The sequence below is a fragment of the Miscanthus floridulus genome, chromosome 1 (genome assembly GCF_019320115.1).
Source record: "Miscanthus floridulus cultivar M001 chromosome 1, ASM1932011v1, whole genome shotgun sequence".
NCBI classification, from domain to species: domain Eukaryota; kingdom Viridiplantae; phylum Streptophyta; class Magnoliopsida; order Poales; family Poaceae; genus Miscanthus; species Miscanthus floridulus.
This window is the reverse complement of record NC_089580.1, coordinates 50,493,972-50,566,060: the sequence shown is the minus strand read 5'-3', so window position 1 is coordinate 50,566,060 and position 72,089 is coordinate 50,493,972. Positions and strand designations below refer to the sequence as shown.

Genomic DNA, 72,089 nt, shown 5'->3' with positions numbered 1-72,089 from the left:
GTCTGTTGAGCCCAGGTAGCGCGTTCTCGTGACTTGCCACCGTCGGCCATGGCGTCGCTGTGCTCGGCCGCCCTGGAACTCCCCCTTCCTCCCCTTCTCCACCCTGCCTAGCTACCTGCCCGCATTCGCCAGCTCCTCGCAAACCGCATGTGCTCGCTCGTTTGCCCTAGCACGGCCGGTAATGGCCGCTGGCCCCGTTGGCCGAGCCGCGCCGCTGCGACGTCTCGGCGCCGACATGGCTTTCGCCTCGGCCGAGCTGGGCCAAGAGGCCATGGGCCGAAGCCCCTGCCAGGCCACCACACTCCCCCTTCACCTCGGCTGAGCGGGCCAAGTGTGGCCGTGGGCCGTGGATTCCAACGGGCCGGCCCAATAGCAATAGGATGTCTATTTTCAGTTTTTCTTTATTATTTGTAAAGAGAAATGATTTGGAAAATGTTTGGATACTCAAATTTGCTCTAAATCTGTTGAAATAAATTTTGCTAGGTTCCTTATGACCAGATCTACTTGGGAAAATTATTGCATGTCATTTTTGAGATACTTTTCTGTAGAACTTTATTTAATCATGGATATTGCTGATAACTTGAAAAATATGTAGAAAAACCTATAGGCTTCAGAAAAATATGATTCTAAGTTTGTTGATCTTCTTATGTAATGTACTTCCTAGGAAAAATATGTGTCATGCATGTGCTGAAGAAAAATTTTGAGGTGTAGTTCAAGTGCCTTTAATGGCTGATTTTTGTTATTTTAGCTAGAGAGCAAACTTTGTATAAAACATGCATGTGATAATTTTTGTACAGTGATTGGATGCTATGAAGGTCATAGGAAAAATGCTAACTCTGTTGTTTGACACTTTTCACAGTACAAAGTATTTTCATGTTCATAATCATGCCATAGCTTGTTATTTTTGTGTAGGCTAATCCCCCCATTCAAATACCATGAAAATCTGATGGTAGACTACTTAAGGTAGTACTGTGCTATGGTAATTTTCTAAGATTTTTCTAAGCAATAAAAATAGATGTTACTATTCAAACCTATTATTAATTAGGGTTTAATCAAGTGTTGCTTTATGTGTGATTAAGAAATTAGTGAAGCTTTGGTGTATCTTTGAAGCATTAAATAAGATGTGCTGATTTAGCATATTAATAGTAGAAGAGAATGCAGTAGATGACATGTGCTTATAGTATATGTTCTTGGATGATGTTGACTACCTTGCATTCAAACATATCCATTGTATTCATCTCATTCGATGCACGGATTGCATAAGCGCTTACGCACATTGCATCATACAGGATCGTAAACTGAGAACCCAGTCGTCATACCCGAGGAGCCCAAGGAGCAGCTCGAGGTGCAGCCGCAGGAAGTGCCTGAAGCCGACGAGGAGGACGTTGAGGAACTTCCAGAGTGCCCCGATCACCGCCCGAGCTCCTTCGAGAGAGGCAAGCCCCGGAGCATTTTCTCCTAGTTTGCAATTATTAATTAAATGCTTTACTTTAATTGATGCATTACGTTCAGGAGTTGTTTGCAACCGTTGCTGCATTATACCTTGTCTACCTTTGTTATACTATATCCTTGTTACCCTGGTATCCGCAGTCGAGTCAATGCTTAGCTGGCTTAGACCGATAGAAGTCGGGTGATTTCCTATCACCTGCGAGCTATAGGTGGTTACCTAGATCTGCTTGGATGACTATGAAGTCATGGTATAACTAAGTGTTAAATGAAGTTGAGATCGGACGGAGACTTATAGAGTTTTGGACTGTAGTGCTTTTTGTCTATGTTGATTAAGGACCGACCGTTGTTGGGCCTCGAGTCATGTTGAACGCATGCCTTACATTTAGCTGGCCGAATAAAGTACCTTCCGACCGTGAAGCTGGGAGATTATTTGGGCCGAGTAGAGTGCCCGCAGCGCACTGTGCCGGAGCAGGTGTGGTAGAACACGGGGGTAAGATGATAAGACCAAAGTGCAGTCGGTCGGCCCCCGAGTACATGTGGTTCCTGGCAAACTCGAGATTCCTAGATAGTTGACTCGGTGATCAATATCTCACTTTAGCGGGTGAGTGAGGTTTGTGTAAGGAATAAATCACCAGCTGGTTAGGAATCGATTCGAATCGCCATCGCTCCTGGATAGTGAGCACTTGACTTGAGTGACTTCATCGTAGTAATGTTGATGGAACACTTGGATAGTTATAATGAATATGACATTATGGAAGTTGTTTAATGATCATTGGTTATCATTATCTGCTTAATCACATGTTTGCTCTAGTATAGGTGCAAATCTAGTCGACAGGTTATAATTAATTAACTTGGCAATAATGTCTTTAGAAAGGTTCTTGAAATGTTAAAAATGCTTTCTTTGCAAATGAGTCAGCTACCCTACGATAAAGCCTTCATAATCCTTGGTGTCACTTATTTTCGGTTATGTCGGGTAAGTCTAACTGAGTACCTTCTCGTACTTAGGGTTTTATTCCCACTTATTGCAGATGGGCAGATGTATTATGGCTACTGTATCAACTGCCTTTATCCTACGATGGGTGATGCTTGGGACCATGGGCATGGTCATTCCTTACGTCTCGTCTGATGCTTTTATTGGAGATGATCATTCGCTGGCACTATATTTGAACTCCGTGTGAGTGTGTGTGGGTTGAACAAATGGCTTCCGCTACTTTTATTCGAACTTGTTTTGTAATAACTATGTTTAAACTCTGATGTATCTGAGATGCAAACTTTTATGTAATATGTGATGGTGACCGCTAAACTTATTACGATCTTGGCTGGAATGGAAGTTGGTTTGAAATCCTTCGTAATTTCACGGACTACCGGGTTATACGGGCTTAAGTTCGCTAAATCGTCTGCTCGGGCGGATGATTTTCTTACTTAATTTCGTATAATTGGTCGGTTCTGTTACAGATGCCTTACCTTGACTACCTCCTCCGTGAGGCACTGCCGACGGACAAAATGGAGGCTCAGTGGCTCACGTGTCGCGCTAATTCCTTCATCCTTGTTGAGGGCGACCTCTACAAGCGAAGCCACACCAGGATCCTATAGCACTACATCCCAATCAAACAAGACAAGCGGCTGTTGAGTGACATCCACGGTGGTCTACGGTCACCATGTCGCGCCGAGAACCCTCATTAGAAATGCATTTTGACAAGGCTTCTACTGGCCGACCTTAGTAGCTGATGCTGAACAGATTGTGCACACCTACAATGGGTGTCAGTACTATACCCAGTAGACCCACCTGCTGGCCCAAATGCTCCAGATGATCCCCATCATGTGGCCATTAGCGATCTAGGGGCTCGATCTAGTTGAACCTCTCAAAAGAGCGCCCAGAGGCTATACCCACTTGCTTGTCACCGTAGACAAGTTTACAAAGTGGATAGAGGCTCGACAAATCTCCACGATCAAGTCCAAGCAAGCCGTGTTGTTCTTCCTTGAAATCATCCATTGCTTTGGAGTACCAAACTCCATTATCACAGACAACGACACGCAATTCACCGGGAAGAAGTTCCTCCAATTCTGCGATGAATATCACATCCACATCGACCAGGCCACCATAGCGCACCCCCGCACGAATGGGCAGGTTGAGTGCGCAAATAGCATGGTTCTACAAGGCCTCAAGCCTAGGATCTTCAACCAGTTGAACAAGTTTGGCAGACGATGGGTCATAGAGCTTCTTACGGTGCTCTAGAGCCTAAGGACAACACCCAGCCGGGCCACCGGCTACACACCATTCTTCATGGTCTATGGTTCTGAGGCTATCCTCCCGACCAATCTTGACTATGGAGTGCCAAGGGTCAGGGCATATGACAAATAGGGAGCCAAGGTGTCCCTTGAGGACGCCATGGACCAGCTGGATGAAGCACACGGCGTTGCCCTCCTCTGCTCGGCCAAGTACCTACAAGCGTTGCGATGGTACCATAGCCATCGAGTGCGGGGTTGGGCCTTCAACGTCGGAGACCTGGTCCTTTGCCTCGTCCAAAGCAGCAAGGACCGCCACAAGCTCTCTTCACTATGGGAGGTGCTCCAACCAGGCACCTACAAGCTCAAGACCATCGACGGTGAGGTCTTCATCAATGCCTAGAACATTAAGAAACTACATCACTTTTACCCTTAATAAATGTACATTTTCTCTTATCAGTTTCGCTATCAAACTCCCTGACCTTTAGTGACACCTGACCCCAGCAACGGTGGGGGGTCGGGCCTCACTTGAGGCCTAATAAGAGTGTACCTATTCGGTAGACATTCTCTACCATGGATGGGCCGACGATCACAAAGACGAGCCAACCCTCGACCGGACCCTCCGCTACGCGTGGGGGCTCGAGGAAAGTTAGACTTATAAGGAGACCGAACACGCGGTCATAGAACGATGGCTCAGAACCTAGGGAGGGGGTACATGCGAAAACAAGAGACATTTTTCTCCTACTAAATGTCACTATCCTCTCCTCGATCTTTAGTGACACCCGACCCTAGCAACGGAAGGGGGTCAGATCTCACTCGGGGGCTAATAAGGGTATAAATACACCCTTTCTGAAACAGTCACCGCGCCCGATCTCTTCCTCACGTTAAACCTAGTGGCTAGGTCTACGAAAATGAATGACTGAGCAAGGTTGGTCAAACTGCAAGAAACCTATGCCCCAGCGGCTATGGTACTCTTGCTTACCAGCATGATCAAAGTTTCCCTTCTACACCTCGGGACCTACGGTCTTAACAAGCGGAAGGGTTGGAACACACGAACCCCTTTTCACACATAAAAAGGGAGGAAAAACAAATTTGATTAAACAAAACAAAATGATAAGCTTGTTTGGATAGTATAGAGGGGTTGGAGCTTGTTCGCTTGTTACATAAATGATTGCCCGACCTATCTAGCTAACTAACCCCTCCGGGGGAGAACTATGCTCTCTATTCTATCCGCTAGGTCCTGCAAAAGGGGAGCCACCACCGCTTCCATGTCCTCCAGCTCGTGGACTTCATAGCTAGGCGCGAAGCCATGGCTCATCACCTCTAGATTGATGTTGTCCCCATAGTGAGAACAAGCAATCACGAAGGATTGATTGACCTTGGTGCGAAGGGCATTCCTCTCGAGTTAGCGCACCCGCGTCGTGATCTCAATGGCATGGGCCATGAGCGAACTGGTCTCCTCCGACTGCACCACCTCAAGGTCATCCCAGACCACTCCAAGGGCGGTGCTCAGGATATCGAGCTCGTTGCTCTCTGCTTGAAGATTCCTCCTCGCCTTGGCGAGGTCCACGGCCAGCCCGATAAAGATGCACTCGGTCTCTAGCTTCTAGCTCATCATGTTTCTAAGCTTGGCCTGGATGGAGCCGACCTTCTACTGCACATCGTCGCACTCTTGGTTGGCCTGGTCATGCTCTCGAAGGGCCTGGTCGTGCTCCTCATGAGCCATGCCACTCTCCGAGCGGAGCCTCTATGCGGTTTGGAGCAGCTCATCCCGCTCCTTGCACAACCGAGCGACCGACGTGAAGTCTAGACTCACCCTCTTCTCTAAGGCTGCGAGCTTCTCCTTAGCCCCTAGCTTTAGCTCACTTTCCTTCTCAACCTTGGCTAGAAGGTCGAGGATCTGCTGGCGGGTCTTGGCATCCTTCTGGAGCAGATCATCCTTCTCCTTCCTGACCTTGGCGGTCTCCTCCTTGTCCCACCATGATCTCACCGACAAGGCCTCGAACGCCCTCTCAGCCTCGTTAGCATGCCAATGGGCCTTGGCCACCCATGATTGAAGACAGTCCACCTCCTCGGTGAGGGAAGTCAGCTTGGCTATCCTCTGCTGGGTGGCAACAAGCTGAATGATCACCTCCACACGTAGCCGTGCCTCCTCGATGAGGTGGTCCCAGGGTTCCTTCTGCTCGCAAAAGAACCGAGACTTCCCTCGGCTGAGAGCGATAAGGGACTGAAAGGAGACGATGGTCAGAATACAAAAACTATATAGAGAAAGAAAAGGGCGAGAAGTAGGGTCAAGCGAATACACGGCAGGAGGGAACGACAATGTCATGCAAGGCACCTCGGGCATGGTCTAGGGCTTCAAGCATGGACGTGATCCCCACGTCGAGGCTCTCCAGCTCCATGCTCTCTGCGTCGTCGTCAAGAGTGAAGAGCGCCGACGTCGGATCCTCTGGACTCACCCATCGGAGCAAGGGCTCACCCCGCGCAGGCGAGTCGCTGCACACCAACATCAGGGCTAGGGATGGCTCCCCGCCGGCTCCGATCGTTGCTAACCCTTCTCATCGTGACATCCCCGCCAGGACACTCCCTCCGGTGATGAAAGGGGTCAGCGGTATGGACGTTGACTACTCTCCCAGCACCATGACCTCTAGGGACCCCTCGGCCGCATCGCCCTCCATTCAGCCCACGCCAGATGCCGTCACCTGGGCCGCTGATGGCGTGGGTCACGCCGGTTCCTTAGGTGCCGCCACGATAGCGCTCAGATGTGACCCGCCTGTCACAACCACCACCACCTTCGCCTATGTCGATGAAGTCCTGATCGACTACGTCGCACCCGCCACAGTGGCATCGTGAGCACAGTTGGTAGCCTCGTCTGCCCTGTCATCGATAGCAATATCACTGCCATCGCCGGTTGTTCCACGATCTTTGAAGGTGTCCCTTGAGCCCCCACATCCGCCCGTCCCGCCGAGGGCACGGGCGCCACCATGGATGGCGCCTGACTGACCGGCGACACAATCACACTGGCGCCACTCCCGCTCAAAATGGGTGTGATGTCCGCCGATGGCTGCCGCCTTGCTTGAAGGGCGATGCTCTTCTTTGGCGTCAGTGCTAAAGGATTACGCTGCCAACTGACATTGTAAGAGATGAAAAGCATAAGTCACGATGAAATCCAACCAAAATAGGGAAAAACAGAGGAGCTAATAAGTCACCTCCACGCCGTCGGGCGATAGATATGTTTGGGGGGCAAACCGCTCGACCTCTGCTCCACCTTGTCAGGGCGAGGCTATTTTGAGCCCACCCCTTGCTCTTGGGTAGAGGGGCTCGCTCCCCATGGATCTTGGGGCACGACGACAAAGCCACCTGCCTCCATTGGCTCCTCAGGAGCGGTGGTAGAGCTGCCCGCCCCTGTTGGCTCCTGGGGTAGGCCAACGGTATGACCCATCTCCACCGGCTCCTCGGACATTCCCTCCCCTCCGTGGAACAGGAAGGGTCCTGACTCCTGTAAGAACGAATTGATACCTATCAGCACATCCTTGTTCTCTAGGTCATACCACTCGATGTCGTAGACTACCTCGTTGTCATCTCCATCATCATCATCATCGCTGCTGGTGTCCTCCCCTCGCCCCCATGCCTGTAGCTTCCGCTACTGCTTCTTCCTCTTGTCCTCCTTTGCCTTCCTCAGCCGCTCTCCCTCGGCGTGATTCACCGCCCTCATGGATGAATACCTCAGCAATGGCACCGGGTGATCCATGAAGATGAGGTTCCTCGGCTGATCATGTCCCTCTCAAAGTTAGTTTCAAGAGGCCGGGAAATCAATTGAAGAGGAGGTATGAGGAGGGAAAACTTACGAAGACGACATGGTGTAAGGTCGAGATGGCGACTAGAGGGAGGGTGAATAGTTGTTTCTAAATTTAATCACATTGGCTAACTAAAACAAATGCGGAATTAAAATAATTCGGTCTAGCCAAGACTACACCCCTCTATCAAAGTTCACAAGCACCTTATAAAGATCCTAGTTAGACAACAAAGGTGTCGGGCTCACTAGAGCTCACCTATCCAATTCTAGGAGCAAGGTCACACAAACCTATGCCACTAGTATTTCAAGCAACGAGGGAGCTCCTACACATGCTAGCAAGCAAAAGCACAAAGCCAACTAAGCTCACTAGCAATGCTCAATAACAAGGCAACCAATGCCAAATTAGAGAGTGCAAATACTTAGCTACATAAGCTAAGCAATGTGACTAACACGATTACAAAAACCAAATTAGCCGCGCAAGGGAGCTACTTCTATGCTACACAAACAAGAAGGTAACTAGTGAGCTACAAAAGCTAACTAATTACAAGAGCAACTACACAAGCACAATGTATATGAAAATAATTACAAGCTTGTGTAAGGGGATTGCAAACCAACGGGAAGAACAATGTTGACATGGTGATTTTCTCCTAAGGTTCACGTGCTTGCCAACATGCTACGTCCTCGTTGTGTCGACCGCTCACTTGGTGGTTCGGTGGCTAATTGGCATCACCTGCTAAGCCCACATGTCGGGCACCGCAAGAACCTACCACAAAAGTGAGGGTACCTCAATGACACGTTCAACTAGAGTTGCTCTTTGCGGCTCCCGTGGGGCGAGCACAATGCCCCTCACAAAGCTCTTCTCCGGAGCACCCACAAGCTTCTTGCGGGCTTCGACGAAGACCACCACCAAGCCATTTAGGAGGTGGCAACCTCCAAGAGTAACAAGCACCACCAGCTTGCAACTCGATCACCTAGTGCCACTCGATGCAACTTCACGATGCAATCGCACTAGAATCGCTCACTCACACAATCGGATGATCACTATCAAGCAAGTGTGAGATGGAGGGCTCCCAAGCACTCTCAAGCATGGACACAAAGTCCCCCAAAGTGCTCAACGCCATCCATGGCCGAGACCATCTTCTATTTATAGCCCCCACGAAAATAGAGCCGTTCTACCCCTTCACTAGGCACAGCTCGGGGTGATCGGACGCACCCTGCCAGCGTTCGGTCAACGGATGCACGCCATGTGTTGCTTCCGTTCAACCTCAGTTGCTTGATCTCAACGGTCAAGTGATGACCGGACACATCACAATGCCAAGACTAGACGCACCTCTACCGAGTCTGGTTGTTTCCAGAGAGGTTCCATCCATGACCGGATGTGTCAGTTTGATCATGACCGGACTTAGGACCCCAGCATCCAATCACTTCTAGTAAGGTTCCACACATGACCGGACGCATCCGTCATGCCCAACTAGACTCACCCAGCGTCTGGTCACTCATGTCTCCGTTGTGCGCCACCACATCAGCACGACTAGATGCGGAACAGTGTTTAGCTAGAGTCTGATCGCCTGCATCTAGTCAAGAGATCGAGGGTGGCCTTCACTACACGCCACTGATTGGACGCAGGACCCCAGCGTCTGGTCACTGTGTGACCAGCGTCCGGTGCACTCAGTGAAACCCTGTCTTTTCTGTATAGGGTGCCGGTGAAGTTTTGAACCCTTTTCTTTACCGACTTGATCTACATCAACTCCAACTTCTTCTCCTTTGTAAACGTGCCAACACCACTAAGTGTACGCCACCATGTGTATGTGTGTTAGCATTTTCACAATCATTTTCTAAGGGATTAGACACTCAACTTGCCATTCCACTCGATCCTAGCGACGATGCAAAGTTAGATCACTCAAGTGGCACTAGATGACCGATATGCAAACAAGTTTGCCCCTCTTGATAGTACAATCATCTATCCTAAACCCAGTCATCAACTTCTCTACACACCTATGATCGGTGAAATGAAATGCCCTAGGTTATACCTTTGCCTTGCGCATTTTATTCCAAATATCGATGCAACACATGCACCAACACGATCAACAATGATATGATCCACTTCATATCATCAGGTGATCATATTGGTTCATCGATCTTGACTTCACTTGCTTTTCACCGTTGCCTTAGTCCATCGGCACCAAGTCTTGCTCAAGCTTCACCGCCACACAGTCCATCGCTCCAAAGCCTCCGACTTGCCCTTCACTCTTACAACCGGTCCATCAAGCCAAGTCTTGTCTTGATCTTCTCCACCTTGATCACATGACTCAATGTCATGTCTCATGTGCAATGAGCTCCTTCATCATCACATGTGTGAGCTTTGCAACATCTCCGAGCTATTTCCACCTTCATGACATATGTTGTTCACACACATGTACTTGTGGACTAATCACCTGTGTATCTCACATAAACACAATTAGTTCACCTAGGTTGTCACTCAATTACCAAAACCACACAGGGACCTTTCACTTGGCCTAGTTCTGACCGCATCGGAGGATGTCCTAGCACCGGGTTGATGAAATCAAGGGGGGCGCCCATGTCATCCCACGAAGGTTCCATTGCTTCCTTAATGCGTTGCACGACCTCATAGTGGGAGAGTGCTCCCACGGCAAGCGTTGTTCCGTCGAATGACACCCCGGGCACCATCGCGTATAGCGGGAGTGCGCGCATCATCAACGGCGCCACCCTCCTTGCGTGGTAGGCTCCGATGACGCCCGACCCCTTTAGGCCACTCTCCTTTAGGATGTGGATGGCGGTGATGTGGTTCCGGATCTTCTTCTTGTCCTTCTCTGAAATGTCCCACTTTCTCCATGACTTTGGGTCCTCTTCGATCAGGCGTTCGGTAAACTCTGGCAGAGGGGCAGCGGCGGCATTCTTGAGGTAGAACCACTGTGAATGCCACGCCTTGTTGGATGTCGACAGCCGCATCGGCGGGTACTCACTGACCTAGTTGTTCCGGAGTTGGATACCAACGCACCCCATCGGCATGTGTAGCTCCTGCCTGCCGCTCTTCTCCCTCTTCTTCTAGAGGGTGATGGCGAAGAAGTACCTCCATAGATCGAAGTGGGGACTGATCCCCAGGAATCCCTCGCATAGAGCAACGAATGCCGCCATGTGCTGGATCCCATTGGGGTTGAGATGCTGCAGCTTGATCTTGTAGTAGTGCAGCAGCCCCCAGAGAAATCTGTGGGCAGGGGTCGCGAACCCACACTCATGGAAGTGGGCGAACGACACTATGTAGCCATCGGGCGATGATGGCAGATCCTCCTCGCCGGGCAGCAGCCACTCCTCGGTCAAGGTCCATGCGTGGAGAAGACCACGATGGATGAGGCCCTCCATACGCTGGAAGGTGATGTCAGAACGGCACTATGGATCCATTGGAGGTGGGGATGGTTGGATGCAGGCTCGACGACAGCGGGGATGTGGAGACGGGGAACCCAAGGTGATTAGTGGCGGCGGTCGTGGCTGGTATGGAACCCTGGGGGTGAACCCTTTGGTTTTATAGGGGCGACAGATGCAAGGAAACCAATCGTCTGCTTAGATCTCTGCGCCTGCCACGATCTGCCACAACGTCCCGCCATAGGATGTGCGCACGCAATCTCTATCTGTTCCCTCGAAAAACTCACCAGACATTTTGCCTCTCCGGACGGGTCATGACTCGTCACGAGTAAAAGGAATACGGATCTAAAAGCATCTCTATGGCCCAACTAGCCCAGGAGTTCGTAGGTTGGCCCATCGACGGGTTCGACAAACTGCTCTAGGCACCTTTAGGGTGAGAGGTGGAAAGGGATTGGCCCGTTAACAGCCGATACCCAGGCGCATAAGCGCCGCAGGCATCCTAGCCCATGTTCCCTCAAAAAGAAAGGCAGAAGGCCCTCAAGACTGGTCGAACAGACCCGAGAACTATATGGATTGATCGCCAAGGGTCTGGAGTCTGTACTAGTTGACCCAAGCCGGATCCCCGTGAACGGGATGTTAGGGCCCCACTTGAACTAGCCAGCTAACAACTCACTGAGCACCGTGGCTCATCCATAGAGGCGGAAACCGTGGACAGGGTGATGGTCGCAAAGACAAGCTAGCCCTCGACCGGACCCTAGCTACGCGTGGGGGCTCGAGGAAAATAGGGCTCGCAAGGAGACCGAACACACGATCATAGAACGACAGACCCCTAAAGGGGTCAAAATCAGGGAAGGACCTTTTTCCGACCCACCAAACCTCATGGCTATACCCCTGAGGGGTCCAATCTCGATGAAAGGGAATCACCGACCCCAGATCACGCTGTGGGCAACAAAAGAAGGCCAAGGCCTTCAGAGTCCTCCCATTCAAAAAAGCCTCCGAAGGAGTATTCTACTCCTCTACAGGCTTGGGGGCTACTATCGAGGACCAATACTAGGATACTCGAAGAGGAGGAGCTAATAACCATCAACATTGATTCATCCAAGCAGTCAAGAGCGCAACTATAGCTCCAACCAACCCCTAGGTGCGCAAGCTCCGCCTCGCTCGGCCTCTGGGGGAGGACTCCACCTCGCCCGACCCTGAGACCACGGGCTCCGCCTCGCCCGACCCTTAGGTCTACGCTCTGCCTCGCCCGACCCTTGGGTCTGCGCTCCGTCTTGCCCGACCTCTGGGGGAAGACTCTGTCTTGCCCGACCCTGAGGCCACGGGCTCCGCCTCGCTCAACCCTTGGGTCTGCGCTCCACCTCGCTCGGCCTCTGGGAGAGGACTCGTCTCGCCCGACCCTGAGGTCGTGGGCTCCGCCTCACCCGATCCCGAGGCCGCGGGCTCCGCCTCGCCCGACGGAGACCCATACCACCGCCAACCACTCTAGGTCCTAGCGAATGGGCCTGGGTCAAAGCTCTGACACCAGGGAGGTGACCGGCACGCCCCGATGTAACCCGTGGCCATGACGGGCCATACCTGGGGATTCACATCAGGAACAGCATCGGGCGTACCGGTGTTGTTCTATCTAACCCTCATACCATGCGCCGTCGACGCCGCCGTGCATCACAGCTAGCCTGCACCTGCTCCCACGCGCCCGCCTACACCTTCCGACCACGCTGCACTCCTCTCCACTCCATCCCGCGCGCTCTCTTGCTCTCCCATGCCCACCAATCCTCCCGCGCGCAGCGAGCTCGCCACCGAGCACCACCACAGCCGCCAGGCAAATTCGCCACCCCTCCTCCACCTCGGCCAGCAATCAAGCGCCAGTAGCTCCGCCTCGCTCTCCAGCACTTGGTGCTCATGATTGTGCCGTCTGTTGAGCCCAGGTAGCGCGTTCTCGTGACTTGCCACCGTCGGCCATGGCGTCGCCTGTGCTCGGCCGCCCTGGAACTCCCCCTTCCTCCCCTTCTCCACCCTGCCTAGCTACCTGCCCGCATTCGCCAGCTCCTCGCAAACCGCATGTGCTCGCTCGTTTGCCCCTAGCACGGCCGGTAATGGCCGCTGGCCCCGTTGGCCGAGCCGCGCCGCTGCGACCGTCTCGCGCCGACATGGCTTTCGCCTCGGCCGAGCTGGGCCAAGAGGCCATGGGCCGAAGCCCCTGCCAGGCCACCACACTCCCCCTTCACCTCGGCTGAGCGGGCCAAGTGTGGCCGTGGGCCGTGGATTCCAACGGGCCGGCCCAATAGCAATAGGATGTCTATTTTCAGTTTTTCTTTATTATTTGTAAAGAGAAATGATTTGGAAAATGTTTGGATACTCAAATTTGCTCTAAATCTGTTGAAATAAATTTTGCTAGGTTCCTTATGACCAGATCTACTTGGGAAAATTATTGCATGTCATTTTTGAGATACTTTTCTGTAGAACTTTATTTAATCATGGATATTGCTGATAACTTGAAAAATATGTAGAAAAACCTATAGGCTTCAGAAAAATATGATTCTAAGTTTGTTGATCTTCTTATGTAATGTACTTCCTAGGAAAAATATGTGTCATGCATGTGCTGAAGAAAAATTTTGAGGTGTAGTTCAAGTGCCTTTAATGGCTGATTTTTGTTATTTTAGCTAGAGAGCAAACTTTGTATAAAACATGCATGTGATAATTTTTGTACAGTGATTGGATGCTATGAAGGTCATAGGAAAAATGCTAACTCTGTTGTTTGACACTTTTCACAGTACAAAGTATTTTCATGTTCATAATCATGCCATAGCTTGTTATTTTTGTGTAGGCTAATCCCCCCATTCAAATACCATGAAAATCTGATGGTAGACTACTTAAGGTAGTACTGTGCTATGGTAATTTTCTAAGATTTTTCTAAGCAATAAAAATAGATGTTACTATTCAAACCTATTATTAATTAGGGTTTAATCAAGTGTTGCTTTATGTGTGATTAAGAAATTAGTGAAGCTTTGGTGTATCTTTGAAGCATTAATAAGATGTGCTGATTTAGCATATTAATAGTAGAAGAGAATGCAGTAGATGACATGTGCTTATAGTATATGTTCTTGGATGATGTTGACTACCTTGCATTCAAACATATCCATTGTATTCATCTCATTCGATGCACGGATTGCATAAGCGCTTACGCACATTGCATCATACAGGATCGTAAACTGAGAACCCAGTCGTCATACCCGAGGAGCCCAAGGAGCAGCTCGAGGTGCAGCCGCAGGAAGTGCCTGAAGCCGACGAGGAGGACGTTGAGGAACTTCCAGAGTGCCCCGATCACCGCCCGAGCTCCTTCGAGAGAGGCAAGCCCCGGAGCATTTTCTCCTAGTTTGCAATTATTAATTAAATGCTTTACTTTAATTGATGCATTACGTTCAGGAGTTGTTTGCAACCGTTGCTGCATTATACCTTGTCTACCTTTGTTATACTATATCCTTGTTACCCTGGTATCCGCAGTCGAGTCAATGCTTAGCTGGCTTAGACCGATAGAAGTCGGGTGATTTCCTATCACCTGCGAGCTATAGGTGGTTACCTAGATCTGCTTGGATGACTATGAAGTCATGGTATAACTAAGTGTTAAATGAAGTTGAGATCGGACGGAGACTTATAGAGTTTTGGACTGTAGTGCTTTTTGTCTATGTTGATTAAGGACCGACCGTTGTTGGGCCTCGAGTCATGTTGAACGCATGCCTTACATTTAGCTGGCCGAATAAAGTACCTTCCGACCGTGAAGCTGGGAGATTATTTGGGCCGAGTAGAGTGCCCGCAGCGCACTGTGCCGGAGCAGGTGTGGTAGAACACGGGGGTAAGATGATAAGACCAAAGTGCAGTCGGTCGGCCCCCGAGTACATGTGGTTCCTGGCAAACTCGAGATTCCTAGATAGTTGACTCGGTGATCAATATCTCACTTTAGCGGGTGAGTGAGGTTTGTGTAAGGAATAAATCACCAGCTGGTTAGGAATCGATTCGAATCGCCATCGCTCCTGGATAGTGAGCACTTGACTTGAGTGACTTCATCGTAGTAATGTTGATGGAACACTTGGATAGTTATAATGAATATGACATTATGGAAGTTGTTTAATGATCATTGGTTATCATTATCTGCTTAATCACATGTTTGCTCTAGTATAGGTGCAAATCTAGTCGACAGGTTATAATTAATTAACTTGGCAATAATGTCTTTAGAAAGGTTCTTGAAATGTTAAAAATGCTTTCTTTGCAAATGAGTCAGCTACCCTACGATAAAGCCTTCATAATCCTTGGTGTCACTTATTTTCGGTTATGTCGGGTAAGTCTAACTGAGTACCTTCTCGTACTTAGGGTTTTATTCCCACTTATTGCAGATGGGCAGATGTATTATGGCTACTGTATCAACTGCCTTTATCCTACGATGGGTGATGCTTGGGACCATGGGCATGGTCATTCCTTACGTCTCGTCTGATGCTTTTATTGGAGATGATCATTCGCTGGCACTATATTTGAACTCCGTGTGAGTGTGTGTGGGTTGAACAAATGGCTTCCGCTACTTTTATTCGAACTTGTTTTGTAATAACTATGTTTAAACTCTGATGTATCTGAGATGCAAACTTTTATGTAATATGTGATGGTGACCGCTAAACTTATTACGATCTTGGCTGGAATGGAAGTTGGTTTGAAATCCTTCGTAATTTCACGGACTACCGGGTTATACGGGCTTAAGTTCGCTAAATCGTCTGCTCGGGCGGATGATTTTCTTACTTAATTTCGTATAATTGGTCGGTTCTGTTACAGATGCCTTACCTTGACTACCTCCTCCGTGAGGCACTGCCGACGGACAAAATGGAGGCTCAGTGGCTCACGTGTCGCGCTAATTCCTTCATCCTTGTTGAGGGCGACCTCTACAAGCGAAGCCACACCAGGATCCTATAGCACTACATCCCAATCAAACAAGACAAGCGGCTGTTGAGTGACATCCACGGTGGTCTACGGTCACCATGTCGCGCCGAGAACCCTCATTAGAAATGCATTTTGACAAGGCTTCTACTGGCCGACCTTAGTAGCTGATGCTGAACAGATTGTGCACACCTACAATGGGTGTCAGTACTATACCCAGTAGACCCACCTGCTGGCCCAAATGCTCCAGATGATCCCCATCATGTGGCCATTAGCGATCTAGGGGCTCGATCTAGTTGAACCTCTCAAAAGAGCGCCCAGAGGCTATACCCACTTGCTTGTCACCGTAGACAAGTTTACAAAGTGGATAGAGGCTCGACAAATCTCCACGATCAAGTCCAAGCAAGCCGTGTTGTTCTTCCTTGAAATCATCCATTGCTTTGGAGTACCAAACTCCATTATCACAGACAACGACACGCAATTCACCGGGAAGAAGTTCCTCCAATTCTGCGATGAATATCACATCCACATCGACCAGGCCACCATAGCGCACCCCCGCACGAATGGGCAGGTTGAGTGCGCAAATAGCATGGTTCTACAAGGCCTCAAGCCTAGGATCTTCAACCAGTTGAACAAGTTTGGCAGACGATGGGTCATAGAGCTTCTTACGGTGCTCTAGAGCCTAAGGACAACACCCAGCCGGGCCACCGGCTACACACCATTCTTCATGGTCTATGGTTCTGAGGCTATCCTCCCGACCAATCTTGACTATGGAGTGCCAAGGGTCAGGGCATATGACAAATAGGGAGCCAAGGTGTCCCTTGAGGACGCCATGGACCAGCTGGATGAAGCACACGGCGTTGCCCTCCTCTGCTCGGCCAAGTACCTACAAGCGTTGCGATGGTACCATAGCCATCGAGTGCGGGGTTGGGCCTTCAACGTCGGAGACCTGGTCCTTTGCCTCGTCCAAAGCAGCAAGGACCGCCACAAGCTCTCTTCACTATGGGAGGTGCTCCAACCAGGCACCTACAAGCTCAAGACCATCGACGGTGAGGTCTTCATCAATGCCTAGAACATTAAGAAACTACATCACTTTTACCCTTAATAAATGTACATTTTCTCTTATCAGTTTCGCTATCAAACTCCCTGACCTTTAGTGACACCTGACCCCAGCAACGGTGGGGGGTCGGGCCTCACTTGAGGCCTAATAAGAGTGTACCTATTCGGTAGACATTCTCTACCATGGATGGGCCGACGATCACAAAGACGAGCCAACCCTCGACCGGACCCTCCGCTACGCGTGGGGGCTCGAGGAAAGTTAGACTTATAAGGAGACCGAACACGCGGTCATAGAACGATGGCTCAGAACCTAGGGAGGGGGGTACATGCGAAAACAAGAGACATTTTTCTCCTACTAAATGTCACTATCCTCTCCTCGATCTTTAGTGACACCCGACCCTAGCAACGGAAGGGGGTCAGATCTCACTCGGGGGCTAATAAGGGTATAAATACACCCTTTCTGAAACAGTCACCGCGCCCGATCTCTTCCTCACGTTAAACCTAGTGGCTAGGTCTACGAAAATGAATGACTGAGCAAGGTTGGTCAAACTGCAAGAAACCTATGCCCCAGCGGCTATGGTACTCTTGCTTACCAGCATGATCAAAGTTTCCCTTCTACACCTCGGGACCTACGGTCTTAACAAGCGGAAGGGTTGGAACACACGAACCCCTTTTCACACATAAAAAGGGAGGAAAAACAAATTTGATTAAACAAAACAAAATGATAAGCTTGTTTGGATAGTATAGAGGGGTTGGAGCTTGTTCGCTTGTTACATAAATGATTGCCCGACCTATCTAGCTAACTAACCCCTCCGGGGGAGAACTATGCTCTCTATTCTATCCGCTAGGTCCTGCAAAAGGGGAGCCACCACCGCTTCCATGTCCTCCAGCTCGTGGACTTCATAGCTAGGCGCGAAGCCATGGCTCATCACCTCTAGATTGATGTTGTCCCCATAGTGAGAACAAGCAATCACGAAGGATTGATTGACCTTGGTGCGAAGGGCATTCCTCTCGAGTTAGCGCACCCGCGTCGTGATCTCAATGGCATGGGCCATGAGCGAACTGGTCTCCTCCGACTGCACCACCTCAAGGTCATCCCAGACCACTCCAAGGGCGGTGCTCAGGATATCGAGCTCGTTGCTCTCTGCTTGAAGATTCCTCCTCGCCTTGGCGAGGTCCACGGCCAGCCCGATAAAGATGCACTCGGTCTCTAGCTTCTAGCTCATCATGTTTCTAAGCTTGGCCTGGATGGAGCCGACCTTCTACTGCACATCGTCGCACTCTTGGTTGGCCTGGTCATGCTCTCGAAGGGCCTGGTCGTGCTCCTCATGAGCCATGCCACTCTCCGAGCGGAGCCTCTATGCGGTTTGGAGCAGCTCATCCCGCTCCTTGCACAACCGAGCGACCGACGTGAAGTCTAGACTCACCCTCTTCTCTAAGGCTGCGAGCTTCTCCTTAGCCCCTAGCTTTAGCTCACTTTCCTTCTCAACCTTGGCTAGAAGGTCGAGGATCTGCTGGCGGGTCTTGGCATCCTTCTGGAGCAGATCATCCTTCTCCTTCCTGACCTTGGCGGTCTCCTCCTTGTCCCACCATGATCTCACCGACAAGGCCTCGAACGCCCTCTCAGCCTCGTTAGCATGCCAATGGGCCTTGGCCACCCATGATTGAAGACAGTCCACCTCCTCGGTGAGGGAAGTCAGCTTGGCTATCCTCTGCTGGGTGGCAACAAGCTGAATGATCACCTCCACACGTAGCCGTGCCTCCTCGATGAGGTGGTCCCAGGGTTCCTTCTGCTCGCAAAAGAACCGAGACTTCCCTCGGCTGAGAGCGATAAGGGACTGAAAGGAGACGATGGTCAGAATACAAAAACTATATAGAGAAAGAAAAGGGCGAGAAGTAGGGTCAAGCGAATACACGGCAGGAGGGAACGACAATGTCATGCAAGGCACCTCGGGCATGGTCTAGGGCTTCAAGCATGGACGTGATCCCCACGTCGAGGCTCTCCAGCTCCATGCTCTCTGCGTCGTCGTCAAGAGTGAAGAGCGCCGACGTCGGATCCTCTGGACTCACCCATCGGAGCAAGGGCTCACCCCGCGCAGGCGAGTCGCTGCACACCAACATCAGGGCTAGGGATGGCTCCCCGCCGGCTCCGATCGTTGCTAACCCTTCTCATCGTGACATCCCCGCCAGGACACTCCCTCCGGTGATGAAAGGGGTCAGCGGTATGGACGTTGACTACTCTCCCAGCACCATGACCTCTAGGGACCCCTCGGCCGCATCGCCCTCCATTCAGCCCACGCCAGATGCCGTCACCTGGGCCGCTGATGGCGTGGGTCACGCCGGTTCCTTAGGTGCCGCCACGATAGCGCTCAGATGTGACCCGCCTGTCACAACCACCACCACCTTCGCCTATGTCGATGAAGTCCTGATCGACTACGTCGCACCCGCCACAGTGGCATCGTGAGCACAGTTGGTAGCCTCGTCTGCCCTGTCATCGATAGCAATATCACTGCCATCGCCGGTTGTTCCACGATCTTTGAAGGTGTCCCTTGAGCCCCCACATCCGCCCGTCCCGCCGAGGGCACGGGCGCCACCATGGATGGCGCCTGACTGACCGGCGACACAATCACACTGGCGCCACTCCCGCTCAAAATGGGTGTGATGTCCGCCGATGGCTGCCGCCTTGCTTGAAGGGCGATGCTCTTCTTTGGCGTCAGTGCTAAAGGATTACGCTGCCAACTGACATTGTAAGAGATGAAAAGCATAAGTCACGATGAAATCCAACCAAAATAGGGAAAAACAGAGGAGCTAATAAGTCACCTCCACGCCGTCGGGCGATAGATATGTTTGGGGGGCAAACCGCTCGACCTCTGCTCCACCTTGTCAGGGCGAGGCTATTTTGAGCCCACCCCTTGCTCTTGGGTAGAGGGGCTCGCTCCCCATGGATCTTGGGGCACGACGACAAAGCCACCTGCCTCCATTGGCTCCTCAGGAGCGGTGGTAGAGCTGCCCGCCCCTGTTGGCTCCTGGGGTAGGCCAACGGTATGACCCATCTCCACCGGCTCCTCGGACATTCCCTCCCCTCCGTGGAACAGGAAGGGTCCTGACTCCTGTAAGAACGAATTGATACCTATCAGCACATCCTTGTTCTCTAGGTCATACCACTCGATGTCGTAGACTACCTCGTTGTCATCTCCATCATCATCATCATCGCTGCTGGTGTCCTCCCCTCGCCCCCATGCCTGTAGCTTCCGCTACTGCTTCTTCCTCTTGTCCTCCTTTGCCTTCCTCAGCCGCTCTCCCTCGGCGTGATTCACCGCCCTCATGGATGAATACCTCAGCAATGGCACCGGGTGATCCATGAAGATGAGGTTCCTCGGCTGATCATGTCCCTCTCAAAGTTAGTTTCAAGAGGCCGGGAAATCAATTGAAGAGGAGGTATGAGGAGGGAAAACTTACGAAGACGACATGGTGTAAGGTCGAGATGGCGACTAGAGGGAGGGTGAATAGTTGTTTCTAAATTTAATCACATTGGCTAACTAAAACAAATGCGGAATTAAAATAATTCGGTCTAGCCAAGACTACACCCCTCTATCAAAGTTCACAAGCACCTTATAAAGATCCTAGTTAGACAACAAAGGTGTCGGGCTCACTAGAGCTCACCTATCCAATTCTAGGAGCAAGGTCACACAAACCTATGCCACTAGTATTTCAAGCAACGAGGGAGCTCCTACACATGCTAGCAAGCAAAAGCACAAAGCCAACTAAGCTCACTAGCAATGCTCAATAACAAGGCAACCAATGCCAAATTAGAGAGTGCAAATACTTAGCTACATAAGCTAAGCAATGTGACTAACACGATTACAAAAACCAAATTAGCCGCGCAAGGGAGCTACTTCTATGCTACACAAACAAGAAGGTAACTAGTGAGCTACAAAAGCTAACTAATTACAAGAGCAACTACACAAGCACAATGTATATGAAAATAATTACAAGCTTGTGTAAGGGGATTGCAAACCAACGGGAAGAACAATGTTGACATGGTGATTTTCTCCTAAGGTTCACGTGCTTGCCAACATGCTACGTCCTCGTTGTGTCGACCGCTCACTTGGTGGTTCGGTGGCTAATTGGCATCACCTGCTAAGCCCACATGTCGGGCACCGCAAGAACCTACCACAAAAGTGAGGGTACCTCAATGACACGTTCAACTAGAGTTGCTCTTTGCGGCTCCCGTGGGGCGAGCACAATGCCCCTCACAAAGCTCTTCTCCGGAGCACCCACAAGCTTCTTGCGGGCTTCGACGAAGACCACCACCAAGCCATTTAGGAGGTGGCAACCTCCAAGAGTAACAAGCACCACCAGCTTGCAACTCGATCACCTAGTGCCACTCGATGCAACTTCACGATGCAATCGCACTAGAATCGCTCACTCACACAATCGGATGATCACTATCAAGCAAGTGTGAGATGGAGGGCTCCCAAGCACTCTCAAGCATGGACACAAAGTCCCCCAAAGTGCTCAACGCCATCCATGGCCGAGACCATCTTCTATTTATAGCCCCCACGAAAATAGAGCCGTTCTACCCCTTCACTAGGCACAGCTCGGGGTGATCGGACGCACCCTGCCAGCGTTCGGTCAACGGATGCACGCCATGTGTTGCTTCCGTTCAACCTCAGTTGCTTGATCTCAACGGTCAAGTGATGACCGGACACATCACAATGCCAAGACTAGACGCACCTCTACCGAGTCTGGTTGTTTCCAGAGAGGTTCCATCCATGACCGGATGTGTCAGTTTGATCATGACCGGACTTAGGACCCCAGCATCCAATCACTTCTAGTAAGGTTCCACACATGACCGGACGCATCCGTCATGCCCAACTAGACTCACCCAGCGTCTGGTCACTCATGTCTCCGTTGTGCGCCACCACATCAGCACGACTAGATGCGGAACAGTGTTTAGCTAGAGTCTGATCGCCTGCATCTAGTCAAGAGATCGAGGGTGGCCTTCACTACACGCCACTGATTGGACGCAGGACCCCAGCGTCTGGTCACTGTGTGACCAGCGTCCGGTGCACTCAGTGAAACCCTGTCTTTTCTGTATAGGGTGCCGGTGAAGTTTTGAACCCTTTTCTTTACCGACTTGATCTACATCAACTCCAACTTCTTCTCCTTTGTAAACGTGCCAACACCACTAAGTGTACGCCACCATGTGTATGTGTGTTAGCATTTTCACAATCATTTTCTAAGGGATTAGACACTCAACTTGCCATTCCACTCGATCCTAGCGACGATGCAAAGTTAGATCACTCAAGTGGCACTAGATGACCGATATGCAAACAAGTTTGCCCCTCTTGATAGTACAATCATCTATCCTAAACCCAGTCATCAACTTCTCTACACACCTATGATCGGTGAAATGAAATGCCCTAGGTTATACCTTTGCCTTGCGCATTTTATTCCAAATATCGATGCAACACATGCACCAACACGATCAACAATGATATGATCCACTTCATATCATCAGGTGATCATATTGGTTCATCGATCTTGACTTCACTTGCTTTTCACCGTTGCCTTAGTCCATCGGCACCAAGTCTTGCTCAAGCTTCACCGCCACACAGTCCATCGCTCCAAAGCCTCCGACTTGCCCTTCACTCTTACAACCGGTCCATCAAGCCAAGTCTTGTCTTGATCTTCTCCACCTTGATCACATGACTCAATGTCATGTCTCATGTGCAATGAGCTCCTTCATCATCACATGTGTGAGCTTTGCAACATCTCCGAGCTATTTCCACCTTCATGACATATGTTGTTCACACACATGTACTTGTGGACTAATCACCTGTGTATCTCACATAAACACAATTAGTTCACCTAGGTTGTCACTCAATTACCAAAACCACACAGGGACCTTTCACTTGGCCTAGTTCTGACCGCATCGGAGGATGTCCTAGCACCGGGTTGATGAAATCAAGGGGGGCGCCCATGTCATCCCACGAAGGTTCCATTGCTTCCTTAATGCGTTGCACGACCTCATAGTGGGAGAGTGCTCCCACGGCAAGCGTTGTTCCGTCGAATGACACCCCGGGCACCATCGCGTATAGCGGGAGTGCGCGCATCATCAACGGCGCCACCCTCCTTGCGTGGTAGGCTCCGATGACGCCCGACCCCTTTAGGCCACTCTCCTTTAGGATGTGGATGGCGGTGATGTGGTTCCGGATCTTCTTCTTGTCCTTCTCTGAAATGTCCCACTTTCTCCATGACTTTGGGTCCTCTTCGATCAGGCGTTCGGTAAACTCTGGCAGAGGGGCAGCGGCGGCATTCTTGAGGTAGAACCACTGTGAATGCCACGCCTTGTTGGATGTCGACAGCCGCATCGGCGGGTACTCACTGACCTAGTTGTTCCGGAGTTGGATACCAACGCACCCCATCGGCATGTGTAGCTCCTGCCTGCCGCTCTTCTCCCTCTTCTTCTAGAGGGTGATGGCGAAGAAGTACCTCCATAGATCGAAGTGGGGACTGATCCCCAGGAATCCCTCGCATAGAGCAACGAATGCCGCCATGTGCTGGATCCCATTGGGGTTGAGATGCTGCAGCTTGATCTTGTAGTAGTGCAGCAGCCCCCAGAGAAATCTGTGGGCAGGGGTCGCGAACCCACACTCATGGAAGTGGGCGAACGACACTATGTAGCCATCGGGCGATGATGGCAGATCCTCCTCGCCGGGCAGCAGCCACTCCTCGGTCAAGGTCCATGCGTGGAGAAGACCACGATGGATGAGGCCCTCCATACGCTGGAAGGTGATGTCAGAACGGCACTATGGATCCATTGGAGGTGGGGATGGTTGGATGCAGGCTCGACGACAGCGGGGATGTGGAGACGGGGAACCCAAGGTGATTAGTGGCGGCGGTCGTGGCTGGTATGGAACCCTGGGGGTGAACCCTTTGGTTTTATAGGGGCGACAGATGCAAGGAAACCAATCGTCTGCTTAGATCTCTGCGCCTGCCACGATCTGCCACAACGTCCCGCCATAGGATGTGCGCACGCAATCTCTATCTGTTCCCTCGAAAAACTCACCAGACATTTTGCCTCTCCGGACGGGTCATGACTCGTCACGAGTAAAAGGAATACGGATCTAAAAGCATCTCTATGGCCCAACTAGCCCAGGAGTTCGTAGGTTGGCCCATCGACGGGTTCGACAAACTGCTCTAGGCACCTTTAGGGTGAGAGGTGGAAAGGGATTGGCCCGTTAACAGCCGATACCCAGGCGCATAAGCGCCGCAGGCATCCTAGCCCATGTTCCCTCAAAAAGAAAGGCAGAAGGCCCTCAAGACTGGTCGAACAGACCCGAGAACTATATGGATTGATCGCCAAGGGTCTGGAGTCTGTACTAGTTGACCCAAGCCGGATCCCCGTGAACGGGATGTTAGGGCCCCACTTGAACTAGCCAGCTAACAACTCACTGAGCACCGTGGCTCATCCATAGAGGCGGAAACCGTGGACAGGGTGATGGTCGCAAAGACAAGCTAGCCCTCGACCGGACCCTAGCTACGCGTGGGGGCTCGAGGAAAATAGGGCTCGCAAGGAGACCGAACACACGATCATAGAACGACAGACCCCTAAAGGGGTCAAAATCAGGGAAGGACCTTTTTCCGACCCACCAAACCTCATGGCTATACCCCTGAGGGGTCCAATCTCGATGAAAGGGAATCACCGACCCCAGATCACGCTGTGGGCAACAAAAGAAGGCCAAGGCCTTCAGAGTCCTCCCATTCAAAAAAGCCTCCGAAGGAGTATTCTACTCCTCTACAGGCTTGGGGGCTACTATCGAGGACCAATACTAGGATACTCGAAGAGGAGGAGCTAATAACCATCAACATTGATTCATCCAAGCAGTCAAGAGCGCAACTATAGCTCCAACCAACCCCTAGGTGCGCAAGCTCCGCCTCGCTCGGCCTCTGGGGGAGGACTCCACCTCGCCCGACCCTGAGACCACGGGCTCCGCCTCGCCCGACCCTTAGGTCTACGCTCTGCCTCGCCCGACCCTTGGGTCTGCGCTCCGTCTTGCCCGACCTCTGGGGGAAGACTCTGTCTTGCCCGACCCTGAGGCCACGGGCTCCGCCTCGCTCAACCCTTGGGTCTGCGCTCCACCTCGCTCGGCCTCTGGGAGAGGACTCGTCTCGCCCGACCCTGAGGTCGTGGGCTCCGCCTCACCCGATCCCGAGGCCGCGGGCTCCGCCTCGCCCGACGGAGACCCATACCACCGCCAACCACTCTAGGTCCTAGCGAATGGGCCTGGGTCAAAGCTCTGACACCAGGGAGGTGACCGGCACGCCCCGATGTAACCCGTGGCCATGACGGGCCATACCTGGGGATTCACATCAGGAACAGCATCGGGCGTACCGGTGTTGTTCTATCTAACCCTCATACGAGCACTAACAGGCATGTTAGTTCGCCACGATGTCCGCCAGGACGGAGTGGGGCGCCACGACCGGGAGATGATGCCTGCGCATGGCGCCAGTGACGTACAAGGCCACGACATGGAGCTATCCCTGTTGATGTCTATAGGGTCAATGGGACCCGCGTGAAGGAAAAGGACCCGGCGATCCTGGAGGACCTCTTCTCCTTCTTGTTCTCCCCTTTTTCCCTCGACTATAACACATGCTTTCCCTTGGCCTATAAAAGGGAAAGCAAGGCGTCCCATGAAGGGGGCTGGACTCCACTCCACTCGAACGCATCGAAACACATCACACTGATTCGGGCTCGAACCCCGAACCGATTAGAGCACACAAGCACACAGCTAGGAGGCGACCGAGCACTCGGCACCCATTCTTTCCTCTCACCAGAGACTTGGGATATGTCCCTCTCTCGACCATTTGTAACCCCTACTACGAACTTTCAGTGCTAGTAACACGAGCAGCAGTAACGAACTAGACATAGGAACATTCTACCGGAACCAGTATAAACCTCGTGTCCTCTTAGCAGACCATCCGAGTCAGACGCGCAATATTAGAAATTTACTTGTTGGTGGCAACTCGAAACACCGACAAGTCCAAAACTGTAACACCTCGGGTGTTTAAGTATTAAAATCTGACATGTCATCATATGCATTGCAAAGCATTTGGCATTTGGTGAAAACTTTGATGTGCATTTACTAAAACAAGTTTATATTTATGTGGTATGTGTTGCAATGTATTGTTTGACTTAAGTTCAATGTTTGTTTGGATTTGGAATTTTTCCAGAAAACCCCGCTTTTCAACATTTAAACCCTACCCTGAAAATCCATTTCAAAATCTAAGCATATTTTGGGGTTGGGCCCAAAAGCAAAAGTGTAGAGCTTGGCAAGTTATACAAAGTTTGTTTTTGGAGTTTTCAAGTTGTTTAGAAAATTTTTGAGTAAATCAAAAAGGCGTAATTCGGTAAATTTCCCTATTCAAATTCAAAAGTTCATTTCAAAATCTAGACCAAATTAGGAGATGGTTATAAAAGCAAAGTTGTAGAACTTTTGATTTTGAACAACTTTTATGTTTGGAGATTTTTGAGTTGTTATGAAAATTTGGGAGTAATTTGTGAATTTTGGCGAATGGCAAACTTGTAATTTCGATGAACAGTGTTCACCGCTCAAAGCTACACCGGCGGCGACCTTCGGTTTGCTTCCAGGCGCAGTCGTGGCCGTCTTTGGCGTCGTGCTGGCGCGGTGAAGGCCACAGCGCAGCTTCCTTGCGCTTCTGAGCTGCTCTATTTAGCCCAGGCCGTCGCCGTTGGCCCCGTTCTCTTGCTCTGTTTTCCCGACACCACCGCCATAGCTCCGGCGAGCCCGCACCGTCTCCCTAGCGCCGCGGTCGTCTTGGTAAAGGCCGTTCCAGTTCCGTCTTTCTCTTGCGCATCCACCCAGCCAACTGTGGTCGACTGATTTCGCCGAGAACTCGCTGACCACGCTCTTCTTCCTCGCGGCCGGCAGAGTCCCCGTCGAGCGAGCGCCGTCGTGGCCACTACTCTACGGTGAGCTTCTGATCTCGGGAAGCATTATTTCAGCTTCTCCGTGATGCCGTGGTGCTTAATATCTTGTTGATTGCTCGTTTTGTCCACCACAGCCACTGGAACACCGCCGTTGTTATTGCTCGCACCGCCGTGATCGCTGTGAACGCCGCCCCGCTTCACCGTTGCTTCTCCGGCCTTAATTCTTGCTTGAACATGTTCGTGGTGAGCTACTGGATCTTCCTATGCCCTCTGTTTCCCCGTTTTCGACTTTGTTTCGCCGGCGTAACGTCGCCGAGCCACCGCATCCGCCATGGCCGACGCCAAGCTCGTAACTCGTAGTAATTCGTCTAGCTAGCGCCTTCAGTCGATGCACCGGGATGATGTGGTCATTTTGGTGCCTTGACCGTCGCCTTTGGACTCGCCGTCGGTGAGTTTGCGCCGGTCAGCGCCGTCGTCGTCGTAGTCAACACGCGGGAGGTAGAAGATGACAGGTGGGGTCACCATGTCAGTGACTCAACGTTCAAAATGAATTTTTCTATTTTCAGATTTGAATGAATAGTGTCTGTTTTTGTTATTTTTGTGTAGATTTATTTAGAGCTCCAAAAATTATGAAAATTTTTGAGTGACTTCTTTGTGAGGTATAGTATTTAAGCAAAATATGAAATAATGTTTTTAAGTAATTTTTAAATGTGATAAAAATTGCTCAATTTATTCATAAATGGATTTCCATGATTTTTCTAGGCTTATTTATTTATCCAAAAATTATGAAATTTGTTTTGCCACTTAGTTAACATGTAATGAACATGTACTAAAATTTTGAGCTCAAATAGAATAAGTTGATTTATTTCATAATTTTGAATTAAATAATTAATTCATAAAAACAAATAGTAACCTTTAATGATTTAGGTTTTTGTTTGGACTTTTGGATTGAGTGATGACCTCGGGTCGTTTGTTGTTAATGATCCTTGGCAGTTGATGTATGTGTTACGAAAAAGATATAGTTTGTTTGACTTGCAACTGTACCGCGAAGGAAAGTTATATTCAAATTATTAACTTTGCATCCATCATCGAGCATCATATTTTGTATTCCGCATCATGTTAAACATGGCATTGCTATTACGTGTAGTGAACGAAGGTGAACACGTGGTAGTTAATCAAGTCGTGGAAGAAGTTTATCCGTCTGTTGAGGTCGGATCGAATACTTGTGAAACGTCGCAGGAATCGGACTTTTCCGTCAACGAAGGCAAGCCCCGGATGCATACAACCCTACCTTGTATTTTATAAATTAATTTCGCTTTTGCTTTCTGTTACTGCATTAAGTGATTAGGAGTTAAGTAAAAGCCTAATTGGTGCATTACCACCCTTGTTATTCCATATTTACCATATTACCTATTTTAAACTCGTATATGCCTAGTTTTGCTTAGCTATGCGTAGAACGATGAAAGTCGGGTGACTACCTACCATCTGCTAGTTTTAAATGGAACATTGGTTAATTATGTTAGCATGTGATCTGGGAATGTGGAGTAATAAATCTAGACCGGGCGGACTCAGTGTGTGTTAGCCACAAGACATGGAGGTCTTGTGAGCGGGTTCTTTCCGCCTGTGTTGATTAAGGCACGTCCGTTGTTGAATTGCATGAGGTGAGAATTTGTAGTACTAACCACATACTCCGGTAAGCCTGAACTTGGAAATTCTATTAAGAGAATGGCTACTCGCGCACTGGGAGTGGAGAGATGGCGGGAATAGCGTGTACCCTCGTGGCTGGAATGTGGCCGGATTTGAGGTGTGCTGTATTCTCGGGTGGCGCGGACCCGTTCTTGTTTTAGAGGATCCAAGGGTAGGTTGATATATGTGAGTCGGGGACCTGCATATGTCGTGTGGTCTAGAATCCCCAGCTGGGCTTAATCGGTTCGAATCGTCGTTGCTCCTCGGTTATGGAGACTCAACTCACTGTTCATCATCGTAGAATTAATAACCGGAACTTGAATAAGGCTTGTGAATGTGCTGAATATGAAGTTTCATGATCTCAGTGCGGATCGTGTTAGCTTTGTATATAATTCTTGAGAAGTTTTCTATATAAGGAATATTGTTAAAAGAGCTTTTACGCAAAAGAACTTTGATCATTGTTAAAGCTATACCTTGAATCCCTAAGCCTGCATTACTGAGTTTATCAGTTAATATTTTGGATAAGTCTTGTTGAGTACTTTCGTACTCAGGGTTCGTTGACCCCTTATTGCAGGTGAGCCTCATGAGCAGATCTGTTTTGGATCGTGCTGCATGACTATCATTCGTTCTGACGATGAGAAGTAATGTGTGATCCTTGGGCAGGATGTTTATTTTGGGTGTTATGTGTGTATTAATTATGCCACTCCACTACTACTATGGTTTGTAATAATTAAAGAACTTAGTTTGTAAGGTTTGAAATATATGTTATCGTAAGACTTCCGCTGTTGTTACTCTGGTTTTGATATTTGAATAAATGTTGTAATACTGCAATGACTCTGTAACGTGATCCTGCTCGGAAATCGTGGATGATTTAGGGTTCCCCGAGGACACCCGACAGTCTTTTTAAGTTATTGGAAACATATGCATAAATGTCAAAGGTCGTCGGACAGTGACAGGTGCATGTGGGCCCTATAACTTAGGAGGTTCTGCCATAGAATGGTATCAGAGCAATCGTTACAAGGTTTTGTTGTATTGTTTTACAAAAACTTCAAAATGATTTGGATGACTAAATTTAACTTGTTAATTTGGTCCAAATTGCTTCTGACTTATCTTATTTCTTTCTCACCATTCCCTATTTGAGTAAAAAGGTTTTTGTGTGGTGGAGTAGTAATTATACTATGCCCTATATAAAAATAAATGTTGTTTATGTGCATTATAAATTTTTGATGTTTTTGTTCGTAAGAACGATTCATGCATCAGGAATAATTCACTTGTTACTTCCTTCACCTCTTAGTCTGGAGTTAAGTAGTGAGTCTGGTTTGAGGAATATAAATCATCTTAGCTACTTTCTGGATTTTGATCAATGATCTTACTTGGATTAAATTGGCTACCTACAGTATGGCTCGTGCCAAGATGACGCCCCGTAAGTCCACCGGACCCAAAGGAGTTCCTCGTCACCAACTTGCCCCTAGAAATAATGGTGCTAGCAGTAGCAGTTCTAGGCCTAATCCCCAGGCAGAGATACAGAGGATTTCTGCAGAGTTAGCACAATCTACTAGAGATAGGGCTTTGGATGTTATACAAATAGGTGAATTACAGGGTCAATTGAGGCAGCTCACCACCGCGCATAGGAACTGCGAAAGTATGTTAGTTCGTACGGTGGAGGGAAGAAATGAAGCTTGGCACAGGGAAAATGTAGCTAGAGCTAGAACTCATGAGCTAGAATTCTATGTAGAAGATTTAGAAGAACATAATACATATCTACATGAAGAAGTTCATAGGCTTAGCAATCTACTGAATCCGAATCATGAGCCTCAAGCTGATGCCATGGACCCTGGTGTCATCCTTACCGATGATGATGAATCGGGAGAGGAAGAAGAAGAAGATCCTGAAGAATTAGTAATGATCGATGAAAGCGATGATGAAGGCGGTAATAATTCTAGAATGGATACCAAGTCTGAAGTTTGAAGAAATTGAGGAAAAGAGTAGAGTTGTATAATAGTAGCTCTAGTTTAAGTTATGTAGTTCTATTTTAGTACTCGTGGGTTGTTTGTACATTAGTAAACTCTATGTAAGGTGTCTAGAGTAAGCTTTGGTACAAGTCAATAAAGGCATGTGAATAAAGTTTGGTTTGTTATGAGCAGATGCGTCGTACACGGGGTTCGTTTATTCTGGGAACTTCACAAGATGAGGACAGTATTCTAGATCCGCCACCAGTTCCAACCAATTTAGCTGAAGCTATAACTGCACTTGTTAATGTGACGACTAAAAAATCTCGTTTGCTTCATGAGATGGCTCAGAGTAATCAGAATCAGATGTACAGAAACCGTGGACACCACCATAACTGACAGGAGGCTACATATGTTGATTTTACAGACACAAGACCCCCGGTATTCACCAAGGCAGATGAACCATTGGAGGCTGATGACTGGCTTCGAACCATGGAATAGAAATTTGATCTTATCCCATGCACGGAGTATCAGAAACCTACGTTTGCCGCCCAACAACTTAGAGGAGCAACAAGTGCTTGGTGGGCAAACTTAGTGGCTATGGAACCAACTGGCATTCCGATAACTTGGGCTGAGTTCCGTACAGCCTTCAGAGCCCACTATATCCCTGAAGGAGTGATGGCTATGAAGCTAGAGGAATTCCTTGCTTTGAAACAAGGAGATCAAACCGTGATGCAGTATGTGGGAAAATTTAATCATCTGTCCCAATATGCATCCAAACATGTCAATACTGATGCCAAGAAGAAGAGGTGGTTTATGAGAGGCCTGAATACCAAGTTACAGACTATGATGACCACTTGCACCAATGTTACTTACCATGAGGCAGTAAATATTGCAATCGCTTCAGAATCAAAGTATCGGCAGCATAAGTAGCTCAAAAAGAAAAAGAGTGTGCCATCTGGATCTTTTGGGGGAAATCCGAAGAGGCAGAGGGTGATTTATCATCCAGTACATCATAATCGTCCTCCTTATCGTCCGCCGTAGTTCCAAGCTGGGCAACAGTCAAATGTCCGTCCTGCTATAACCTATCCGAGTTCATAATCAACCAATGCTCCTGGTGGCAATGCTCCAACAACCTAGGGTCACAACTATCCGTGTTACAATTGTGGAAGAACTGGTCATTTCTCTAGGGAATGTCCATATCCTAGGCAGGCTAATCAAAATTATCAGAAGGCCCCTGCTAATCAACAACAGGGTCAGGCACCAAACAAGAACCCCAATCAGAATGCTCAGAAGGGCAAAGATGAGAGGAAGATAGGACGGGTGTTCTATATTCAAGCTAGAGAAATTCCGGAAGGGGAGCCAGTGATGATGGGTATGTTTCCTGTTGCCAATCACCCTGTAGTTATACTTTTTGATTCTGGCGCATCGCATTCATTCATCAATAGAACATTTGTCGTGAAGCATGAAATTGCAATTGTGGCAACAAAGGAAAGTTTCTTTATACAGTCGCCCGGGGGACGTCTGTGTACTAAGGAAATGGTATACCAAGTACCCGTAAAACTGGGTGGGCATATTTTTCCCACTACCATGATTATCCTTAAGGATCAGGATATAGATGTAATTTTGGGAATGAATTGGATGTATCAGCATAAGGCTGTTATAGATGCTTTGAATAGGACCTTAAAAGTGAGTTTGCCTGATAGTAATTCTCAACTTCTTATCCAACTTCCAACCCTAAGAAGATCAGTGGGCAAAATTTGTGCAACTACTGTCAAAGAGATTAGAGATATTCCGGTAGTGTGTGAATTTTCGGATGTGTTTCCTGAAGATTTACCCGGTCTACCACCTGATAGGGATGTACAGTTCAATATAAAGTTACAACCTGGAACAGCTCCAATTTCTAGGAGAGCTTATAGGATGCCACCTAAGGAATTGGCCGAGCTAAAAACTCAGTTACAAGAATTGATTGAGAAAGGGTTTATCCAACCTAGTTCTTCACCTTGGGGATGTCCGGCAATTTTTGTGAAAAAGAAAGATGAGACTTTGAGGTTATGTGTCGACTATCGTCCATTGAATGAAGTGACCATCAAGAATAAGTATCCATTACCTCGGATAGATCTGCTTTTTGATCAATTGGCCGGAGCCAAAGTTTTCTCCAAGATAGATTTGAGATCAGGATATCACCAAATCAAGATAAAGCCTGAAGATATTCCCAAAACGGCATTTACCACAAGATATGGATTATATGAATACTTGGTAATGTCTTTTGGTTTGACAAATGCTCCAGCTCATTTCATGTATCTAATGAACTCAGTATTCATGCCTAAGCTAGACAAGTTTGTAGTGGTGTTTATTGATGACATTTTAGTATATTCCAAGAATAAGAAAGAACATGTGAAACATCTCAGAATTGTTCTGACCCGCTTGAGAGAACATCAACTATATGCCAAGTTCAGCAAGTGTGATTTTTGGCTTAAGGAAGTGCAATTTCTTGGACATGTCTTGTCAGCCGAAGGAGTTGCAGTTGATCCCAGCAAAGTGAAAGATGTGCTTGATTGGAAACCACCAGCCACAGTTCATCAAGTTCGGAGTTTTCTGGGTCTAGCAGGGTATTACCGTCGGTTTATTCTAGATTTCTCAAAGATATCAAAGTCCATAACTGAATTGTTGAAGAACCAAGTCAAGTTTGTCTGGTCATCAGATTGTGAGGAGGCTTTTCAGACTTTGAAGAGACTGTTAACCACTGCACCAGTATTAGCCCAACCTGACATCGAGAAGCCATTTGATGTTTATTGTGATGCTTCAGGTATTGGTATTAGATGTGTGTTGATGCAAGAAGGCTGAGTCATTGCTTATGCGTCCCGGCAACTTAAGCAACATGAAGAACACTATCCGACTCATGATTTGGAGTTAGCAGCTGTGGTTCATGCTCTGAAGATTTGGCGGCATTACCTGCTTGGTAATACGTGTCATATGTATACAGACCACAAGAGCTTAAAGTATATCTTTACTCAGTCAGAGTTGAACATGCGACAAAGAAGATGGTTAGAACTGATTAAGGATTATGACTTGGAAGTACATTATCACCCCGGTAAAGCAAATGTAGTTGCAGATGCCCTCAGTCGCAAAGGTTATTGCAATTGTCTGACGGTGAGAACAATGGGTTTGAATTTATGTCAAGAAATGGAAAAGTTGAATGTAGAAGTAATTCAACAAGGAAGTTTGACCAACATAATTGTTGAAGTCACTATTCGAGATCAAGTTATTGTTGCTCAGAAGGAAAACAAGGGTATAGCCCATATTAAGGAAAGAGTCAAGAATGGAAAAGCGGAATGCTTTAGCATTGACAATAAAGATGTGTTGTGGTTCAAGGATCGCCTGGTGGTACCAAAAGTTCCTGAGTTGTGGCAGTCAATTCTAGATGAGGCACATGCTACTAGGTTATCTATCCATCCAGAAAGCAACAAGATGTACCATGATTTGAAGCAAAGATTTTGGTGGACTAAAATGAAAATAGAGATTGCCAGATATATAGCGAAGTGTGATACTTGTCAAAAGGTGAAAGCTATACATTTGAGGTCTGCTGGTGAATTACAACCATTGCCTATTCCATCTTGGAAGTGGGAGGATATAAGTATGGATTTTATTGTTGGTCTACCCAAAACATCAAGAGGATTTGACTCAGTATGGGTTATTGTAGATCGACTCACTAAGTCAGCACATTTTCTTCCAGTTAAGGCAATATATCCTACGATCCAATATGCCAAGATGTACTTAGCAAGAATCATGAGTTTGCATGGAATGCCTAAGACTATTGTGTCAGATAGAGGTACACAGTTTGTCTCCAACTTTTGGAAACAATTGCATTCTTCATTGGGTACTAAACTTCTATATAGTACAGCTTATCATCCACAGACTGATGGACAGACTGAAAGAGTTAATCAAGTGCTTGAAGATATGTTAAGGTGTTGTGTCCTTAACTATTCCAATAAGTGGGATGAATGCTTACCTTTGGCCGAGTTCTCATACAACAATAGTTATCAAGAAAGCATTAGAATGGCTCCATTTGAAGCACTCTATAGTCGTAGATGCAGAACATCATTGAGTTGGTCTGAGCCTGGAGAAAGAAGATTCTTTGGAGTTGATCTTGTGAAAGAAACAGAAGACAAGGTTAGGCAAATACAGAGTAATTTGAAGATAGCTCAGTCCCGCCAAAAGAGTTATGCGGATAGACGACGGAGACCATTGGTATTTAACAAAGGAGATTTTGTATATCTGAAAGTATCACCAATGAAGGGAGTTAACCGTTTTGGTGTTAAAGGAAAGTTGGCACCCCGATACATTGGACCCTATCAAATTTTGGAAAGGTATGGAAAAGTGGCATATCGCTTGCAATTACCTGAACATCTTGCAGCTGTGCATGATGTGTTCCATGTTTCTCAATTGAAGAAGTGTCTCCGAGTGCCTGAACAGAATATTGAAGTTGAAGGAGTGGAACTAGAACCGGATTTAACTTATTCCGAATATCCTATCCGAGTGTTAGATCAGAAAGATCGTGTTACTCGAAGACGGACAATCAAGTTCTATAAAATACAATGGAATCAACATTCAGAAGAGGAAGCTACTTGGGAATCACAAGATTACTTGTTAGAAAAGTTTCCATAATTTTTAGCGTCAATATAGAATCGAGTAATGTTAGTTGAGCTCGGTAGTACATGTTGTGTTTTGTAAAAGGGACCTCAGCTGTTTTATGGACAGAGTTTGTATGTATTCTCGCGACACATTTCCTTTTCCATTACTTACCCTATGGCTTTGAATCTCGGGGCGAGATTTCTTTTAGGGGGAAGGATTGTAACACCTCGGGTGTTTAAGTATTAAAATCTGACATGTCATCATATGCATTGCAAAGCATTTGGCATTTGGTGAAAACTTTGATGTGCATTTACTAAAACAAGTTTATATTTATGTGGTATGTGTTGCAATGTATTGTTTGACTTAAGTTCAATGTTTGTTTGGATTTGGAATTTTTCCAGAAAACCCCGCTTTTCAACATTTAAACCCTACCCTGAAAATCCATTTCAAAATCTAAGCATATTTTGGGGTTGGGCCCAAAAGCAAAAGTGTAGAGCTTGGCAAGTTATACAAAGTTTGTTTTTGGAGTTTTTCAAGTTGTTTAGAAAATTTTTGAGTAAATCAAAAAGGCGTAATTCGGTAAATTTCCCTATTCAAATTCAAAAGTTCATTTCAAAATCTAGACCGAATTAGGAGATGGTTATAAAAGCAAAGTTGTAGAACTTTTGATTTTGAACAACTTTTATGTTTGGAGATTTTTGAGTTGTTATGAAAATTTGGGAGTAATTTGTGAATTTTGGCGAATGGCAAACTTGTAATTTCGATGAACAGTGTTCACCGCTCAAAGCTACACCGGCGGCGACCTTCGGTTTGCTTCCAGGCGCGGTCGTGGCCGTCTTTGGCATCGCGCTGGCGCGGTGAAGGCCACAGCGCAGCTTCCTTGCGCTTCTGAGCTGCTCTATTTAGCCCAGGCCGTCGTCGTTGGCCCCGTTCTCTTGCTCTGTTTTCCCGACACCACCGCCATAGCTCCGGCGAGCCCGCACCGTCTCCCTAGCGCCGCGGTCGTCTTGGTAAAGGCCGTTCCAGTTCCGTCTTTCTCTTGCGCATCCACCCAGCCAACTGTGGTCGGCTGATTTCGCCGAGAACTCGCTGACCACGCTCTTCTTCCTCGCGGCCGGCAGAGTCCCCGTCGAGCGAGCGCCGTCGTGGCCAGTACTCTACGGTGAGCTTCTGATCTCGGGAAGCATTGTTTCAGCTTCTCCATGATGCCGTGGTGCTTAATATCTTGTTGATTGCTCGTTTTGTCCACCACAGCCACTAGAACACCGCCGTCGTTATTGCTCGCACCGCCGTGATCGCTGTGAACGCCGCCCCGCTTCACCGTTGCTTCTCCGGCCTTAATTCTTGCTTGAACATGTTCGTGGTGAGCTACTGGATCTTCCCATGCCCTCTGTTTCCCCGTTTTCGGCTTCGTTTCGCCGGCATAACGTCGTCGAGCCACCGCATCCGCCATGGCCGACGCCAAGCTCGTAACTCGTAGTAATTCGTCTAGCTAGCGCCTTCAGTCGATGCGCCGGGATGATGTGGTCATTTTGGTGCCTTGACCGTCGCCTTTGGACTCGCCGTCGGTGAGTTTGCGCCGGTCAGCGCCGTCGTCGTCGTAGTCAACACGCGGGAGGTAGAAGATGACAGGTGGGGTCACCATGTCAGTGACTCAACGTTCAAAATGAATTTTTCTATTTTCAGATTTGAATGAATAGTGTCTGTTTTTGTTATTTTTGTGTAGATTTATTTAGAGCTCCAAAAATTATGAAAATTTTTGAGTGACTTCTTTGTGAGGTATAGTATTTAAGAAAAATATGAAATAATGTTTTTAAGTAATTTTTAAATGTGATAAAAATTGCTCAATTTATTCATAAATGGATTTCCATGATTTTTCTAGGCTTATTTATTTATCCAAAAATTATGAAATTTGTTTTGCCACTTAGTTAACATGTAATGAACATGTACTAAAATTTTGAGCTCAAATAGAATAAGTTGATTTATTTCATAATTTTGAATTAAATAATTAATTCATAAAAACAAATAGTAACCTTTAATGATTTAGGTTTTTGTTTGGACTTTTGGATTGAGTGATGACCTCGGGTCGTTTGTTGTTAATGATCCTTGGCAGTTGATGTATGTGTTACGAAAAAGATATAGTTTGTTTGACTTGCAACTGTACCGCGAAGGAAAGTTGTATTCAAATTATTAACTTTGCATCCATTATCGAGCATCATATTTCGTATTCCGCATCATGTTAAACATGGCATTGCTATTACGTGTAGTGAACGAAGGTGAACACGTGGTAGTTAATCAAGTCGTGGAAGAAGTTTATCCGTCTGTTGAGGTCGGATCGAATACTTGTGAAACGTCGCAGGAATCGGACTTTTCCGTCAACGAAGGCAAGCCCCGAATGCATACAACCCTACCTTGTATTTTATAAATTAATTTCGCTTTTGCTTTCTGTTACTGCATTAAGTGATTAGGAGTTAAGTAAAAGCCTAATTGGTGCATTACCACCCTTGTTATTCCATATTTACCATATTACCTATTTTAAACTCGTATATGCCTAGTTTTGCTTAGCTATGCGTAGAACGATGAAAGTCGGGTGACTACCTGCCATCTGCTAGTTTTAAATGGAACATTGGTTAATTATGTTAGCATGTGATATGGGAATGTGGAGTAATAAATCTAGACCGGGCGGACTCGGTGTGTGTGAGCCACAAGACATGGAGGTCTTGTGAGCGGGTTCTTTCCGCCTGTGTTGATTAAGGCACGTCCGTTGTTGAATTGCATGAGGTGAGAATTTGTAGTACTAACCACATACTCCGGTAAGCCTGAACTTAGAAATTCTATTAAGAGAATGGCTACTCGCGCACTGGGAGTGGAGAGATGGCGGGAATAGCGTGTACCCTCGTGGCTGGAATGTGGCCGGATTTGAGGTGTGCTGTATTCTCGGGTGGCGCGGACCCGTTCTTGTTTTAGAGGATCCAAGGGTAGGTTGATATATGTGAGTTGGGGACCTGCATATGTCGTGTGGTCTGGAATCCCCAGCTGGGCTTAATCGGTTCGAATCGTCGTTGCTCCTCGGTTATGGAGACTCAACTCACTGTTCATCATCGTAGAATTAATAACCGGAACTTGAATAAGGCTTGTGAATGTGCTGAATATGAAGTTTCATGATCTCAGTGCGGATCATGTCAGATTTGTATATAATTCTTGAGAAGTTTTCTATATAAGGAATGTTGTTAAAAGAGCTTTTACGCAAAAGAACTTTGATCATTGTTAAAGCTATACCTTGAATCCCTGAGCCTGCATTACTGAGTTTATCAGTTAATATTTTGGATAAGTCTTGTTGAGTACTTTCGTACTCAGGGTTCGTTGACCCCTTGTTGCAGGTGAGCCTCATGAGCAGATCTGTTTTGGATCGTGCTGCATGACTATCGTTCGTTCTGACGATGAGAAGTAATGTGTGATCCTTGGGCAGGATGTTTATTTTGGGTGTTATGTGTGTATTAATTATGCCACTCCACTACTACTATGGTTTGTAATAATTAAAGAACTTAGTTTGTAAGGTTTGAAATATATGTTATCGTAAGACTTCCGCTGTTGTTACTCTGGTTTTGATATTTGAATAAATGTTGTTATACTGCAATGACTCTATAACGTGATCCTGCTCGGAAATCGTGGATGATTCGGGGTTCCCCGAGGACACCCGACAGTCTTTTTAAGTTATTGGAAACATATGCATAAATGTCAAAGGTCGTCGGACAGTGACAGGTGCATATGGGCCCTATAACTTAGGAGGTTCTGCCACAAAAACAGTGTGTTATGATAATTGAGAAGTGAACAATGCTGAAGTGTTGGCATGAATAGGTAACTGCAGTCCCGCTCAAGGTCAACCAGGTTGCATTTTTTTGGAGCCACAACCAGCGCATCCATAGACCCCATTGAAGATTTACAAGATTATGAATGAATACCAACCCTCCGAGCTCGCTTGGCATACATACTTTTTTTTCCCAGGCAACAAGGTGGATACCTCCCGTTGATCTCCCTTTGAAGAAAAAAAAGAATCTTGTCAATAGCCAGAGTAGCCACATAGGGACACCAATTGCGATCAGTGGGTAGACAGGGAAGGTGGTGGGGAGAACCTGAACCAATAGACCAGGGTGCTCATACTTGCTATGTCTGTTCAATCTGTTATACCCATCACCTCTTTCCTAAATCTCATTTATGCCTTGTTTAATGTGGCACTTACATTTGTTCAAATGAGAGTCTAGACTAGAAGATACTTAAAGCGTTCTGCTGAAGATTGTCTGAAGGTCCTGACAACATCATTACAGGTTTAGCTGACTTGTTCACAAAGATCTACTTGGATCTTACTGATTAGTGTATGATTCTTTCAGTTTCCATGAGGACACTGCATGCATTATCCTCCCCTTCCATCCTTGCAGCAGCCATCTGCTATCTTCGTCGATGACAAAGTCTTCATGATAATGCTTGTTTTTTTCATCTATTGATCTCTTCAGGATTGCTTTATTAACAGGAAGTTGCTTGAACCCAGCCTTGAGACATCTCACTTGCCACTGTTTGTAAGTCTCTGGCCTCTCAATCCTTTCTGCACCCTCACACGCTACAACGTTAAGTGCACTTGCCCCAAGCAGATCCCTTTCTATCTGTATCCTATCTTCGTCACTCTGGAGAGCAGTTGCATCGAGCATGTCAAACAGCGCAGAATAATGGAACAAAACCTCTCTGAATCGTGGCAGGAAGAATGGGGAGCTGTACATCCCATTCGCAATGCCAAGAATGAGAACCTCTGGGTTGATCCTCTTCATGGTACGCAGTACCCTATCCCTTGCACTATCTATGTCTTCTGTCTCATCACCAAGATATTTTGTTCTGTACATGCAGTTGACTATAAGCACCTCATCATTGTCAATATTGAGATTCTCGATGCAGATATCTTCCCATTGTGAGGCGATCCCTTGGTACTCAAAAGGCACATTGAACATTTCTGCATACTCGGCCAAGCGTTTTCCTGTCGCCTCAATTATTGCACGGGGGCGAAAACCTGGCTGAGGTACATCTATTCCTGTGATACGAAGCTTTTGGGGGCCACCTTGCTTCGCAAAGCGCTGGATTAATGATGGCCACTGAAAGCCGAGTGTGATGCCAAAATCAATGATATGAACCTTTGGTCGCCCGTTCAATAGGTCAGCAATTGTTTGGTTGGAGAAGTAGTATGCCACCCTAGCAAAAGGGCACACTGCATTGAAAAGGCGGTAGGCCTTTAACATGTCTGTGGCCCTTGTTCGTTTCTCCATCAGTTTCTGATACATTTGACTCCCTGTCCCGGCCAAGCGTGCCTCAAGACCAATTGCAAAGTAAAGTGCCAGCCTCTGAGAGCCATCTCCATATGGTGAAGCGTGATGCCTCATCTTCTTCAGTAGCTCACTGGCAAATGGAAGGTTGTTTACTACTATTGCTTGTGCACACTGCATGAGATGAGCCCTGAGGTCAATCCCCTCCTCTTTCTCCTTACCTCGTGACTTCATCTGCCCTTGGCCATATCCTTTTCTCCGAACATTCTGTGAACTGCTGTTTGCTTCTTTTGCCTTAATTTCTCTAAGATGAGCAACATCACAATGGAACTGCCAATCACAGAGCAGAACACTGTCAAACATTTCATCCCGGGTTGTTTCACTAACCGAGATGGCCAAATGCTTACTGTTCTTTGCTTCCAAAAACTCCAAGTCCACATGTGGATGACTCTGTATTTTGCTTACATGCTTGCCCTTTTGTCCAATTGTTGCCTTTATCATTTGATTGGAATCAGGAAGGCCATTACTGTCCAGATCAACCAATTTCACAATACTGGGGACAAACTTATTTGCTTCCTCAGCACCTCTCTCAAATTGCAAAGACAAATAGTCACATTCAGAAGCCCAGTCATTGGCAACCAGGTGCATACCTTGTGGCCCAAGAATATCAGTGAAAAAACTACCACTGCATGCCTGTTCACTATAATTGTCTTGGGGACAATCTACTTGGGTATCTCTACTGATCATTGTCTCCTTAGGTGAAGATGGATATGCTTGTCCAAGAATATCATAAAATGGCTTCTCCATGGCCTGAAGTGCATCATGTCGTTGGTATATGTTGGCCTTCTCATCAGTGCCCTCCTCCATTAACAGTCGGTTTATGTAGTCGAGAGTCGTATTTGAGTTTATCTCGCAATACTCAGGACTTTCCATTGTGCTAGAGCTCCACTAGATCTAGCTGTTCTTGAAAAGTTTATGATCTACAAAAGATAGACCCCACCTTTCACTTTTGTTTCTTGGCCATGCGTTGAGGGATTTACCTTCCAAAACAGGGTTGCCGAAAATGTATTATCACAACTAAGATGTCCTGTTTATTAGCTGCAGAGAAAAAAAGGATAAAAGTGGTCAGCATGCTGCTAGTTCTTCTGTCAACAGAACAGTGAAAGTCCTGCTCAGAAATTAGCTAGCTTGAAACTTTGTGCCTCACAGCTTTTGTCCTCTTCTACTCAAATTTGTGTCGTCCCTACTTCTAATATACAATGCCATGTTTTTTTTTATTTGTGCCCCTTAAGGAGTTGATTAATTTTTTTCTCGAACACGCAAGAGAGTTGCTCATCATTTCTTTAAGAGAGAAAGAAAAATAGTACAAAGGAGAGAGAAGAATCCCCCTCCCCAACGGAAAAAAAACTAGACCAGAGCAACTAGCCTTCGACAACTGACAAGACCTGTGACTATGGGACACAAGGCCAAAGAAACTACTCTAGTACAGGCAAAGCGACAAAGAGCACCAACAAAAACTTAGCAAAAATCAAACCACAATAAGCGACCCAGCTAAAAACTATAAATTTGGTTATCATGAAATTCCTCTTGCGCATCCCAGAAGTAATCCCAAAGTTCACCGGCAGGTGGCAGCTACATGTTGTTTGCAAGACCAACTAATCAGGAAAAGGAAAACTTCATCTTTTGCATGAAACGTACAATAATTCTTCTAAAAGTTGTAGTGATCTTGTTTTATCCGCATAATGTAGTGCTTGTAATTGTAAAGTCATAGCTTTGGCAATCATAAGCTTGGAACTCTGGAAAAGCATCTCCTGTTGAGAAAAAATGTTGATGCATCAAAATTTAGCGGATGAAATTTGAAGTTGCATAGGAATATAAAGTTCAAACAGACTGTACTCGAAAAAGATGCAATTATAAATAGCACTTCTGCTTAGTCGATTGATGTGAATAGCAGAAAATTACCTAATGAAGAACCTGATTAGCTTTCTTCAATCTCTCTTAGCCCTAGTGGATGGTGAAGGAAGGTTAAAACCCATGAAATGAACTTGCTTTACAGACATGGAGAGTATTGGTGGTTGTTTGGTGCTTAAGAAAGAGGTTGGGATGTCTTGTCGTGATGCTGATGATTGGTGCTGCTTTTGGACTTTACTTCTTGTCATCTTTTTCTCAACATGTTTCTGTGGATGGGTTACATTTCTTGTAAGCATCTTCTTGGCTTTCTGATTTATTAAAAATATGATCGTGGCATGAAGCTAACAGAGTTTTCCATATGTCTTGTGGATACATTTCCTCTGTCACAAACTAGGCAACATTGTTATTCAGCCAGAATGGGCTATTTGTTTTTTAAAAAAATTACCAGATGCCTCAGAACAATTATACTTTCAACAATCAATCACTGCATAATAACATCAATAAATTGAGTAGGAGCCTCAGGGAAACAATATAGAATCCCAAATCATACTGGTAGTATAATGTAAGCAAGAAGGAAATTCACAAACGACTAAAAACTTGCTGGAAATTCTGAAAATTTGAATACAATTTACTTTTTTTTAGAAGTATTTCAAATTAATATTGATTCTAGATTCTTTTATTTAAAATGGTTCATGACTGTGCTCTTGTTTTCTTCCAACCCGAAACTAGAAGTCATTTTAGGATCCACATTAGTCAACGTTTTGTTCGACCATCAGTTTACAATGAATTATACAAACTGACAACAAACTACTGATCCTACAGATTCATCATGAAGAAGATTATATTACAAGTAAATAGACCAGCTCCCCTAAGCTTATTCTCCATGATTCACATTTTTGGTTCACATTCATTTATCTCCTGAACACACATAACAAATAGAATGTGATCCAGCATATGTTGTTCCATTGGGCAGTCAGAGGCAACTCAGGCAATAGATGTCAGGAGGTACTCAAATATCTCTAGTTGTAGATTGTTGAGGAATGGGTCAGCGGTGAGGAGGATTCTTCTATGGGATGTGTCGATCCAGGATACTGCAGTACACCTCAATGCATGACCGGAGCAGCTCAAATACCTTGGCCCAGCCTGACGAGTGAGTTGCAGGGGACGGCGCTCCTGCGCGGCATTCTGTCGGCCGAACACCCGCCGCGCGAGGCCTGGTTCCCGCCACGATAACGGAGATGGTGCCGCCCTCGCCTCCCCGCGCAGCCGCGCAGGAAGCCGCCCGCAAGTGTCGGCGAGTAGGGTAAGGAAGGGATCGGAGGAGGCCGCGGCAGCCTTGAAGACGACCAACTAAGATCCGGAGCGTTGGGACGTCGGCGAGGAGCCCTTGGGCGGCGGACATGGTGGAGAATGCGATTGCGGATGCGGCGGGTGGCACAGGCTGGCAACTTTGAGTTCCGGTGGGGAATGTCGAGCACGGCGCGGGCGGCAGGTGCGGGAAGAAGAGAGGCCGAGAGGGTGAAAAGCTGGACCCCTGTCCCTGAGGCCGGAGGCCCATCAATTTCATCCCGGTACGGGCCACGGTGGATGTCGTTTGACCGATTATGGGCTTAAGCCCAACTAACTTTGAGGTTCGTTGAGTTCAAAAAAAAAAAAAAAAACTTTGAGGTTCGTTGTGCGGAAGAAGCCTGTGGGCCCAACTCACTCCATTTCTAAATTGGAAGTGTTATATAAATTTTTTGAGGCATGTGAATTTTGTTTATAACACTTATTCCCTCCGTCCATCTGCTAAAAAAAAACTTATTCCCTCCTGCCCAAAATAAATGTACTTCTAAAGTTTAAAATTTGTCCCAAAATAAATACAACTTCCGTATAAGCTGCCTCCACGCACTAGCCAGTTGGGCTGAGTTACTTTTGTAACACCCTAGGTGTTTGGCTCCCACAAAATTATATTTCATTTCATAAACATGTGCATCATCTACCTCATCATGTCATTGTTACTGAAACATGTATATGCAACATTCTCAATTATGTTTGTTTCATACTTGATTGCTTGTGAATGGTAGTTAGTGCAACATGTGAATGCAACATGAGTTTCTCATACCTTGAAACATGGCAACTTGGTAGTGTAATTTGACAAGTGTAAAATTGCAACAAAGTCATGAAACATGTGAAACATGGAATTGCAACATTAGGGTAAATTGAGTGTTTTGTTGTTTCATCACATGTGATACTTAGAAGTTGGTGTAGCACTTGTGTAGAGTGATTGATTATGGTCTAATACACCTTAACTACACTTAGAGTAATTGATGGGACATTGTTCATGTGGACCAAAATGACTAAATTGCCCTCTAGGTGGAGGTTTGACTTAGGATGACCCATAGAGTGACTCTATTTGACTGATTAAAAAGTCCAACCTAGAGACCTTGCATGGATATGCACCCTTTACCAAAGTTGTAGCCAATTTATCAAGGAACAAAAGTCTCAATATGACCATCTCATAAAAATGGCTAGAACATACTCAAACAGGGCCCACAAGTCAGGTTTCCCTGTTGATTTCATACTTAGAAAATTTTCTAAGTCATAAATACCATTCCAGTTGGATCGAGCCAACTTTGGCTTGATACAACTCATGATCCAGGGAGAATTAGCTGTTGATTTCTAAATCAAAGTTGTAGCCCTACCATAGCTCTACAACTTTTATATACATTACTTCCACTAATTCATCACGGTCTAAGAGATCCAACGCTGTCAACTTCGCCTGTCAGTCGGTTCATTTGAAAACTAAATCGAGTTCAGACAAGTTACAGTGTTCGACAGGTTCAAGGTTCGATGGCCGCGTGTACGCCACGCGTCGCCGATCACCTGATCACCCTACCATGCGCCGTGGACGCCCTGGCACGGCCGGCCACGACATGAGCACCCCATGCGCCTGTCGACCGGTTCACAGCCCATTTTCTCCATTCCTTCGCCTCCACCACGCGCAGCAACAGAGCCGCAGCAGCTCCGCCGTTGCTGACCGAGCTTTGCCGTCGCCTAGCTCGCTCGCCACCGCAAAAACGCGTCGGCCAGCTCATCAATAGCTCCGCCGTATTCTCCTCTACCTCCTCCACCTCTCAGCCGTGCCGTTTGGGTCTTGGTAAGGGCGCATTTGCCGTTTCCACCACCACCGCCATGACGGGACCTCACCGGAGTTGGTGCTCCACGCGGCCAACTACCACTGAGGCTTTCCCCTCCCTTTCTCTTTGCTTGGGTAGCATGGTAGTGGCCTCCTGAAGCTCGTACCGAGCTTAGCTGCGCCCTACGGGGCCAGACCTCGCCGGAGCTGGCCAACCCGCGGCCGTGCACCGCCATGGCCGTCGCCATTCCCCCTAGCCACCGTAATAGCCGCAATTGATGGTACCCCTAGGTGCGCATGGGTGAGGTGAACACGCTGGTACCGATGGCCTCGCTGGAGCTGCCACCGGCGATGAGCTACCGCCGTCGTTCTTCTTCCTCCCCTATCTGTCTCTCTGACTTACGGGGCCCGCTCGTCAGCAGCCGTGCGCAGGCGAGAGCCGGCCGTGGGCCACGCTGCGTTTCTGGGCCACGCTGAGTGCTGACGCGCGTGTGTCGCAGACCGCCGTGCTTTTCCGGGTCGGCCCAGTAGCTGGTTAGGTTTTCCATTCTATTTTGTTTTATTCTTTTTCACAGATTTGAGTACATATTCAAAAATGTATATCTCTTGGTTGGTAGATCCAAATGATGTGGTTCCAATTTTGTTGAGTCCCTGATAATGTCTAGTTTATATTAAAAATATAATTTATGCCATATTTTGTTATGAAAAATGGAGTTGCTAATTATCTCTTTTAATCATGTGGGAAATAGGGGTAATTATATCTTTTTCTGTGTAGCTCCAAATGGCATGAAATTTTTATGGTGTACTGCTCATATCATGAATAGTTTGTAGTTAAATTTTCATACATTTTGGACACTGTATGTAGGAGTTAGGTAATTCTCTTATTTGCATGGATGGATCTTGTGTGAATTTTCATAATTTTTCTATAGATCCAGTAAAGGTAAAAATTGGTGAATGCTATTCTTATGATAGAATGATACTAGGAAAAATGTGAAATCTGTTTCTTGACACTTTTTAATAGGGTTTTCTAATTATGCTAGAAATAGACCTACCATCTGTTATTTTTGATACAGCAAGTTCTGTTTGTCCAATTGCTTTAAATTTTTTATGGTAGTCTATGTGAAGCATGAGGTAGCTACTGTAATTGTTGTAGACTTTTCTGTATAGTTTTACTATATGTTGCTTTAATCACCTAATTAACTAAATAAATTAGAAAAGGACATTAAATAATTTATTTAGAAGTTGGCACTATACTTTCTGAGGTTCCTCTGGTATGCACAACAAGTTGGTAAACTTGGTTTGGTCCAATTATGCTTTTGCATCATCACTAAATATTTAATTTAGTAAACCTGTCATTTCTGGATAGATTCTATGTTTACTTTAATTCGATTTGGTTAACGTAAGAATACTGCTTTGATGTTTACAAATGATTTGTAGAGAATTTCATAAGCTTTCCAGAATGTCCTCTTCTAAGTCATTTGAATTTGTAGAACTCTTGTTGTGATTGAATTAAGGAACTGCTCGTTTGCATATGAAACCTTAACGTTTGATTTAAGTATGCCTTTACTATTTCTAAGCTTGTGGTAATGTTCCTAGGTGTTAGGCCTTTAACTGACGATGAGCATCTTTATCTTAGGTTATGCAAGTTAGGTAAGTTGATCTTGTTCTTCAAGTTAAGTTAGATACATGTTTTAAAGTGATTTGAATAGAGCTGTTCTTAATCGGTACACAAGTGTCCAGTGATGTTTTCGTTAAACACTTACTATGATCCATTCATCATGAGCATCATGCCATTCCTTATGCATCCATAATATTTATCTTTGTGTATCTGCATGCAATAGGTGTACCGGAAGGAGTGACACTGCTGGAATTCAAGGAACCGAGCGGGGAGCAGCAGCAGCCAACATCGGAGGTTCAGGAGGTGCAGCCCTCGGGAGAAGTGCCAGACGAGGTCACTGTTGAGTGCCCGGATCACCGTCCGTGCAACTTTATAAAAGGCAAGCCCCGGAGCATATTAAGTCTCCTAATTTCTGAAATGCAGTTAAAGTATTATTGTTATATATATATTGTTGCATTAAGTTTAGGTGTTGGATACAAACACTTGCTGCATTGGTTATCTAATTCTTATCCAGATATTGATACCCTGAATCCTATGTAGCTCAGGCTCGTGTAGTGCTTAGCCCTGCTTCAACGCGGTAGAAGTTAGGTGATTTCCTATCACCTGCGAGATATAGGGATATACATATGGCATGGTTGGCTATATTTGCTATCGTGGAAAAGAACCTGTCTTAATTTGAAATGAAGACCGGGCAGAGGCTTGCTGGTTTGTAGTGACTCCGTCTGTGTCGCTTAAGGACCGAATCTTGGAGCTTTTCCTGTTCATGTTGAACGCATGCCTCTCTCTTAGTTGGCTGGGTCAAGAGACTGACCACGAAGCCGAGTAGCTCATCTCAGGTCGGGAGTCGATAAGTATAAAGTACGCCTCGGAAGGGAGCCATAGGCGTGAGTCCAAGGGTAGGTGATTTAAAAGTCCTGATCGTCCTGGCAGAAGGAAAATCCCTGAGAGTGCTGGCGCTGATCGAACCCGCGAATTTGATTCCTGAGTTGTACCAAAGGTGACCCACGGCTAACTTTGCAAAGTATGCTAGGGTGAGAGTTAGGAATACCTCCTCAGCTGAGTTGTAATTCGATTCGAGACGTTGTCTCTCACCAGTTAGTGAGAACTTGACGGGCTTATCTCCAAAGTAGATACACTAAATAACATAATGGTTTAGAAATGATGATATGATGATGACAGCCTGATTATACCTGCTATGGTTAATATTGTTTGCTCCTAATAAGTGAGTGCCATAGTACAGGTGCTAATCTAGTGGACAGGTAAATGATGATAAACTTGATGCTAAATTTAAATTGGTCACTATATTCATAAGCTCTTTTATGCAACTGTGTCAAGCTAGCCCATCTCATAAGCCTTGCATGACCCTTGGTGTCTTTTATTTTTGGTTTTGATGGGTAAGTCTAGCTGAGTACCTTCTCGTACTCAAGGTTTATCTCCCATCTATTACAGATGACCAGTTTTACTTTGGTTGCTGGAAGTATTGCCTTCTCTCGTCTGGGGATGAAGACTAGACCGTTGGGCGTGGTCTCTCCTAGTTCTCGTACCTGAAGATGCTTTTATGGGACATGACTAAGATCTGGCAATATATTTGAAACTATGAAGTTATGTACTAAACTATGTTGCTTCCGCAAATTTGAACTTGGTTTGTAATCTTTTATTTGAACTCTGATGGATGTAATCCGAATGCCACTTGTGAAATGTTGTAACGAATGATGTGTTGTGTTGAATCATTACGGTCTTGGTTTGTATGTCTGGAGTTGTTTGAAATCCTTCGTGATTTCCGGACTACCGGAATTATGGGAGCTTAAGTATAGGAATTTAACCACTTCAGTGATTGTTTTTGTACTTACGTTCTTATAATTTGGTCGGTTCTGTTACAAATTTCTCATAAAGATAGCACCCGCAACCATATTTATTAGGGGCAAAGATGGAAAACTAACCCCTAATTAATCATCCTTGGTTACCGCAATCATGTCCTAAACGTCAGGTTTTTTGGGTATGGAGGGAGTATAAGACAAACCAACTCTAGTTGTCTTTTTCTACTTTTTCTTTTCCCGAGTTACAATGATTACATCTTTACAAGGGTATAAATGTAATTTCTCATTAGCATTGATCTTCGCACCAAAGCTCTAGAAGTACATTTATCTTGGGACGGAAGGAGTAGATATAAGTTATGTCTAAATGTATAATGCAAGTTATATATATATATATATATATATATATATAAACTAAAAGAATTTATAATTTGTAATGCTCCACCGTAGGCATCCAATCCGCGTCAGGACGTTCGACGCTATGTGGACTCACGTTGTTCACATATTATACCCATCACACAAATATCTTATACTTTTGTCAGGTAGCCACTTAAACTTATTCTCTCCGGTTCCATCTAGTATCTCTCTCTTCCGTCTCTCCATTCAAAATAACAGGGATACGAAGGATGCTGTGGAGCTTGTGCATCTCCTCCTCATCTCGAACTCGCGCAGCCACCCACCCTGCTTGTGTCATGGCCATACCCCTCCTACTCTCTGCGCGCTACCGCGCGGAGAGCCTCGTGTTGCCGGTGAGCTCCGTGCCGTCGACACCCATGTGTTATTGTTGAACTCTGCGCGCACTGCAGTCGACGAGCTGCGTGTTGCCGGCGAGCTACGCCGCCGAGATCCACGCCGTCGATGAGCTCCGCAACTAGCGACCTTCGTGGCATTGAGCTCCGCATCGATGAGCCTCGATTCACCCAAGCAGTAAGAAGATGTTGCGCCATAAGTGTATGTTTCAAGTGTTTCATATGTATGTTACAAGTGTTTCATATGGATGTTGCATATGTTGACAGGGCAATACACGTATGTTGCAAGTGTATTGTTCTAGATGTTTCAGTTGTTTCAGTCATATGTTGCGAGTGTTTTATCTTGATATTGCATATGTTCCACACATACTCCCTTCGTCCCTAAATATCTTCGCTTTTAGTTTTCGTGCCGTAAGTTTAACTGGATTTGAAAAAAATATGTGCAACATTTGTATGTCTAAATAAATTTATTATAAAAATAGATCTATCTCTAATGATATTATTTTTTACCATAAATATTAATATTATATATATATATACACCATAAATATTAATATTATATATAAAAATAAAAATAAAAATAGAACCAACCTATAAAAATAGAACCAACCTATAATAAAAATAAAAATAGAACCAACATATAAATAGATCTATCTCAATTTAATATTATATACCATAAATATTAATATTAAATTCTAAAAAAATAAAAATAGAAGCAGTCATATCAAATCGGGAACTTAACCGGACAGGTCCAGCAGAAAGAACCAACCTATGGTAACTGTATACGCTGGTCAGCTGGAATATCCCAGACGGTGAATCCATCCAGTCCAGGTGTAAAAAACTAAGCAGAGCCGACGATACAACACATCAACTGTACAGCACAAAAGTTTTTCATAGAACCTACTCCGTATCATTTACTATGACCACGCCTGCACTCGAGTTATTTTCTACTTGAGGTAGAACGGCGGGCGGAACATCTGGAAGGACGACTTGTGCGATGCCAACACCAGCAGGAGCGCCACCACCGCCGCGACAGCCCACGGCGACGTGCCGCTGCCGCCGCGGTCCGTGTCCGACGACGCGCCACCTTCAAACTGGCCCCGCCACCACCAGGACACGGCCGGCACGACGAGCCTACCGTCGGCGTCGAACAGCGCGTGGTGCGCGAGCACGACCAGCGCGAGGAGCCCGAGCAGCAGGCCTGCGCGCGCCTGCGCAGCTGCTCCTCGTACTCGTCGATCTGCCATGTCAGGTAGAGGAAGAAGGCGACGATGCTCGAAACGGCAAGCAACGGCCCCTGCGGCATGCCGCCGCCGCCGTCCAGCCACCCTTGCCGCCATCTGAGTTCTCCTGTCGTCTCGTCCATGGAGAAACGGAGACGTGTGACCGTAGACAGCCCGTGGATGATGTGTTAGCCTAGAAATCGTTGTCATCCGTGATCCGTGCTGTGAGCTTGGCGCCTGGTTTTATAAGCTAGTGGTTGTGCCTGTAACTTAATTATGTGTGACTAGATTGGAAGGGTGTAGATGCATGCCGAAATGCCCCCGCGTGCCCTTTATTTGTGGAAGTGGGCACGTGATGGCAGCGCCGCTGTCTGGATCACTCGGGCGACAAGCAGCAAGCTTCTAGATGCAATTCCGGCCACATAATCATCATCTACAGAATACTAGAATTCTTTTGTGGCAATACAATCTGTCAATTTCCAACAGAATATATAATAGAGAAAAGAGAATTTAGAGAAGAAAAAAAAGCTAAACGATGTTACGACCCCGTCAATACAAGTGTGTTTCGAGCAAGAAATTTCATGGCACAAGTCCAAACAATTTGACACAAAGTGGAGTTCTTTGACTCCATAATGTAGTTCAGTTCAGTCTAACACCTGCATACCAGGAGCTTGCTCGGTTCCCAGCCGCAGTGCGCCACACCCATCCCGATCAGAGCACTAACGAAGAGCAATCAGCAATCGGACCACATCTTCAACTTCAACGCCCACGCCTATGCCCGCCGGACGGCCGGAGGACGAAGCAGATCATACGCCTATTGTGGATGGAGAGACTCTCCGCAGTCCACGAAAGTAGACAGCACCGTCGTCCTCATGGACGGCGCCCCGTGTTGTGTACGAAACCAGAGTGGGAAATAAAGAATGTGTGTTGACTATACGGATCTTAACAAAACGTGTTTAGAGGATCTGTTTTCTTTGCCATGCATAGACCAAGTAGTCGACTCTACCTCAGGGTGTGAAACCCTTTGTTTTCTTGATGTGTACTCCGGGTACCATCAAATCACGATGAAAGAGTCTGATCAGCTCGCGACATCTTTCATCACCCCCTTCGGATCGTTCTGCTATGCCACAATGTCGTTTGGTCTGAAGAACGTTGGGGCTACGTACCAGCGTTGTATGCTCAAGTGTTTCGGAGACCTCATCGGGCGAACCGTTGAGGCCTACGTGGACGACATCGTGGTCAAGTCCAAATAGGCTAGTCAGGTCGTAGCCGACCTTGAGCAAACCTTTACAAAACTCCAAGCAAACGGCATTAAGCTCAACACCGAGAAGTGCATTTTCGGGGTCCCGAGGGGTATGCTGCTGGGTTTCATCGTCTCCGAGCGCAGCATCGAAGCCAACCCGGAAAAGATCTCGGCCATCACAAGGATGAGCCCGATTCAGAACATAAAGGGGTACAACGAGTTACGGGGTGCCTTGCCACGCTCAGCCGTTTCATCTCGCGCCTCGGCGAATGAGGCCTCCCCATCTATCGATTTCTAAAGAAGGCCGACCATTTTGAATGGACGCCCGAGGCCCAGGAGGCGCTTGATAAGGTCAAGCAGCTTCTGACGAAGGCCCTAATCCTGGTTCCTCCGACCGACAGAGAACCGCTTCTGCTCTACATTACGGCCACCACGCAGGTGGTCAGCGTCGCTTTGGTGGTGGAGCGAGAAGAAGAGGGACACTCCCTCAAAGTACAATATCCAATGTACTTCATTAGCGAGGTCCTATCCGAGTCCAAGACCCGCTATCCCCAGATCCGGAAGCTCGTGTACGCCGTCCTCATCGCCAAGAGGAAGCTACGCCACTACTTCGAGTCACATCCGATGACGGTCGTGATGTCCTTCCCCCTCAGCGAGGTCGTCTAAAACCAGGATGCCACGGGAAGGATCGTGAAGTGGGCACTCGAGCTGATGGGTCAAGGCATTGCGTATGCCCCCCGGACGACCATCAAGTCCCAAGTGCTGGCTGATTTCGTTGCAGAGTGGATGGAGGTCCAAATGCCACCAGCGATCGTCGATAAAGAGTACTAGACGATGTACTTCGACGGATCGATAATGAAGAAAGGCGCTGGCACAGGGCTGGTCTTCGTTTCTCCCCTTGGGGTATGCAAGAGGTACATGGTTCACATCCATTTTCCCTCTTCCAACAATGTGGCCAAATATGAGGCACTCGTCAACGGCCTGTGCATCGCCATCGAGCTCGGTATTCGATGCCTCGACGTCTGGGGCAACTCCTAGCTGGTCATCAACCAAGTCATGAAGGAGTTGAGCTGCCACAACGCCAAGATGGCTGCATACTGCCAAGAAGTCCGCCAGCTGGAGGACAAGTTCGATGGCCTCGAGCTTAATCATATCCCGAGGCATCTCAATGAGGCGGCCGATGCGCTGGCGAAAGTAGCATCTGGCCGAGAGCTGGTGCCGACAGGCGTCTTTGCCAGTGATCAGCATAAGCCCTCGGTTGGCTACGAGGAGCTAGAACAAGCCGGTGATGGATCGTCCGCCCTAGGCTTAGGGGCTAACCAACCATCAACTCCATCCGACCCTGAAGTCATGGAGCTTGACAAGGATCCAGTGACAGAGCCTGACCCTCTGGTCGACTGGAAGACGCCTTACCTTGACTACCTCCTCCGTGAGGCGCTGCCGACAGACAAAATGGAGGCTCGGTGGCTCGAGTGTCGCGCCAAGTCCTTCATCCTTGTTGAGGGCGACCTCTACAAGCGAAGCTACACCAGGATCCTGTAGCGCTGCATCCCAATCGAACAGGACAAGCGGCTGTTGAGCGACATCCACGGTGGGGTCTGCGGTCACCATGCCACGCCGAGAACCCTCATCGAAAACACATTCCTACAAGGCTTCTACTGGCCGACCATAGTAGCTGACGCCAACAGATTGTGCGCACCTACAAAGGGTATCAGTACTACGCCCAGTAGACCCACCTACCGGCCCAAGCGCTCTAGACGATCCCCATCACGTGGCCATTCGTGGTCTGGGGGCTCGATCTGGTCGGACCTCTCAAAAGAGCACCCGGAGGCTATACCCACTTGCTTGTCAGTGGATAGAGGCTCAACCAATTTCCGCGATCAAGTCCAAGCAAGCCATGTTGTTCTTCCTAGATATCGTCCATTGCTTTGGAGTACCGAACTCCATTATCACGGACAACGACTCGCTGTTCATCGGGAAGAAGTTCCTCCAATTATGCGATGAATATCACATCCACGTCGACCAGGCCACCGTAGCACACCCCCGCACGAATGGGCAGGATGAGTGCGCAAACGACATGGTTCTACAAGGCCTCAAGCCTAGGATCTTCAACCAGTTGAACAAGTTTGGCGGACGATGGGTCGTAGAGCTTCCTGCGGTGCTCTGGAGCCTGAGGATGACACTCAGCTGGGCCACCGGCTAGACACCATTCTTCATGGTCTATGGTTCTAAGGCTATCCTCCTGACCGATCTTGACTATGAAGCGCCAAGGGTCAGGGCATATGACGAACAGGGAGCCGAGGTGTCCCTTGAGGACGCCATGGACCAGCTGGATGAAGCACGCGATGTTGCCCTCCTCTACTCGGCCAAGTACCAGCAAGTGTTGCGACGGTACCACAGCCGTTGAGTGCGGGGTCGGGCCTTCAACGTCAGAGACCTAGTCCTTTGCCTCGTCCAGAGCAGCAAGGACCGCCACAAGCTCTCTTCACCGTGGGAGGTGCTCTGACCAGGCGCCTACAAGCTCAAGACCATCGACGGCGAGGTCTTTGTCAATGCCTAGAACATCAAGCAACTATATCGCTTTTACCCTTAATAAATGCACATTTTCTCTTATCAGTTTTGCTATCAAACTCCCTGACCTTTAGTGACACCTGACCCCAGCAACGGCGGGGGGTCAGGCCTCACTCGGGGGCTAATAAGAGCGTACCTATCCGATAGACATTCTCTACCGTGGACAGGCCGACGATCACAAAGACGAGCCGACCCTCGACCGGACCCCCCGCTACGCGTGGGGGCTCAAGGAAAGTTAAACTCGCAAGGAGACTGAACGCACGGTCATAGAACGATGGCCCAGAACCTAGGGAGGGGGTACATGTGAAAACAAGAGACATTTTTCTCCTACTAAATGTCACTATCCTCTCCTCGATCTTTAGTGACACCTGACCCTAGCAACGGAAGGGGGTCGGATCTCACTAGGGGGCTAATAAGGCTATAAATACACCCTTTCTGAAACAGTCGTCGTGCCCGACCTCTTCCTCACGTTAAACCTAGTGGCTAGGTCTATGAAATGAACGACTGAGCAAGGCTGGTCAGACTACAAGAAACCTACGCCCCAGCGGCTATGGTACTCTTGCTTACCAGCGTGATCAAAGTTTCTCTTCTACACCTCGGGCCCTACGGTCTTAACAAACAGAAGGGTTGGAACACACTAACCCCTTTTCACACATAAAAAGGGAGGAAAAACAAATTTGATCAAACGAAACAAAATGATAAGCTTGTTTGGATAGTACAGAGGGGTCGGAGCTTGTCCGCTTGTTACATAAATGATTGCCCGACCTATCTAGCTAACTAACCCCTCTAGGGGTGAACTATGCTCTCTATTCTATCCGCTAGGTCCTGCGAAAGGGGAGCCACCACCGCTTCCATGTCCTCTAGCTCGTGGACTTCATAGCTAGGCGCGAAGCCATGGCTCATCACCTCTAGATCGATGTTGTCCCCATAGCGATAACGAGCAATCACGAAGGATTGATTGACCCCGGTGCGAAGGGCATTCCTCTCGAGTTGGCGCACCCGCGTTGTGATCTCAATGGCATGGGCCATGAGCGAACTGGTCCCCTCCGACCGCACCACCTCAAGGTCATCCTAGACCACTCTGAGGGTGATGCTCAGGATATTGAGCTCATCGCTCTCTTCCTGAAGATTCCTCCTCACCTCAGCAAGGTCCACGGCTAGCCTGACAGACATGCTCTCAGTCTTTAGCTTCTAGGTCATCATGTTTCTGAGCTTGGCTTGGATGGAGCTGACCTTCTGCTACACATCGTCACGCTCTTGGTTGGCCTGGTCACGCTCTTGGAGGGCCTGGTCGTGCTCCTCACGAGCCATGCCATGCTCCGAGCAGAGCCTCTCCGTGGTTTGGAGCAGCTCATCCCGCTCCTTGCACAACCGGGCGACCGACGCGGAGTCTAGACTCGCCCTCTTCTCTAGGGCCACGAGCTTCTCCTCAGCCCCTAGCTTTAGCTCCCTTTCCTTCTCAACCTCGGCCAGAAGGTCGAGGATCCGCTGGTGGGTCTTGGTGTCCTTCGGGAGTAGCTCGTCCTTCTCCTTCCTGACTTTGGCGGTCTCCTCCTCGTCCCTCCATGATCTCACCGACAGGGCCTCGAACGCCCTCTCAGCCTCGTCAGCATGTCGTGGGCTCCGCCTCGCCTGGCCTCTAGGGGAGTGAAAGCTCTAGTTTGGTTTTGGTGAATTGATGAAACCCTAAGTGCTAACCTAGTTTATCAAGTGATCATGAGATAGGTAGCACACTTCAAGTAGAGAAGCTAATGAAGATCATAACATGACAATGGTGATGGCATGGCGATGATCAAGGGCTTAAACTTAAAAAGAAGAAAGAGAAAAACAAAAAGCTCAAGGCAAAGGTATAAACCATAGGAGCTATTTTGTTTTGGTGATCAAGACACTTAGAGAGTGTGATCACATTTAGGTTTGATAGCCGTACTATTAAGAGGGGTCAAACTCGTATCGGAATACGGTTATCAAAGTGCCACTAGATGCTCTAACTCATTGCATATGCATTTAGGATCTAGTGGAATGCTAACACCCTTGATAATGTTTGTGAAAATATACTAACACATGTGCACAAGGTGATACACTTGGTGGTGAGCACATTTGAGTAAGGGTGGAGAAGTTAGAAGTGAAAAGGAGTTGGTCGCGAAGATGCTGGCGTCGGTCAACTTACCGGACGCTGGCTGCTTGCGTCCGGTCGAACTGGTCGGTCGGCACAATACCTAGGGTATTGCATCGGATGCTGGTCTATGTCCGGTCAAGGTGGACCGGACGTGTTTGGTCAAAGAAATACGTCTCGAGGAGCTTACTGTACTCGACCGGACGCTGTGGCTCCAGCGTCCGGTCAGTTTTGCCGGAGCATCCGGTCAGCTTCGTAGCCGTTGAAATCTAATGAACAACGTTTGAAGCTAGTGGTGCGTGGCGTCCATCAGTGGACCGAACGCTGAGTCCAGGGTCCGGTCAGTATGACTGGAGCGTCCGGTCAGAGCGCAGTGTGCCCAGTGAAGGGGTATAACGGCTCTATTTTGTGGGGGCTTCTATTTAAGCCCCATGGCCGACTGTGACAGAACTGCCCAATTTATACAAGATCAAGTACGGCTGTCCCCGCTTAACACATTGACACGTGCATACTCTCACTTATATAAACCCGGTAGTCTGCCGAGTGTCACGCAGGACCTCGGTAAATCAACATCACAACCAAGATCGCGTGATTAAGTAAATACACATCACATACGTAGAGTTGCAGTGGAAATAATATTACAAATGGTTTCACAAATAATAGTATAAGTTTGGGTTTAAAAACTGATTAGTGAAAACAACATTTGCTTTCAAAGGATTACATTGATATAAGTTCCAAATACATTGCTAGCATAAGTGACATCCTCAGACAAAAGCATGTAGATGAGAAGTGAATATAGAGTCACCGAGCCCACCGGTGGTTAGCCACCATCTTCAGCAGGCCAAAACCTCACCTGCAACATGGTGGGATAAACCCTGAGTACTCGAATATACTCAGCTAGACTTACCCGTCATAACCAGAAGTAAAATTGACTCCAAGGAGTATGCAAGGCTTTATAAGTGGAGGTAGCTTGACAACATTTTGCATAAAAAGCGATTAACTTAATTATACAATTATAATTCTGTCATCAAGTTAATTATAACTATCCATCTCTAGATTAGCAACTATCATGTGCCAAACGTGTGGTATATCTTTTTAGATCATACAATAGTAACCATAGCAGGTGCAGTAATTCCATGTTTATCCGAACCATCACATTCCATAATACAATTACTACGATGTTGGGACTAGCCAAGTTTCTCACTATCCAGGAGAGACGGCGATTCGAATCGATTTCAACCAGCTGGGAATTTATTCCTAACACAAACCCAGGTAGAGTAGATCATTAGTCACCTTAGGTCACCTTTGGTACAACTCAGATCCACATTTCATGGGTACATACCATGCCGCACAATCTGGGACACCAGATGCCAGGATGTTCAGGCCTAGCCTGCCCTTGGGCTCAATCTGATCACCCCCCCCCCCCCCCCGCAAGGAGCGCACAACAGAATGGGTCCCAGCCTGAGTTGAGCTACTTGGCTTCGTAGTCGGAATAAGTTATCCGGCCAGCTAAGTGATAGGCATGCGTTCAATCTTGTCAGAAGCGCCAACAATGGTACGGTCCTTAATCGACATAGACGGAATCACATAAGTCAACCTACACATAGACTCCGCCCGGTCTTGATTTACTTTTACCCCATGGTTCTTTTCCACGATAGCAAATATAGCCAACCGTGCTCCGGTTTCCACCTATCTCTCGCAGGTGACAGGAAATCACCCGACTTCTACCAGTCTAAGCATGGCTAAGCATATGTTTGATCCTGGACCTACACAGGGTTAACGATGTATATCTCTGGACAAGGAATTTATATGCATCAAGTGGTTCCATTCAACTCTTATAACCTAATGCAGCAATCATAAGAACTTGAGTAATATTTTGTAAAATACTGGGAGACTTAGAATGCTCTGGGGCTTGCCTGGAATCTGACACAAGTCAGTTCAGTTAGCTTGCACCGACTTGGTGACATCTCCGGTCCTAGCACTTGCTTAGTCCTTCCATCTTCGGGATAGATCCACCAAACCCAATCTTCGAGTTAGGCTCCACATCACATCCTTCATGTGGTTCATCTAGCATACCTAAATGAGATGCAAGATGCATGTGTATGAATGTGATGAATGGTAACACAAGATGCCTCACATAAGCATTCAAGACCAACACAAGATTATGCAAAACATAGACACCAATAGCTATTTAACTAACATCACACAACTAACCATAGAGAGCAAGTACATCAAGCATGACACAAGTTTAACAAGGTCACAAGTATCATAACTTGACCATCAACAAGGGCATAAGCCACACTTAGCAACACATGGAGTAAACAACCACAACTAGCATATGTCTATTTCTGGACTGGAAACAATAGCTTCATGTTAGGATCATAACTAGAGTTATACAAATCCAATAGCCATGCAATAAGACATTCTGGAAAGCTTATGAAATTTTATACAATTCATATTTAATCCTCTTAGCATGATTCTCAAGTTAACTAAGTCAAATATACCCATTTACAGAAACTGGTCCACAATTGACAGAGAGCAGCCATATCTGAAACTCAACTTTAAATAGGCATAACTCACAAACTACTTGGCCAAATGACACCAAATTTTAACAGCAGATAGATACATGAATTATATACAACTTCCTTATTATCATTTAGGTGTGATTCAAATCCTAACTAGATCAAACACTAGCATCATCCAGATCTGCTCCGAATATAATCAAAACTTGACAGAAGACTTAAAAGTCATGTAACTCCTAAACTATCAGGCCTATGGTCTTACAATTTGAACACAAGCAATATTATGAAATTTTCTACAACTTTTGTATTCACTACAACCATAGCAAACATCATTTACACCACAAAAATGATTGCACAAGCAAAACTGCAAATGCAGCCCAACAGCAGTGGTACAGAAAACTGATAGAAACTTCAGAGAAGTATAACTAGAGTTCGAGACCTCCAACAAACATGAACCATAACTTTTTGAAAAGATTAGGAAGTTACGTACAACTTTATTATTCTAATATTAAGATTATTCTATAGTTAGAAGGGTCAATTAATCCAATAATTGCATCTCTGTCCAAAACATAGACAGAAACTGACATACCACTTTAAACAGCTATAAATGAAGTTATATATGTCCAATAAATTTGGTTCTAGACTTTTTAGAAAGCTTGTCAAATTCTAAACAACTTTGTTGTAAACACCTCAAGCTAATTATACTATTAAGAAGGCCTCACAGTAAGAAAAAGGAAACCCCTCTCTGGGTTTGGGCAGAAACAGCCACTGAGATTCAAGCAATTATAACTCAAGATCCACTTAACCAAAATTCATGATATTTATCTTTTTGAAAAGCTTAAGAAAAGTACTAAAACTCATATATTGTCATAAAATCATGATTCATAACTGAACTGAGTCAATTAATTCAAACATGCAGAACTGTTCAGAATAGGAGCAAATCAAAAAGAGCATTTGTTATTTTTATAACTCTTAAACTATAAATCCTAAACCCCTGACATTTTTACCAAACAACAACAATCACCTTAGTAGCACTCCACAAAATTTTCACATTTATTTGAGCATAAAAACTGCAGTTATGAAAAAGACAAGACATGGCAAGTATCAAGAACCTATCTGCATAGATCTATTTTTACAGCACAATATTTAAACTAAAACATGCCATATTATAGATCTAGTGCATAGAGAATTTCACAAGGATTCCAAAAAGTCCACATTTGTTATTTTACGATTTTTCTACTAATTATTACAATTTTCCAAAGTTAAGCACAGAAATCTGCAAAAGAAAAGATTAAACCGAAAAAGGAAAATACTTTTGCATTAGGAACCCTGGAAATCATAGAAACCAACAAAGCTCATATGTGTAAATACATGTGTCTGGCTTTTATGCAAAGTGAACACATGAAAGAGCTTCTATTTATGATTCACCCCGTCTTCTTCAACCTCACGACGCCGGACGCCGTGAAGGGGCAGCGTCGTCGGGTCAGCTAGCAAGGGGGGGGCGTCGGGGTTGGACCTGGGGCGCTGGGATCCGGCTGTGGCTAGCCCTCGGCCACGCCTGACCCTTGATCGGCCGGCTGCAGCCAGCAGCAGCCTGGCCGTGGCACCGGTGGCGACGAACTGCTGTGGCGGCGAACTACGACAGAGGAGGGGCTACCGGTTAGAGCTTGGGGACTAGACAAACGAGGGAGTTACCCAGGCGAGGTTGGAGTAGCTGTAGGTCTTGGAACCAAAGGACGGCGTGGTTGCTATGGTGCATTTGCGGCAGCGGCAATGGCTGCCTGCGGTCGCCATGTCTGGCTCAGCAAGGGAGAAAGAAAAAGAATGCAGAGGAAGGGAGAGGGAGAATGGAGAGGGCAGGGGAAAACAGGCCTCATGTTCAGCTTTCATGCACCGGGGCGAGGTGGCGACGGCGCAGACACGGGAGGCCACGTGGCGCTAGCAGTCTGCACGGCGACGACACTGTTCAGAAATTTCAAATTTCCAATTCTACCTCAAACATACCACTGAAACCCATAGTTCGTGCCTCCGTAACTTCTAAACCACTTAGTTTTGGCACAATCCGTAGTAATCAAAATTGTAGAGCTACGCGACATCTACAACTTTTCTTAAAGCGTCAAAGTCTCATTTAGCCTGGTTGGAGAGATACACGGCTACGAAGAGGGGTACATGAAAACTGAAATTGTGAAATTCAGGCATCACAGACTTAGCCAATTTTTCGGACTCTGAAAACCGCAGTAGATTCAAAGTTGGAGCCTCGGTTTGACTTGCTTACAAGATGATCTAGCTCTTGGTCCAAAAACAAAGTTTATTCTACTACACTCAAACTTCAACTTTTATTTAGGTTCCACTGCCATGCAAACACTCTAAGCCATAGTTCAAACTAAGTCAAAGTAGCATCACGATAAAGCTTAAATTACCATTTTTGATCTATTGGAGCATTTTTTGGCCACTTGTTCAACATGAACCCTTCATAACTTTTATTCACAAGTGTAAGTAGAGTTGTTTGAGCAAGGTTGAAATGTTTGTTTGTCATTACATGTTCTTATTCACCTAATAAAGTAATTTAGGCGAGGACATAACTTGTCATTTCATGTGATTTCTTGATTCCAAACTTTATGAAACTTTTCCAATCATCCATGTGGGTGGAAATTGATGTGAGGCACATGAAAGAAGCACCTTCAACATTACTTAGGTATATATCTAAAAAGGGCCAATAAGCAAGCAAAGGTGTGTTGCCCAAGTTTAAGTTGGAGCTCGCTCTTGTAGAATTGATCTTGACACCGTCATCACCACTTAACATGTCATGTTTGAGCTCAACCCATTGCTTAACTGGTGGCAAACACCTGGGGTGTTACAGCCCTCCCCCCTTAAAGGAATCGCGTCCCGAGATTCAGGACGAAAGACTTTTATGGAAGAGAGACATGTTACCAGTTTCTAATATCAGCGATAGCTTTAGGCTACATAGCATTGAAGCATTAGAGGGACCAAAATGGCCGAGATAACTTTCTATACTTGTTCTTTGTGGTAAAGTTTTGTCAAAAGAATTTCCTTCATTGGCTTCCATAAAGCACTGTTACATTGGGAGGAATCCAAGATAGCACTGTCTTGCGTACTTCGTCCTCGATGTACGAAGAGTGATTCAAGCATAGACTAACTACTTGTAACATATACTTCCCTAGTGGATATAGCACATACCTTATGGACTTTGCACTAGATCATAATCTTTTGAAGGATACTCGTTGCAATGGTTCCATGTGTGCAGTTCTCTTTCTCTGATAACAATATTGTATGGTCTGAGTCTGCTGAGTGAGTGGTAAACGTAATAGCTGACTCGGTCGGCTCAACATTCTCGATGATCATTCCTTAGGGAGCCTTTGGATCTAAGTTGCAACAGTGATCTGGGTTGAATCTGATGCAACCTCTTGGGTAAAAACACATATAAGGTACCAAAGGCATGTCAGCATTGGAGAACCATTGGCGCGTACGGCCTAGGTGCATAGTGGCGCGGCCCAAGCGCGGACAGTGTTTTAGCGATTAGGCCCCTAAGCTTTCTCTAAATCAACTCACTGTACAACACACTATTTACGTGAGCCTCGTATTTAGCAAAAAGGACCATGTATAAAACTTCTTCTTAGGCTTCTCACCTCGGCTCCTCCCACAAAATAGAGCACCGGCCAGGAGCCCATCCGCTGGCCATGGAAACGGCTTGCCGGTGACGATCAGCAGGCGGTGGTGCAGTGGCTCTAGCGCGAGACCAAGGGAGTCCACGCGTGTTCGAGCGCGCTGCGTGCGCGGAGGCAGCGAGGGCGCGGCCACGCCGGAGTGCAGGGCACACGCGGCAGCGTGGAACAACGACAGCGACAGCAAGGGGAGCTGGGCGCAGACGACGGCGGAGCGCTGCGGCCCTGGCGCGCTGAGGAGCAGCAGGCACTGAAGCAGCCGACGGTGCCATGGAGCCGCAGACCTAGCGCGGACCTGAGAAACACGGGCGTGCTCGCGCACGGTTAGCAGCAGGGCACAACAGCGGCTTTCCACGACCCGGTGATGGCCACGGTGACGGGAAAAGGAGTGGGTTCGGTGCGGCACGCAGAAGAGATGAGGCAAGGCAGAGCAGGAGCTGTGCGCGGGGAGGCGTTTGCACCTAGGAGAGTGAGAAACCGGTCTGACTAGTCTTGGCCTTAACATGATGCGCCGCGACTGCGAAGAGACAACACGACACCGGCATCGGCATGGCCTGGCCTAACTGGGCATCCTCACCACAGTGGTCGGCACAAGAACGCACATGGCCGATGACGGTGTAGACAAGGCGTGCAGGCACGCCAATGCGAGCAGAGGCCGACAGGCAGCGGCGCAGGCCACAGATGCACCAGGGGTTCAGCCAACCTTCTTTAAAGCGCTCTCAGGAAAAAGGACGCGAGGGAGAGAAACATGCCGCCATCCCATCGTCTCTAATCAGCCCGTCCTCGCTCTAAACAAAAGAGAAATGCACATGCATGCTTGTATTAGACTATTGTTGCGAGTTGCTAGCTAGGGGCTAGGGAGATGGAGCATGCGTGCAATTGCAAAGATGAGACCCGGCCGGCCGGCGGACTGAGCTTTGCTTCGCGGTGAAGTCTCACGCACCAGGCCACATGTCCATGCATCCACGGAACACAACTGATAAAGACCGAGGGACAATAGAGGCAGGCAGCGCTACCACGACAAGGCATTAATCCTGACGTGACCACAGAGGCAGGCGGGTGTTCGACAATGCAGTATGTGTGTGCATATATATATATATATATACATATGTGTGTGCAGGGCCATGCCCCATGGATGTGCAGGCCGTGCAACCGTACAGGGCCTCAGATTGTTTAGTGCCTCAAATTTACCGTCCATCAGTGAAATTGTTGTGGTACTACATCGGTAGACTGATAGCCGTCTACACGATCTACGTTGTTCTGTCACTCCGTCGTACTAATCTCCCGGTCTCCGCTAGGCTTGGAAATCTCAAGTATGCGTGTAAAGGATGCGGGCTGCCCATCCATAGTGCCCTAAACTGCGTGGTATTGTCTTATATAGTTTGCTAAAAAAGGTATTTTAACCCTAAGCGCAATATTTAAAATTTTAACATTCGAGAAACTCGTTTCGGTAATTTTTCTTAGGCCTAAATCGCAGTGCTAAACGAGATCATAACACCGAGGTGTTACAACCAACCCCCCTTAAAAAGAATCTCGTCCTGAGATTCGAAACAAGAACCAGAAGGGAAAAAATGCGATTACATTTCATAGATCAGGGATTACCCGAAAGATTACATGACTTCGAATACTAAACCACACGGGGATCTAGGGATACATGGTTAAGAGCAACTTGATACAACCAAGATCTAATCCAGAAGTCGAGATAGATGAGGACAATGGAGAAACAACAAGATAATGATTATCCAAATCATGGCGTAGCACCAACAAATCCAGAAACAGTCAACTGAGAAGTAAAACATCATGAATCTTAAGGCCAACTAACCAAGGGAACTTGAACTTCTTCGACGAACTAGATCCTTCCTTCTTCTCAGATCACACCATCACCTCAGACTGACAAACCTAGCTTCACAACGTCGACTGGATTTCGTAGCTCTGCTATGAATGTGAGAGGAATGGGGATGAAGAAAAGCAAGGACCAAGGGCATCTTATATAGGTGAACGGAGGTGGGGCACAACACATTGGAAACGGATGCAGCGGGGATGGGATACACAGACGGTGCATGCTGTGGAGATAAGGTCGGGGACATGGTGTGCTTCCTGCGCGAGCGGCAGAGGGGGAAATAAAGGAGATGAGAGGAGGGTCCGCTCAACGAGGTAGGCGTGTAGGCGATTGTGTCACCAAAAGAAGAAAGAAAGGGAAGGGGAAATGGGGGGTCCGGTATGGGGACGAGGCGCGAGAGTCGGGAGCCAACCGGATGCTGGAAAAAGGAGCAACGCACAGTGCACAAAGACGGTGAGCACTGCACGATGCCATGGCCACGCGAAAACGGGGAGCTAAAGACCCGATACAGACAACGTTCGTAGGGCACGCAGCGAAATGACCCAGCATGCGAAGCACGGTCAACTAAAAACAGGGTTGGGACATGACGTCCACTCTAACTTTTCTATTACTCCCGGCTATCCACTGTTAACCTTCCTTACTACTCTTCTTTTTCTTTCCTTTACTTGACCACATCCGTCTTTCAAGTGGACTGGGACCATGTCATACTTTCTTCCTCCAAAACCATCTCCTCTTGGTTACTAGAGAGAACACCTCTGCATCAACCCGTTGTGGATTTCCCGTTTGAACACCTGAACATTTCCAAGGAGAAAATTTTTAAAACAAATGGTACAACGGTGTAACTCAGCAAAGGTACTTGGTCAATAACCTCGATACCAGCGCGTGCCGAGCAGCATCACCATGTGGCAGCTGTTCCATAGGGAGCCCTCGGTTTTGTCACGGCACTGTAAGCTATTAACCAGGCAACTACTACCAACTTACATGCCATGAAGGCAGTGGGGTCGTAGACCACAGAATAAGGGGAGTATTGTGATGGAAAATTCAAACAACAAGGGTTCCCTTCACAACAAGGGACAAGGAATCCAACGGTGGATTTGGTTTAAAGAGATTCAAGTGTTCTGTTGGGACATCCACCATTAGTCGATACAGTGTCCTATATTATCCAATCATGGCTGATCTGCTGGTATCTGAATGGCAACTTCTCTTGTAACTCACTTAACATCGCCGTTGAAAACTTGGAGCACGTCTAACGAGACTTTAAAGTAAATGAATGCAATAAACACAGCGAAATAACTAAAATGCATGTTCCAACGATCTTATACGGGTACAACGTATAGACACTCAGGCTCCCTTTCATGACATAGCATTCACCTACGGTCGAACAAGCTCAACCACTATGGACGACAACAATGGCAAGAGTACAATACCAGAGGATAGTGACGAAAAATACTACTACTACAGGTACAACATCCCAAGGAAACTAATCTACATCCTCGTGGGGCAATGGCTGAGCGAGAGGAATCAAGGGTTCTTCTTCTGACACTTCCGAGGGTGGAGGTGCTGGTGGTGCTGCAACACTAGTTCTTCTTCTCTCGGGTGGGTGGATAGGGATCCCTTCTAAGATCGGGGCATCCTACCTTTTAGCAGCCAGTGTCCTCTGCTCAACCCTGGTGACAAGATAGGCCACCCACAACTGATGAACATGCTGATCTTTGGCCCCCTTTAGAGTTTCCTCCATGGCAGCCTCTCGGCTCTCAGCAGCTGCAGCGCTGGCATGCACTTCGGTGAGCTGCACCTAGAGCATCTGGTTAAAGATCTCGGCTTCCTCGGCGTGCCGAAGGCACGCCCTTAGCTCCAAGGCTTGACGGTCATACTACTCATCTAGAGTGAGCAGGTATGTGGTTAAGTGCACCATGGTGGGACTATCCTCTTACACATCCTGTCCTTGCAAAGCCTCCATGCGGGCCCTCCATGCCCACTGATTCTTGTCCAAAGGAGGAAAGAACCGCATGGGGGTACAAGCAATGGGCTCCTCATAGATCTGGCAGAGGTACCGCAAGGCTTTGTGGGCCACAACCTAGTAGGTGTCGATGAAGCGAAACCCGGTTGCGGTCACACTCTAGGCTTCCATGAGGTCAGGGAACTCTTCACTCTTTCCGATGTAGATGGTAACCTCACACCGCTCAGTGCCATGCTCCTCATACTCATGGCCCTCATACTCGGGGCGATCATTGACTCCGAGCTTTTGCAAGGTGGCATGCAGGATTCTGGGAAAACCCTCAACATTCAGGCAGTAGGTACTAACCTAGGCTCCTGCCATCTTTGGCGGTGGTTGCAAGGAAGGCTGAGCAAAAAGCTGGCTCAAAGGAAAAGCTAAGCGAGCTAAAGTGCATTGAGTGGTGGTACCAACGGCTAAGCCAGGCTCTACTTATAAAGGCGGAGCATTCAGTGGTCCTGGCGTGGTTCAATAGGGTTCTCGCGTAGGATCACTATGAATGAATCAACCAAATTCTGCGCGTTTGAGGCGAGCGACGTGTGATGCCATTACTGACTAGTACGACTGCAGGGCAAGGGTCTGACAAGAGCACAGAAAGGGGTATGGGGAGACGTGGGTCATGACCGGCGTGAACCACGGGCGAACGCAAAACATGAAGCCACAGTGCAGACCTAACTCTAGAATAGGAACAAGTTAGTCGTGCACAATACGACACGCGTGACACCTATGGATGGTGTATCTACCAGCAATACGAGCGCTACAATGCACCAATGGAATATGCATGAATGCACGTCCTATACGTCCTTCCACTGTTGCCAACATATAGGGCAACCGTCCTAAGATTTTTGGCACATCGTTCTCTCCCTGTAACTAGTTGATACTATCAAACTATGCTCGAGTCAGTGTACCTACAAAAAACTTGATCAAACCTATCTAAGTCAGTAGAGTGCCATCTATCCTGGATACATAACCATAGTAATAGGGCTACTTATATAACTTCACATATAAACGTCCTAACTTTTTGCAACAATGGGTTGTCAAATTTTAGTTTAGAAAAGGTTTTTAAAGCTTTATTTCCTCATTTATGCTCTGATACCACCTGTGGCAGAACCGCCTAATCTAATGCCTCACAGGAGTGCTCGTCTTCCATTAGACACTAAGCACTCAAGGGAGAACACTAGATTACTCGGTTCCGTCGGGCACACCCTAGGGGAGAACCCAAAAATCCACATTTTTGCCATCAGGATCACAAATAAGAGAATAAAGCTTACATCATTCGTAACCATTTCTTATATCACTTTTAATACAACATCAGAGTATAATATCTATTAATATAACAGCGGAATGAAATCAAATTATCAGAGTTAGAAATAATTGAATTGCACAGCGGAATAGAAACATGTGAATAGTGTAACAGAACCACCCAATTTATACAAGATCAAGTACGGCTGTCCCCGCTAACATGTTGACACGCGCATACTTTCACTCATATAAACCCGGTAGTCCGCCGAGTGTCCCAAAAGACCTCAGTAAATCAACATCACAACCAAGATCACGTGATTAAGCAAATACACATCACATACACAGGTTTGCAGCGGAAATAATATTACAAATGGGTTCACAATTAAAAGTACAAGTTTGGGTTTCAAAATTGATTAGTGGAAACAACATAGCTTTCAAAAGATTACATTAATATATGTTCCAAATACATTGCTAGCATGAGTGACATCATCCGACAAAAGCATATAGATGAGAAGTAAGTATAGAATCACCGAGCCCACCGATGGTTAGCCACCATCATCAATAGGTCGAGAACTCCACCTGCAACATGGTGGGATAAACCCTAAGTACGAGAATGTACTCAGCTAGACTTACCCATCAAAACTAGAAATAAAGGACACCAAGGGTCATGCTAGGCTTATGAGGTGGGCTAGCTTGACACAGTTGCATAAAAGAGCTTATGAATATAGTGACCAATTTAAACTTAGCATCAAGCTTATCATCATTTACCAGTCCACTAGATTAGCACATGTACTAGAGCACTCACTTATTAGGAGCAAACAATATTAACCATAGCAAGTATAATAAGGCTGTCATCATCATATCATCATTTCTAAACCATTATGTTATTTAGTGTATCTACTTTGGAGATAAGCCCGTCAAGTTCTCACTAACCGGGAGAGACGGCGACTCGAATCGAATTACAACTCAGCTGAGGGGGTATTCCTAACTCTCACCCTGACATACTTTGCAAGGGTAGCCATGGGTCACCTTTGGGACAACTTAGAAACCAAATTCGTGGGTTCGATCAGCACCAGCACTCTTAGGGATTACCCTTCTGCCAGGATAATTAGGCTTAATATGCTCTGGGGCTTGCCTGGGATCTGACACAAGTCAGTTCAGTTAGCTTGCACTGTCCTGGTGATATCTCAGGTCCTAGCACTTGCTTAGTCCTTCCAGCTTCGGGATAGATCCATCAAACGCTGTCTTTGGGTTTGGCTCCAACATCTCATCCTTCACGTGGTGCATCTAGCGTACCTAGATGAGATGCAATATGCAAGTGCATAAATATGAAGAATAGTACCATGAGACGCATCACAAAATAGCAAGCAAGACAAGCATAGTTTACACTAACACACTTAAGTACTTTGCGATGCTTAACTTAAACATCACACAACCTATCATGCTAAGATGGAAAAGAAGACGACAACACCAAGCATGACACAAGTTTCCCAAGATCTCAGGTGCTCTAACTCAGTCATCATTCAAGGCATAAGTCACACTTAACAATATACAAGCAAACACTATAATTGGAATCTGTCAATTTCTGGACATGTAAACAGCAGCTACAAGATTTAGCTATAACTGGAGTTACACAAATCCAAATGACTTGCAAGAAGACATTTTGGAAAGCTTATTAAATTATCTACATTTCATCTATAACCATCACAGCATGATTCCCAAGTTAAGTAGGTCAAAATTTTACCTTTATAGAAACTGGTTCATACAAAATAGAGAGCAACAATTCCGGTATTCTAACTTTAAACAGTTGTAACTCAAACACTACTCGGCCAAATGATACCAAATTTTAACAGAAGCTAGATACATAAATTATCTACAACTTTTGTATAAACAAGTTTCACAACAAAGCACATTGTCATGAAGAAGTTTGCTAAGTTCCCAGATCTGTCAATAAACCACATCGGCAAGAAAATAATTATTAACTTATGTTGCAAATTCATAATTGGGCAAAACCAACTTTATCAACATTTCACACATGACTAAAGAACACCAGAAAACCTAGTGTCCATGACCAAATAAATTCTTTTAATGCATTTCTTAATTTATTTTAGATAACAAGGTGACTTAATGAACATATACCAAAAGTATACAATAAATTCTACAAAAATTATAGTGGCTCACATATCCTCTCAATAGTCTACTATACAAATTTCACTCCATTTGAATATGTATAGCAACCTCTATAAAAAAGACAAGTTGATAAAGCAAGAAATCATGTGAGAGCGAGATAAACCAATAACTCACTCATACTTCATCCAATACTTATGAATTTTTTACCACACATCAAATATCACATGAGTAGCATGCCACAAAAATTTCACTTCATTTGGAGCCCTAGATCTATAGTTATGGAAAATAACAAATTCAACTAGCATTACAACCTTACTGCACAAATCTATTTTTACCACAAAATATTGAAACTAAAACATGCCATATTATAGATCTAATGCATAGAGAATTTCACAAGGATTCCAAAAAGTCCTCATTTTCTATTTTACGAATTTCCTATGAATTACTATGAATTTCCAAAGATTCAGCAAATTACTACAAATATGTCCTTATCGGCACTATTCATCTGAGTCACTGACTTCGCAGTTAGAACCTTCCCTTTTCTTGAATTTTAAGACAAGGTCCCTGCTCGCGATTTTTGAAGGAGCTGCACAGGAGCCCGCCGTTTGCCAGCCGGAGGATGCTCGTCGATGGCGGGGAAAGTGGCGGGGAGGGACCAAGGGTCCGTGCGCACCCGCTGGGCTCCCCAGCTCGGCCCGAGGCGGCCTGTGGCCTACCGGCCACGCGAGCAGGCAGAGCGCCGGTGGCTGCTCCAGCGGCGACGGCGCTACGGCGGCTGCGGTGGCCGAAAAATTAGAGCAGAAGGGGCGGCGCACGATGGGGAAGGTGGTGGCGCACACTATAGGACGCGAGGGAGCCAGGAGCGGCGGGGACACGGTGGCGGCAAGCTTCACCGCTCGGCCATGGCGGCGGCGCACCGTTCTGCGCACACGGCGACGATGAGCGCGAACAGAGGAGCGAGAGGTGGCGAGCGCGAGTGAGGAAGGAAGTGGAGCGCTCGGTCGGGGCTCTCCTCATCTGCAACGGCGCAGGGGCACGCGGCATGGAGGTGGGGGTGCTGCTCGTGCATGGCCGCCACTCACGGGCACGCGGCATGCGTTGGGGCATTTCCGTGAACACCTGGCGAGCGACGGAGTGAACATGGTGGAGCGCAGGTTTGGGCCAGCTACGGGCCAATTTGGTCCATGGGCCCAAAATGAAGTTTGGTCTACACCTGATGCTCTCCAACTTTGCTTAAGGGTTCAGGGTCATTAGGGTTATGGTTTAGCAGATAACATGCTCCTAACTTTGGTTTGTCAGCGTGACGACGGTGATTAGGAAAAACTCAGAATTAACCATCAACACGAAGCCAAACGGGTTCCAACTTTTTGCATGCTCTTCTACATAATATAACCTTCCACTTTTATTTTTGGACCAACTCAAGTTGCTTAACGAATTTCAGAGAACGCGGAATGCCAATGGCGATGACGATGAATTCCAGACTTAGAAAAATTGTAAGTTTGAAAACAGCCGCTGATTCAATTTTTGAGCCTCTGTTTGACTTAGTTCCAAGTTGATCTGGCTCTTGTTCCAAAAACAAAGTTTGTTCTACTCTACTCAATCTTCAACTTTTATTTAAGGTGCAACTCCATGCAAGCACTGTAAGTGGTTGGTCAACATAGGTCAAAGTATCGTCACTATAAAGCTTAAATTAGAGTTATTGACCGATTGAGGCATTTTCTTGACTTCTGCTCAACATGAACCTTTTATAACTTTTGTTGTAGAGTTCATCTAGAGTTATTTGGGCAAGGTTGCAAGGTTTGATTGATGACCTACATTTCCATTCACTTAATAGTGCAATTCACGCACTTAGTAAAATCATTCCAATAAGGATATAACTTATCATTTCATGTGACTTTTTGATTCCAAACTTCATGAAACTTTTCCAATGATCAATATAGATGAATATTGA

At 46.8% G+C, this 72,089-nt stretch overlaps 2 protein-coding genes and 1 pseudogene across 6 annotated transcripts; 1 reads left to right on the top strand and 2 right to left on the bottom strand.

The window, feature by feature from the left end:
- Positions 1-38,978: 38,978 nt before the first annotated feature.
- On the bottom strand, positions 38,979-43,743 carry LOC136483380 (scarecrow-like protein 9). 5 transcript variants are annotated; one of them, XM_066480423.1, is made up of 4 exons: positions 43,409-43,743; positions 42,328-42,542; positions 42,064-42,176; positions 38,979-41,463 (listed from the first exon to the last, which is right to left on the bottom strand). In XM_066480423.1, the coding sequence occupies exon 4, from the start codon at positions 41,296-41,298 to the stop codon at positions 39,421-39,423; it is 1,878 nt and encodes a 625-aa protein (XP_066336520.1). In that variant the 5' UTR covers positions 41,299-41,463; positions 42,064-42,176; positions 42,328-42,542; positions 43,409-43,743; the 3' UTR covers positions 38,979-39,420. The 5 variants fall into 5 exon arrangements, with proteins under 5 accessions (XP_066336520.1, XP_066336529.1, XP_066336544.1 ...); XM_066480432.1 differs by having other exon boundaries at positions 42,328-42,369; XM_066480447.1 differs by lacking the exon at positions 42,064-42,176.
- A 6,568-nt stretch (positions 43,744-50,311) lies between these two features.
- On the bottom strand, positions 50,312-50,995 carry LOC136483374 (uncharacterized; annotated as a pseudogene).
- A 2,132-nt stretch (positions 50,996-53,127) lies between these two features.
- LOC136456523 (uncharacterized) lies at positions 53,128-53,583 on the top strand. The gene has a single exon (XM_066456432.1). The coding sequence runs from the start codon at positions 53,128-53,130 to the stop codon at positions 53,581-53,583; it is 456 nt and encodes a 151-aa protein (XP_066312529.1).
- Positions 53,584-72,089: the final 18,506 nt, after the last annotated feature.

Excerpts from the sequence above, each read along its gene's own strand:
- LOC136483380 (XM_066480423.1), bottom strand. The coding sequence starts at position 41,298 with ATGGAAAGTCCTGAGTATTGCGAGATAAACTCAAATACGACTCTCGAC.
- LOC136456523 (XM_066456432.1), top strand. The coding sequence starts at position 53,128 with ATGGCTGCATACTGCCAAGAAGTCCGCCAGCTGGAGGACAAGTTCGAT.